Source organism: Cervus canadensis, chromosome 28 (assembly GCF_019320065.1).
Source record: "Cervus canadensis isolate Bull #8, Minnesota chromosome 28, ASM1932006v1, whole genome shotgun sequence".
Taxonomy (NCBI): domain Eukaryota; kingdom Metazoa; phylum Chordata; class Mammalia; order Artiodactyla; family Cervidae; genus Cervus; species Cervus canadensis.
Genome location: NC_057413.1, coordinates 27,147,780 through 27,210,221, shown reverse-complemented (window position 1 = coordinate 27,210,221; position 62,442 = coordinate 27,147,780). Strand labels below are relative to the sequence as shown.

Genomic DNA, 62,442 nt, shown 5'->3' with positions numbered 1-62,442 from the left:
AAGGAGTTCATGATCCGAACCACAGTCAGTCAGCTCCTGGTCTTGTTTTTGCTGACTGTATAGAGCTTCTCCATCTTTGGCTGCAAAGAATATAATCAATCTGATTTCGGTATTGACCATCTGGTGATGTCCAGATAATCACAGTGGTGTAATCACTCACCTAGAGCCAGACATCCTGAATGCAAAGTCAAGTGGGCCTTAGGAAGCATCACTATGAACAAAACTAGTGGAGGTGATGAAATTCCAGTTGAGCTATTTCACATTCTAAAAGATGATGCTGTGAAAGTGTTGTACTCAATATGCCAGCAAATTTGAAAAACTCAGCAGTGGCCACAGGACTGGAAAAGGTCAGTTTTCATTCCAATCCTAAAGAAAGGCAGTGCCAAATAATGCTCAAACTACCACACAATTGCACTCATCTCACACACTAGTAAAGTAATGCTCAAAATTCTCCAAGCCAGGCTTCAACAGTATGTGAACCATAAATTTCCAGAAGTTCAAGCTAGATTTAGAAAAGGCAGAGGAACCAGGGATCAAATTGCCAACATCCATTGGGTCATCGAAAAAGCAAAAGACTTCCAGAAAAACATCAATTTCTGCTTTATTGACTACGCCAAAACCTTCGACTGTGTGGATCACAATAAACTGTGGAAGATTCTTAAAGAGATGGAAATACCAGACCACCTGACCTGCCTTCTGAGAAATCTGTATGCAGGTCAAGAAGCAACAGTTATACCTGGACATGGAACAACAGACTGGTTCCAAATAGGGAAAGGAGTACGTCAAGGCTGTATATTGCCACCCTGCTTATTTAACTTATATTCAGAGTACATCATGAGAAATGCTGGGCTGGATGGAGCACAAGCTGGAATCAAGATTGACGGGAGAAGTATCAACAACCTCAGATATGCAGATGACACCACCCTTATGGCAGAAAGCAAAGAACTAAAGAGCCTCTTGATGAAAGTGAAAGAAGAGTGTGAAAAAGTTGGCTTAAAGCTCAACATTCAGAAAACTAAGATCATGGCATCTGGTCCCATCACTTCATGCAAATATTAATGGGGAAACAGTGGCAGACTTTATTTTTTGGGGTTCCAAAATCACTGCAGATGGTAATTGCAGGCATAAAATTAAAAGACACTTACTCCTTTGAAGGAAAGTTATGACCAACCTAGATGGCATATTAAAAAGCAGAGACATTACTTTGCCAATAAAGGTCCATCTAGTCAAGGCTATAGTTTTTCCAGTTGTCATGTATGGATGTGAGAGTTGGACTATAGAGAAAGCTCAGCACCGAAGAATTGATGCTTTTGAACTGTGGTGTTGGAGAATATTCTTGAGACTCAAGAATATTCAATAATATTCAAGGAGATCCAACCAGTCCATCCTAAAGGAAATCAGTCCTGGATATTCATTGGAGGGACTGATGCTGAAGCTGAAACTCCAATGCTTTGGGCACCTGATGAGAAGAGCTGACTCATTGGAAAAGACCCTGATGCTGGGAAAGATTGAAGGCAGGAGGGGTAGGGGATGACAGAGGATGAGATGGTTGGATGGCATCACCTACTCAGTGGACTTGAGTTTGAGTAAACTCTGGGAGTTGGTGACGGACAGGGAGGCCTGGCGTACTGCAGTCCATGGGGTCGCAAAGAGTTGGACACGACTGAGCAACTGAACTGAACTGAACTGAATCATTAAAATGTTGAATATGTCCCATTATAGTTAAACTTTTCATACCGTTGTAACTACAAAGAAAGCTTTGCTCTCCTAACCCATCCTGTAGGGCCTTGTCACCAAGTCATTCTTTAACTCTTGGGTTGGGGTTGCTTGCTTCTGAGTGAAGCCATTATTAAAAACAATTATAAATTCCCAGTGCTATGAACTCATGATGGACACTCTACTTACACAACCAAGCATGTATAACCCTGTGGATCTTTCTCTTCCTTTGTTTTTAGGTCTTGATAGCACTGCTCTTCTGTCAAATGAAGTCACTTTGCAAAAGTGGAATTCTACAATAATTCTACTGAGCACCTAGGTATGAGACTTGTTGCTGCTATGGGGAGATGACACAGAAAAATCAAAGAAATAATGAAAACATAGAAGCAATTAAAATGTTGAACAAAAGCAACTGGTTAAATGGTCGGCTATTCTTTCATTTTCAGGATGTTAGGTAGCCAATCAGTTCCAAACACACACAAACAAACAAAAAAGCTTTAAAAAAGGAAAAAATGTTTAGAATATATTGTAACATGAGAAAACAGGTCACAAAGCATATTGTAACATGATCCAATTTAATAAAATAAAATACTTAAGTTTTTTAATGTATTTTTTAAACTAGAATAATACACTTCAAATGATACCAGTTTTGTAAAATAACAGGAATAATATAATCCTAAAGTTTGTTTCTAATTACCAGGATTATGGGTTAATTTTGCTGTCTTCCTTTTGCTCCCCCAAGCAGGCCTCCTCTATTGTATGTAACAAAAGAGCATATATCACTTTCACGATCAGAAGAAAAATGTATGTGTGTGTGTGCGCTTGTCCATGTGTAGATAGATGATAGATAGATGATAGACCAATATAAAATATGTACGTAAATATATATATATGGAGTGGCAGTTCTGAATTAAGTTCAGTACAATGTAAGGTAAACCTTGAAATCCCTCATCATCAGTGCAACAGTATATAAACCAGGACAAATAAATTGTAGAAAGGACTCTTCCTTTCCACTAATCAGACTCCTGTGTTTCCTATCCAGGGCACTGATTTCAGTGCCTAAGAAACCCAATTCGTTATGAGCAAACGGTCTGCAAAGTACCGAATACGAATAAAGAAACTCCATGACCCTGGATGACGGCTCCTTGAAGGCAGGGCCTTTCCTGCTGGTATCCTGCTCTCTCCCCACGGCTGCGCACAGTGCCTGGTATAGAACAGGCTGGTGTTGTTCGGTCACTAAGTCACGTCCGAACTTTTGTGATCCCATGGACTGTAGCCCACCAGACTCCTCTGTCCATGTGATTCTCCAGGCAAAAATACTGGAGTGGGTTGCTATTCCCTGCTCCAGGAGATCTTCCCGACCCAGGGATTAAAGCCACGTGTCCCGCATTGGCAGATGGATTCTTTACTGCGGAGTTAGCAGGGGAGACCATAGAACAGGTGCTCAAGAAAAAAATGTTTAAATGAAGGGCTATTTCACCTCAGCCATATGAAAGTCTGAAGAAATCTCCCTACTTGCCCACAGAGTAGACATTCAATTAGCAGATAACTGGTCAGATTCAGTGTCTGACTCTCAGATTCAATGGTTTTCTGAAAAAAAAAAAAAAAAAACTGACAAACTATGTCAGACTCTTGCCTTGATGTTCCTACAAAAGTTAATATTTTGTCAATATGTATTGACACATATATTATTTAATTTACTCCTTTCAATGATCTATGAGTCATATTCTACCGTTCCCTCCACTTTGTAGGTATGGACATTGGGATGTACATGATATAATTTCCCCAAAGGCACACAGCTACCAAAGTGAGGCTGATATCTCATTAAGGCAATGTCTGTTGCCAGAACATGTCAAACAGGAGCCCCTTATAAGCCCCAAATGAAAATTTTATTTCAAAAGATAATGATAAGAAAAACTCCATCTGGTCTAAGGAATTAGCTAGTTTCTTCCTTGCTGATAATGAGAACTATGTCACTAAATGTATCTACACCTTTTTCTTTGGCTGCCAGAAAGCTCAGAGACAAATGTAAACTCAATGGACTAAGACTTTGGGTTTTCTTTCCCCTAATCTTGACTTTGACTCTCTCTTTGCTGGGCCTGATTCATATTTTTTATGTACTTTATTATCTGAATTTTTGTTATAAATCATCTCAAGTCCTTCTAAGGATTTTGGAATAAACAAACATAGCATCACTATGTATTGATTTTATTATATTTCCAGTCTTCGGAGAAACCACCTCACCAGAGGATCCTCTATGCTGTCTAAAAAGAAAAACCAATTCGCAATTTGTTCCGGGTCTGCATGTAGAATCTTGCATTTAAGTACATTCTGCGGTTGTCTCTAAATCATATTAACTTCAAAATTGCTGCAAAGAAAATAAAACTGATAAGCTGATGCCCCAACCTCGGCGTGCGGTTTGGTTTGCTTGTTTAATTTTAGACCTTACTTTTCAGTGACATCAGCTCAGACTTGAAACTTCAGTCATTTGCTGACCTTAATTCTCAAGGTATCAGATGAAGTCAGCATTACCAAAGGGAAGCCCACCCATAAAAAGAAAATTTGCATGTGCCTGCTAACGTATTGGGATAGAATTCTAAATGCTTTGGTTTGAAAAGAAATGGAAAGTTTTCTGACCCACTTTAAATCAGTGTTTCAGTAAAATGCTAGTGAAAAACCTACCTAAGGAAGAGGCTTGGTTTCCATGAGGTTAGTAGTAATTATTACTCAAAGGAGAAACTGACATGCTTATCTGGTGAGCTGGGTTGTGGATGTTCATGTAGACACTGGGGAAACACTGATGGATTGCGGTTGTTTTAAGATGACGTGATGTGATATGTCTTCCTTCTTGTATGGCTTGGTTTCCTCACATCTTCCAACTATCATCTCAATGCTTTCAGGCCAGGAAAGATGTGTAAGAGCAAATCTCATTTTACCCAAATGATGAAGGCATGGTGCACTTCTGGGGAGTCACAGGGACAGAATACCTGTCAATCAAATCCCTCAGGTGGCTAAAGTCACAGCTGATCAACATTCTTTTGACTACATAGAATGAATTTGTTAAAATATCGTATATCAAGGCATGTATGTGGAATCTAGAAAGATGGTACAGATGAAACTACTTGCGGGGCAAGAATAGAGATGCAGATGTAGAGAACAAATATGTGGACACAGGATGGGGTGGTGGGGATGAATCAGGAGATTGGGATTGAAATATATACACTACCATGTGTAAAATAGATAGCTAGAGGGAAACTCCCGTAGAACACAGGGAGCTCAGCTCAGCGCTCTGTGGTGACCCTAGGTAGAGGGGATCGGTGGGGATATGGGAAGGAGGTCCATGAGAGAGGGGATATATGTATACACATAGCTGATTCACTTCATTGTATAGCAGAAACTAACACAACATTATAAAGCAACTATATCCCAATGGAAAAAAAGAAAAAGACGTACAAACATTTTTGTGATCTGACTCCATCAGATAAAAATAGTCTGGTCTGGGCTAGATCTAGGCTCTTGCAACACAAAAAATGAATAGCAAAAATAAAATAAAATAAAATTTCAAAAAACGAATAGCAGAAGAAAGATAATTAGTCACTCACAGGAGCTGTTTACAGCGTATCTTCATCAACAACCCTGCAAGAGTTAGAATGACCAGTGGTGAAAAAAACAGAATCCAGATGTTGGAAAAGGATTCTGCCTCTCACCTCTCAGCCCTCACCAGCCCATTAACAATGATTCATTTAGAGCTTCTCTCTATTAATCTCTCCTTCAATTTATCATGTCACATAAGGGGGGAAATTCCTCCACCAGTGATTCCAGGGGAAGTCTATGACCTACCCCTGCAGAATTCCCTCCCACTGGTTCATCATTCCGGATGGCCCTCAGAAACACAGCCATAGTGAATGCCTAACAGCTTTGCTCTGGAGAGGAACAATGATACTATCAGGCTGATACTAAGATTGATTTTTCTTATTTAAAAAAACCATGGTGATTTCACATGTAGTAAGTTGTGATCCTTTAAACACAACAGCTTTAACCACAGAGCTGAGCCTCTGGTACATAACACTACTAATACTTCAAAATTAGATGATCTAGATCTTGAACAACCGGATCTAAATCTGGATCTCAGCTAAATCCCAACTGTACTGATTCCCCAAGGCCCTCCAGATGACTCTGCTGCAAACATTCCCTTCCCTCAAAACCATGTCTTCCTATTAAGTATCTGATGTTGCTTCTTGTATCCTGGCCCATTTTCAAAATCTTAGCGCCCAAATTCAAAACCCAAAAGATTCTTGGCAGCTACTCATTATCCTCTCTATAGTAAATCAAAATCAAGAGAAAAGGAGGCTTACTGGTGATGTGAACACCATAAGACAACATGACACCCATTTCTTTGAGTAGCCATTGTCTTTAAGGTATAATATACAGAAATCATTAATGAAGGCACAGGGCCTCCTCTTCTACTCAGACTATTGCTAATTTTATTTTAAAAGGCTCTAGAGTAGAAATAAAAAAGACAATAGTGATTATCTCCATGGTAACCCACCACCTAAGCAAGAAATTATTTATTTATTTATTTAATTTTTAATGACAGTCTTAATTTAAGGAATGTATATTCTTCTATCTCCCATGTTATTCTCTGCTATAAGCAGAAGGGAATGCTGTTTGATAATGTAACACAGTCAAGGAGCTTTGAAGATCATTTCCCTAAATCAAGAAGCCCAGAGACACTTTACTAGGACCATCCCTTCCAAAGCATGCTTGGCTCCCAGGAAGCCAGCCTCCCAACCTCCACCTGCTCCTCCTCCCCACACCTTACCCAGATCTCAACAGCCAGGTTGCAGTTCCTAGTTACTTGTGGGTACCTGTTCCCCAGCCCTCCAAGAAGCAAGACTGATAAATCTGAGGAAAATCACTAAGCAAAGTCATCACCCCTAATTTACTGCCCCATTTGTTCTCCCACTATTTTCTTTCTCTAAAAATTTAGACAATCAAAGATTACCTGGGGCAAAAACTAATTTCATCAAAAGGGAAACTGAGCCTCAAGGACATGAAGTACCCAAAAGGATGCGTAGTTAATGGCAGAGCGACAGCAAAAACCAAAGTGCTCTCTCATTGGGTGTTCTGGTGGTTTAGTCGCTAAGTCGTGTCCGACTCCTATGATCCCATGGACTGTAGCCTGCCAGGATCCTCTGTCTATGGGATTCTCCAGGCAAGAATACTGAAGTGGGTTGCCATTTCCTTCTCCAGAGGATCAGGATCTTCCCAACCCAAGAATCGAACCTAGGTCTCCTGCATTGCAGGCAGACTCTTTACCGACTGAGCTATGAATTTCCAGTCCAGCATTTCTTCTGTCTCAGCAGGCTGGGGTATAAACCTGAACCAGCTGTCTCTGTAGACAACTACCCTCCCCATTCTGCACACCATCTTTCTACCTCTGACTCTTTCTCCAGCTCAAGGGTGCATCTGAGAAGTCCATGCTGCTCAAGACTGGGCACAGCCAGCTCCAATCACCACCTCAAAATGATCATTTTTACACTTTTGTGAAAACTCACTTTACTTCCCATCCTTATGTTAAAGCAAGGGTTGGTACTGCAAAGGATGGCACACAGGGTATATTTCATTGGCACAGGAGGCAGACACAGACAGGACAACTAGAATCAGCTTGTCCCCTTTGGCCAACAAACACATTCACCTTGACCTCATCCCTACCAGACAGCAGAAGCAAGAAATCTTCCATTTAAGGATGGTCCAAAACAGATCACAACTTTACCACACTGCTTTCAAAATGATCAGGATGGAAAGTCAAAGTGTTAGCTTAGGTCAGGGGGATGCAATTGGGTCCCAAAAGGAATAGTCAAGATTCCAAACTACCCAAACATTCTTCATATTGTAATTCAGTCAAAATATAGATCACTTCCCATTTCCCAGATACTATGTACAGTGATACAAAGCCTAATAATATCTGTCTAGCAGGAAAATCAGATACGCAAACAAATGACAGGTGATACACTAGAAATATTCATGGACAGCTGTGTGCCTGAGAGGAAACCAGCAATACAGAAGCAATCTGTGAAGACCTAAGTTGCATAAAGCCCCACATGAGGTACCATAGAAGTTACAAAGATAAATAACACGCTGGCTTTGAAGGATGACAGTAAAATCTAAATTGGAAATAAACTTATGTCTTAAACATACTCTTCCCAGCCAAATAAAATACAGTACAAAATGAAGCAAGGACTTCCCTGGTTTTCTCATGGTTAAGACTCTGCATTCTCACTGCAGAAGGCCCAGGTTCAATCCCTGGTTGGGGAACAAAGATCCCACAGCCATGCAATTGTGGCCAAAAGAATAAATAAGCAAGTTACTGTAGAGATAGGTAAAATGTCGTGTTGTGGGAGCTGCTCATTCCAGCTATAGTGATCAGGAGGGAACTCCAGACCCAAAAGACACATTTGAACTGGATCTGGAAGGACAAGGAGAATTCTGATATAAACTGAGGATGAGAAAGGGCATTTCAGATACAGTACCTAACGAAAAACGTGCAGGAATTACAGTTCTCCCATGACTTAAGATGGTATTACAGGGAATTCTCTGCTGATCCAGTGGTTAGGACTCCACACTTTCACTGAATAGAGCATGGGTTCAAGCCCTGCTTGGGGTACTAAGATCCCGCAAACTGAGAGGTGTGACCAAAAAGAAAAAAAAAGATGGGGTTACATCCTGATAAATTGAAAACATCTTGATGTGAATGTGTTTAATACACCTTAACCCACCAAGCATCATGGCTTAGCCTTGCCTAATTTAAGCGTGTCCAGAACACTTACTTTAGCCTACAGTTAGGCAAAATCACCTAACACAAAGTTCATTTTATAATAAAGTATTCAATATCCCATGTAATTGACTAAATAATGTGCTAAAAGTGAAAAATACAATGGTTGTCTGGGTACAGACAGTGGTAAGTGTATCAGTTGTTCACCCTCGTGATTGCATGGCTGTCTGGGAGCTGCCACTGCCCGGCATCACAAGAGAGGACAGCACCACATATCACCAGCCTGGGAAAAGATCAACATTCAAAATCTGAAGTACAGCTTCTAGTGAACACATATCACTTTTGCACATTGCAAAGCTGAAAAAATTGTAAGTCGAACTATAATTCAGGGACCATCTGTAGGAGAATACTCAGGAACTCCTGAGTCCAAGTCATGGAGTGTGGTGGAGGGTGAAACTGTAAAGTTTGCAGATGTTCAATACTAAATCAAACATTTGAAAAGACCCTGATGCTTGGAAAGATTGAAGGCAGGAGGAGAAGGGGACAACAGAGGATGAGATAGTTGGATGGCATCACTGACTCAATGGACATGAGTCTGAGCAAGCTCTGGGAGTTGATGATGGACAGGGAGGCCTGGCGTGCTGTGGTCCATGGGGTCACATAGAGTTGGACACGACTGAGTGACTGAACTGAACTGAAGGGGTTTGCATTTTGTTCTGTACACAACCAACTGAGACAAGACACAATCAGAGCCATACTTTGAAGATCATTATTGCAGGAAGGTCAAAGGTGGGTGGAAGGCAGCAATTGGGAGGAGCAAATGTGGCTATTAAAACAGTTCAAGTACACAAATGAGCCCATCTATGGAAAAGAAACAGACTCACAGACGTAGAGAACAGACATATGACTGCCAAGGTGGTGGTGGGGAGGGCAAGAAATGGAGTTGGGGTTAGCAAATGCAAGCCATTGTATGTAGGATGGATAAACACCAAGGTTCTACTGTATAGTACAGGGAACTATATTCAACATCCTGTAATAAACCATAATGGAAAAGAATATAAAGAGAATGTATATATGTATAACTGAATCACTTTGCTTTACAGCAGAAATTAAAACAGCCTTGTAAATCAACTATACTCCAGTTTAGAAAAAACAACGCAAGTGGGTGACAGTCTGAGTTAGAGGAGTGACAGTAGGTTTGGGAATAGGAAATAGATGTGAGAGACACAGCAGCTGCTCAGGTGGCTACCTGATCACATGTGGCGGAGGGACGGGGAGCTCACAATGACTCCATGTCTTCGAGGGTAGGTGGTGAGGTCAACACCAGAATCAAGGAAATCAGGGCAAGCTGCATCCCACTTCCTCTTCCCACTGTAGCTGCTTCGTCGACCAAGGTCATCCATCTACCATTACCTCTGAGATTCATCTGTTCATGGCCTTCCTCACTGATTGGTCAGGGTCTGTCTAGCCTGGAAAACACCCCACTGCAGAGAAGGGGCAGAGAGAGGGAGACATGTCCCCAGCCACATCTACATCCCTCATTTTATCATCCTTGGGATAGACTTCAATGTTCCCTAGGAGGAGCCATTCTCAAGGACCTGAAATCAAAGTTCACCTTACCTAGAGAGTGGAGAGAAAAGGAAGGAGGAACAATTTCCTTCTCTTTTTCCTTCTTATCCCCCATCTCTCCCCTCCTTTCTTGTTGTTATCATTGTCTGCTCTTCGCTGCCCTTCCCTTCTCTACCCTCGCCGCCTTCCTGCACTCTCTACCTCCACTTTCAATTCCCCTCTTTGTCTGACTATGCTTCCTCATTCCTTCTTCCTCCTGAGGAAGTTGCTTGGTGACATGCAGTGTTAGACATGTCTTTGATAGCAAATCTCATGTCTCTCAAATCTAGTTATTTGTTCCTCTGGCAGAGTAGACACTGAACAAAGCAGGCGTTAAATCAGTGAAATAATATATCCTGACATCACGAAATTATGTGTTGATCTTTTGTTGGTTTGTTGACATGGCAAGACCTTGAGTAGTTTCTGGAATGATGCCCACCACAACTGGCTAGGAAATCTGGTGGGGAAAGGCACTATAGAATGGGAAATCAAGGCATATGGCAGAAGAAGACTGTCAGAAGTTTGAATATGATGCCAAACTTTTATTTCCCTATGAGCTGGTAAAAGAGAGGACATCTTTTATGGCAGCTTCATGCTTGCCCATAAATAAATAATTTCTCTGTCTCTGCTCAGCTCCTGACAAGTCATAGTTCCTTGAGGAATGAAGAGAGGACATGGTCTTTAGAAAAATGGATTTCTGTTCTTCCCATTATCCTTCAGAAGCAGATTATTACCCATCGCGAAGGGGTGGTTTTTCTTTGACCTCATTTTGGGATGGAACGTTTAACCAAAATGGTGTCACCCCTAAACTCACTCCGACACGCCAACGCAAGTGACCACAGAAGGAGCAAAACCCTATAAAAAGAGAGAAGATAGCACTACACTTTGTCCATCTCACAACGAGCACAAGCTCATCCATCTACAGTGAACTGGGAGGAACTACCATGGCTTCTCTGAGAACTTCATCTATGGTGAGTCCTGCACTAATGTGTGATGCTCTTCTTGATTTGAACCAGATCAATTTCTGGACTGCGGGCATGAAATTCTGGATTCTAACTATGGAAATCCAAGAATACAGTCTATATAGGAAGGGAAATGAAACTCTTGATAGATATTTGTCATTATTTAGCATTTTCAAGAACTGGTGCATATCAGTTTGAAAGATGAGGTTAAAACTGAAAGATAGCTATACTGGGGCTAAACCACACAAGAAGCATCATGTGACATTGTGCTGTAAGAGAGAATGCTTATTGAAAATCTGTTTCTCTGGGTACAAGGGATTTAATAGAATTCTTCCACAGTGTTTTTCTTTAATTCAAAATAAGATGGGTCACTATCCTTGAAGATTTAATGTTTTGGTAGTGACTCTTCTCTCCATTATTGTATTATTACTCTATAGTCTTGGTACACTAATCCTGTTTTCTTAGGTATGTTTCCCAGCTTTTCCAAATTTACATATATTGATTCTGTAGTCAAACTGGGTTTCAAAAAAGATGCTTTAACAATATTTTACAAACAGAGACCATTTATTCTAACCTAAAGTCATACATGCGTCTTTTTTGAAACCCAGTTTGATTATAGAATCAATATATGTAAATTTAGAAAAACTGGGAACTATACTTAAGAAAATATAAGGGGGGTTGAGTTTGGGCTTGGATGTTTGCCAGTGGTACCAACAGAATTTCTAACTGATTCTATGTGGATTTTCTACAGCCCTTTATTTCTAAGGTGTACATTCCCTTATTTCGCAAAATGTAAGGGGAGAGATCAGTGGTGTAGGAGGGCATTTTTCCTAGAAAATCAAGGTCATTACCCTTCCAAAGACCTGAGAGTGATGCATATACTGATATATTGATGACTTGCCATTTTCACTAAAATTTCTGTCAGCCAATGAATAATGTGGTTTTTCTACATTAAAAAAAAAATGTTCAAGACTGGTAGAAATGCCATGGTCTTAATATCACTTTGGTCATCTCACCAGCTTTTCACTTAACATATTTGAAAATTTAGTGTAGATTATCCTGGACCATAGAATGTTCTCTACTATCAGCAATTCAATCATCGCCACAGTGTGTTAACAAAAACCATGTAGTACTAACCCAATCGACCTCTCTCTCCATCCAGTCACTGCTACTGCTTCTGAGTCTGGTGGCTCTTGTGAAGGCAGGAGTCATCATCCCACAGAGTCCAGGCTGCCCACCTACTGAGGACAAGAACTTCCCGCAACATGTGAGGGTCAACCTAAACATCGTTAACCGGAACACGAACTCCAGAAGGCCCACTGATTACCACAAGCGCTCCACCTCACCTTGGACTCTCCAGTACGTAAGCACCCCAGATAAAACCTCTGCATTCTTCTACATCAGAAGAACGCATCAGACTGACAGTTAAATCACCTGAGGGGAGTGATATTACTCATTCAGAATCTCCTGTCAAACCTGGAAGAGCCTTTGTGCAAACCAGTGATTCTCCAGCTTTCTTTTTATAGATTTCTTCCATAGACCACAGCTCTCCCCAGACCATCCTTAACACCTAGCCTACTAGTTCTTGATGTCCCCAGAATCCACCCAAATGAATGGTGGTCATCATTCTGATATTTATGACACCCCAAGTCTAGTGTTTATTTATCCAAAAAAGAAACAGACATTTAGCATGGGAGATTAGTACTGGAATTCTCTTTCCCAGGGCTACCAGCAAATACCCTGGTAAAGTTTGTTGATAACAACAATTAATTAACTAGGATTTTTGCGCTTTTTTTGGTTGTATTAGCACTGGGAAAAATAGCTTGAATCCCAGTAGAAGAAGTGTTCCCTTGGGTGTTTCACCCCTTTTGGACTTAGTCTTGAATTACATCCCCAATAGACTGACGTTCGCTGTGTCTTTAATACATCTAGTGGTGGTGGTGATGGTTTAGTTGCTAAGTCATGTCTGACTCTTGCGACCCCATGGACTGTAGCCCGCCAGGCTCCCCTTTAGACCCTATGATGGGTCAAATACAAAATGTATTTTGATAATTTGATTTCAGGCAAATGACCTCAGTCATGTGGAGCCTACAGATTCACCTGTCTATAGGGTCTTTTCTTCTTACTTCTACTTACCAAGAATAGTTCAAATAAATTAAACTAAGTCCAGTCATTCTCTCAGCCAGAGGAGAGGGAGAAGGCAAAGTTAGAGGGGCTTCAGATTTTGTTTCCAGCCCTTCCTGTCACCCGAGGGCTTTGTTCCATCAATGTGTTGTCAGATAAACTTGGATGCCTTTCTTGTTTCAAAGACAGACTTCAGTAAGTCAGATCAACAGCTATCTTGTTTCTAGATGACTCTTTTACTTTTTTTCATCTATCAAATGTACCCTAAAAAAATATCCTTTATGACAGACTTAAATCCTTGCTGTAGTTTCAGTCTGTCTTCTTTTGTTTATTCTTCAAAGAACCTGGGAAAAGTTGATCGTTGTTTCTTTTTCCTATAACATTTCATGGGCTTCCAAATCCAAGCTTTTCCCAAACGGCTTCTTTTCCAGACCAACAGCACTTAGAGAATTTGCAATGCCCATCGTTTGTCCCCCTGTGAATTTGCCTCCCTTTGCATACTCCTGTTTGATTTCCTTACTGCCCTACCAGGAATTCACTTTCTTCCTGTCTTTTGTCGCCCCTGCAGCCGCAATGAGGACCCTGAGAGGTACCCCTCTGTGATCTGGGAGGCCAAGTGCAGCCACTCAGGCTGTATCAATGCTGAAGGGAAGGTGGACCATCACATGAACTCTGTCACCATCCAGCAAGAGATCCTGGTCCTACGGAGGGAGCCTCGGCACTGCCCTTACTCCTTCCGGCTGGAGAAGATGCTGGTGGCCGTGGGCTGCACCTGTGTCACCCCCATCGTCCGCCACGTGGCTTAAGAGCTTTCTGCCTGACCCCTACTCCCCAGATTAGTTAGGCTTTCTGGGGTGTAGACCCAGCCCCATTTCTGACCAAAACCATTTATGTATTTAATAAGTCCTGAAATAACTTTGGGGCGTAAGATTCCACTTTGATGTATTACATGCTTTATTTTCTATTCTTTTAAGACAAGTTTCCAGATTTGTGAATATTATTATTTAAAAGGTAAAACCTATATTTATATGAGCTATTTATGGATCTATTTATGTTTCATAAGTCTTTAGAAAAAAGGTGAAATATATGAGTATCTGTTTTGCCTAGGGAAATCCTAGATAGGATTAAATAGCAGTTGAAAATTTCTGAGCTTGTACTACATATGGCTATAGAATTTTCTCTTCCTTATCTCTTTGTAATACATGACACAGCTGAAAAGAGACTAAATCTAGTTTCATATTTATTAACTTAATTTTGTAAATTATTGAGACATTACAAGACAGACAGCAAGACTAACTGCTCTGTTAAACTGTTGTCATAAAAACTATTTGTAATAATAAAGTTTGGGAAGAAAATTTGCTTCTTTATTCTTTTCTCATTAAAATGTTTTCAGAGAGGCCAGAATACTGGAGTGGGTATCTGTTCCCTTCTCCAGGGGATCTTCCCAACTCGGGGATGAAACCAGGTCTCCCACATTCCAGACATGTTCTTTACCAGCTGAGCCACAAGGGAAACCCAAGAAAACTGGAGTGGGTAGCCTATCCATTCTCTAAGGGATCTTCCTGACCCAGGAATCAAACCAGGGTTTACCTGCATTGCAGGCAGATTCTTTACCAGCTGAGCTACCAAGGAAGCCCTTCAGAGAGGTCAGCCCTTTCCTATTTGGAAGGGTATGCAAATTTATCAATAGAACAAAACAAAGCATGCCTTTGAGTAGCAATACCCTCCACCTGCCCCAATTGCAGATTCTCAATTTTACTCTTTTCAAAACAATAGAGGGATTTCCCTAGCCGTTCAGTGGCTAAGACTCTGTGCTCCCAATGCAGGGGGCCCAGGTTCAATCCCTGGTCAGGGAACTAGATCCCACGTGCTGCAACTAAAGATCCCACATTCTGCAACTAAGACCTGGAGCAGCCAAATAAATATTTTTTTAAAAAAAGACAATAGAGTATGGAGACCCTCATACTATTATCCAGTGCTACGGACACATGCACTCACGAATAAATTAAGCAAATAAAAACAATGGCCCTGGGAAAATGACATATCATTGCTAAAAAACGTACAGGAGGGAAAAAAAAGATCCTCCCCAAAACAGGACCTGAGGTTTGGCAGGAAGGAGGAAGTTCTGGGAGAAAACATTGTTTTTAGGCTAGAATGGCCTGTGTCTCCCCAAGCTCTGGCTGCTTTTGAAGATTAATGTCAACCAGAGATCTAGAAAAGAACATTTCTCTCTTCTCAGGCCATACCCCTAGGACAGCCCCTCCAGCCCTCGGCCTCTAATTCAGGGCAGTCCAGGACACTGAAAAGAGCCACTGGGGCAAAACAAACTTCAAGCATGAGAAAAGTTCAGCCTAAGTAAAATAAAAACTGAACTGTATTCAATTCCAGAGTAGTTTCACGTTTCAAGTCATAACCATATTTCCCCATCATGGCCAAGCAAGTCATCTTGCCCTACTTCTGGGCAACCCTGAGAATTCTCAAGCTGGTCCCACAGGCTCCCTGCTTCTCAAAAGACCACCTTCTGCATTACTTTATTCCCTATGAACTCCAGCCCCACCCAGGGAACCATGGCTTTTCTCTGCTTCTTTGCCAATTCCAAACCCAAGGTCATCTTCTCCAGCCACGTCCTTCCAATGCCTCTGTATCCCAAGATCTTGAGTCTTATGACCATCTCCCATCATGGTCTTCATACAAGAAATTCACTGGCAGCTACTACTGAAGGTGTCTCACAGTCTCTGCTTTAAAACCTCTCCTTAAAGTATTGCTATTCATTTCTCTTGTTTTCCTTGAATAGTAGTGGTGAAAATAAATGATGTTTTACTTTGGGATGATGAGAAAATGGCATATACCACCACAGTTCTCACTAGACTGTATTCCTGGGAAATTTGAGAGTGGGAAGAGATGGTTGCTTTCCAAGCCTCTTCTCCCCTGATATGCATTACTTTCATTTCCCCTTCATTTCCCTCAGTGAGCACTATCATTCACCCCATCACCTCTGCTGGAGATCTGTGAGGCACCCCTGACTCTTCCCTCTTCCTCTCTCTCACTCCTGACACCCACACATCCCCAGATTCATGCAGTTTCACTTCCTGAAAGTTCTCCAATTAACCCTCCCCCTGCCCAGGTTCAGGACTTCACCTTTTCTCGTTTCTCTCCTGCTACTGGAACAGCTTCCTGCCTGTTGCTGCTGTTGCTCCTTTCCCTTCAATACATCCTCCAATATCTATCTGTGGCACGAAATCAGACATAACCGGGCCCTGGTCCTGCTCTGTCTTTAATCTCATGTGACTTCCTACTTGATATTTCACCCTGCCATTATCAAGTCCTTGCTGTGACTGCCACGCTGTTCTTGACCTCAGTACCTGCGTCATGTCCCCTCTGTCTTGTATGCCCCTCTGTCTCATATGCTTTTCCCACACTCTTTCCTCTATTCATACCCTGCCAGTATGGTCTGAATGTTTGTGTCCCCTCCAAATCCAAATCCTAACCCCCTAAATGATGAGATTGGGAGGCAGGACCATTGCGGGGTCATGAGGGTGGAGCCCTTCCTGAATGAGATTGGTGCCCTTATTAAAGAAGCCCCAGAGAGCCTCCTCAGCGTCCTAAGTGGCTCAGTGGTAAAGAGTCTGCTTGCCAATGCAGGAGACATTAGGGGGACAGTGAAAATATCCTTAATATTTTGAGGGGGTTAAGGGCAGTGGAACAGTGAGATACTTGTTGTTTTTTTTTTTTTTTTAGTTGGAGGCTAATTACTTCACAACATTTCAGTGGGTTTTGTCATACATTGATATGAATCAGCCATAGATTTACACGTATTCCCCATCCCGATCCCCCCTCCCACCTCCCTCTCCACCCGGAGATACTTGTTTTTAATTCTGGTTCTTTAGTTCTGGGGATTCTGATATTTTCCTTTATTTTTTAAAAAATTGAGATGTAATTGACATATGAACACTATGTTGGTTTGGGGTGTACAACATAATAATTTGAAATATGCATATATCATAAAATGATTACCACAGTGGGCTTCCCTGATAGCTCAGTTGGTAAAGAATCCACCTGCAATGCAGGAGACCCTGCTTCACATCCTGGGTCGGGAAGATACATATACTGGAGAAGGGATAGGCTGCCTACTCTAGTATCCTTGGGCTTCCCTTGTGGCTCAGCTGGTAAAGAATCTGCCTGCAATGCGGGATACCTGTGTCCGATCCCTGGGTTGGGAAGATTCCCTGCAGAAGGGAAAGTTTTAGGGGTACAACATAATAATTTTATATAAGCATATATCAAAAGATGATTTCTGCAATAAATTTAGCTAAATCTATCATCACACATAGTTACAACTTTTTTTGGTTATGATTAGAACTTTTAAGATCTATTCTCTAAGCAACTTTCAAATATACAATACAGTGTTATTAACTATAGTCACCATGCTATGCATTACAGTTCCAGGACTTCTTTATCTTGCAACTGGAAGTTTGTACCTTCTGACCATTTTCATCCATCTCAGTATTTTTTAAACATAAAATACCTTGCAAGTATATTAAGCTTGTTTAATTTCTAAAAATAAAGAAGATACAAGCCTACACCCAGGAGGAAAATATAAAATACCAAATCAGGAACCAAAATTATATTGATGTCAGGCTTATCCACATCAAACACCAGGAAGTAATAGAGTAAAATCTTCAAAGTCCAGAAGGAGAGAAAGTACAGATCAGACGGCTTCTGCTCAGACAAGACCTCTTTGATCATCAAATGATACATTTGTGAAATTTTATTGAGTTATGCATTTAAGAGTTGCACATTTCTCTGTATGCAATGGTTCAATACAAATTTTGCTTAAGAAAAAAGAACAATGTCTAACACATGTTGGTTCTCAATAAATATTTGTTAAACGAAAGAATAAATGATTCAACCCAAAATGCTCCATCAAATAATATTCTGTGAAGTCAACTGGAAGGCTTTCTCAAGCATGTGAGGACAGAGAAAAATTCTATGTGGGCATCTTCATGGTTAAAAACAACATTCAGAGATAGACTTTGGCTGACTGACAGATGAATCAAAGCTAAGAATTCAATAACTCAAATGGGCACTTTATTCTTTATATTCTTTATATCCTGGATCCCTGTGAGCCCTGAAACAAACTATTCACTGGGTTAAGTCTAAATAATATTTATAACAATGTTGTAAAAGCTTTTCAAGTGAGTCAAAAAACCAAAAGAAATTGTAAAAAAAAAAAAAAGTAATATATCTAAAAAAGTAAGCTAATAATAATACAATAATCATCAGCATCAAGATGATTGAGCATCAACATCTAGATGATCTATATCATTACCATCATCTAAATCTGTGATCTAGGTTTAGTGAACCAAGCCCCAAAATGGGAATGAAAACGAGGGACACAGTACAAAGGCAGAAAATTCCTCAGCTTCACTAAAGTGAGGTCAAAAGTTATCACTCCATTCTTGGCTTTGATAAGTAGATGATTTAAAAGTCACCTAATGTGATAAATAAGCTAAAATCTAAACGTAACCATCAGACAGTGTAAACAAATCATAAGCCTTATAAGTCTCCACAAAGGATAAAAGCCAAAAGCAAAGGCACAAGAAAATTCGTAGGGGGGGAGGGGGGACTTGGAAAGTATAAAATAAGGAACAAAATGAGTAAACGTTTAAAATTCACCTCTTAAAGAACAGGGTCTCAATTTGTTTTTGTTTTTGCTTTTTTTTACTTTTGAATATCTAGACTATGAACCAAAGTACCAGACACACTCCTACCTCTGAATCTTTGCTCTTGCTGGTCCCTCTGCCTGGCATATTCACCACTAGAAGTTTCACAATATTCCTTCCACTCATTTGAGTCTTCGGGCAAACATCACCTTCTCAGTGAAAGTGTCTCTGACCACCCTGGCACTCCTTCTGCAACTTCCCTGATTTAATTTTCTTCAATAGCATTCATCTCCTCCTAACATACTATTTTGGGGCTTCCTAGGTGGCTCAGTGGTCAAGAGTCTGCCTGCCAATGCAGGAGAGGCAGGAGACACAGGTTCGATCCCTGGGTTGGGATAATCCCCTGGAGCTGTTGTTCAGTCACTCAGAGGTGCCCAACTCTTTGTGACCCCATGGACTGCAGCATGCCAGACTTCCCTGTCCTTCACCATCTCCTGGAGTTTGCTCAAACTCATGTCCATTGAGTCGATGATGCCATCCAACCATCTCGTCCTCTGACATCCCCTTCTCCTCTGGCCTTCAATCTTTCCCAGTATCAGGGTCTTTTCCAATGAGTTGGTTCTTTGCATCAGGTGGCCAAAGTATTGGAGCTTCAGCTTCAGCATCAGTCCTTCCAGTGAATATTCAGGGTTGATTTCTTTCAGGATTGACTGGTTTGCTCTCCCTGCTGTCCATGGGACTCTCAGGAGCCTTCTCCAGCACCACAGTTCAAAGGAATCAATTCTTTGGTGCTCAGCCTTTTTTATTGCCCAGCTTTCACATCCATATATGACTACTGGAAAAACCATAGCTTTGACTATACGAACCTTTGTCGGCAAAGTAATATCTCTGCTTTTTAATATGCTGTCTAGGTTTGTGATAGCTTTTCTTCCAAGGAGTAACTGTCTTTTAATTTCATGGCTGCAGTCACCATCTATAGTGATTTTGGAGCCCAGGAAAATAAAGTCTATCAGTTTCCATTGTTTCCTCATCTGTTTGTCATGAAGTGATGGGACCAGATGCCATGATCTTTGTTTTTTGAATGCTGAGTTTTAAGCCAGCTCTTTCACGCTCTTCTTTCACCTTTATCAAGCAGCTCTTTAGTTCCTTTTCATTTTCTGCCACTAAGGTAGTATCATCAGCATATTTGAGGTTATTGATATTTCTCCCGGCAGTCTTGATTCCAGCTTGTGCTTCATCCAGCCCAGCATTTCACACGATGTACTCCGCATAAAAGTCAAGAAATGGCAACCCACTCCAGTATTCTTGCCTGAAAAATTCCATGGACAGAGGAGCCTGATGGGCTGAAGTCCTTGGGGTTGCAAAGAGTTGGACATAACTGAAGCAGCTGAGCATAGCACAGTTGATTTACAAAGTTGTGTTAGTTTTGAGTGTACAGCAAAGTGGTTCAGGTATACATATATGTGTATAATTTTTTCAGATTATTTTCCCTTGTAGATTATTATGAAATATTGGCTATAACTCCTTGCACTATTCCGTATGTCCTTATTGATTATCTGTTTTATGTATAATAATGGAAACCTCATGCTCATTGACAAGACAAGCATTCAGAACATTGCTCAAAAGATATAAACTGACAATGTAATAAGGCATCAAAATGTCTTTGAAGTACATGCAAAAATATTTACTACCCTTAATAAATAAATTCACATTGAACAATCCCCTATCCAAGTAGCCAGACTTATCTTTTTAACTGTAATAATGTTGGCCAGAATGTGCCAAATTGAGCAATTATTCACTGCTAATTAATGTAAACAGATACAACTTTATGAAAAGCAATTTTATAATTTCACTCAAGAACCTTAAAGATATTCATACTCTTTGGACCTCTAATCATCTAGAAAGTTATTAGAGAAAAATAATATTTTAAAATATATTAATAAAACTACATACAAAACTATCACAGAAGTGAAGTGAAGTCGCTCAGTCGTGTCCGACTCTTTGCGACCCCATGGACAGTAGCCTACCAGGATCTTCAGCCCATGGGATTTTCCAGGCAAGAATACTGGAGTGGGTTGCCATTTCCTTCTCCAGGGGATCTTCCCGACCCAGGGAACGAACCCCGGTCTCCCTCATCGTAGGCAGACGCTTTACCGTCTGAGGTACCAGAGAAGCCCACAAAACTATCATAGCTTATCATAAATATCATAAAACATTTTGAAATGTTTAAAATGTAGTATAAGTATTTGAGTAAAAGTCAGGATGAGAGACATGAAACTATTCAATTGTAAATCAGGTATTAAAAACAGGAAGGAAATATTAGTAACAGGAATAAAAATACTAACAGGAATTACTCTAGGTCATGAAGAATGGATTAATTTTCATGTTTTCTGTATAATTTCTGATTTTAAAGTAACACCTTTTTTTTTAATGGCATGCCTTTATGATCTGAAAACTGGAAACTTAAAAAATAACGGTTGCTTGGTAATTCAGATAAATCATTATCATTTTTAATAAAATTATATGATAAATGCAAGGTATGCAGTTACATGAAAATGGCTCTAAGAAAGTCAATATCTGAAACCTGGAACCTCAGACTAAAAAATAAAATAATATAGTATAATTAAAAATAACATAAAGTAAATAAAATAAAACAAGACAAAATAAAACTTTAAAGCATCCAGGCTTCCATAATCATGGCCATTGCACCCCCTTGTGGCAGGAATGCCAAGTAGGAAAACAGAAGGTAAGAATCCACTCCAGTTGGGAAAAAACCCACAATATCGCAAATAATACACTTCTAAAAACAAAGCTCTATGTTCAAAACGTCAATAAAAACATCTCACCCACACAAATCAACACTGAAATAAATGTATGCTTTCATCCTTTTTACGCTGTTCTGTCTGTTCCCTGGTATTGAAAACCACCACCATATGTATTAACGTTCTACACCACCATGAAGGACCCATTCATGTTGAAAGCATAAATTACCCACTCTGGGGCATATTATCAAATGGCTTATTTATTTTTATCAGTTTAGGCCGAATCTCCATCATATGCTCAGCCTTGTGGTTACCTCAGATGAAAAATAAATTCATCAGGATAAAAAGACAGTTATGGTGGCAATTTAGGTGAAGGTAGAGAAACAGGAGGAAATTGAGTTCTGCAGCATTTAAATATCAAAATATCACAAATCAAAAGGCTAACATCGCAATAGTAGTTTTCCACTTCTCACATCGGGGAAGAGTTTTAAATACTACAACACTCACTCTGATCAAATTTTCCCTCCCAGCATTCCCCCAGAATGGTTTCTCTCACCAACACTCAGCCTCAGTTTTAGTACTTCTATGACTGTAAGCAATTTTTTGGCTGTCTCTCAACCTTCACCCAGAAAAAGAAATATGAACTCTGCATGGGAGAAGTTTCAGAGCAGCTGGGAGAGGAGTGATAAAAGCAATTGAAGGCTTAGGAAATTAAAGGGTTAGAGAGAGAGCAGGGAGGTGGCATGTTCCTTTTACTTTTCCTGTTTCTTTAACCAGAAGGCTTATTTAGAATCCAGGTTCAGAAGCTCAGAGCCTGTCGCAAAAAGAGCACTTAGGGAGGCTGGTGTAAATACCGAGAGAGGCCTGAAGCCTTCGAGGGCGGGTGCTTGTCCTTGCAATCCCTCACATTCTCAGGCACCCCCCCCACCCCCCGCCAACCAGGTGTACAATTTAGGGCAGAGCTGATAAGGTTGATTCTCAGGGCATGGAGTTCATTGATGGTGATGGAGAGGAAGTCCGTGTACTCTGTGGTTGAGAGCAAGCAGCCTTCAAAGGCTGCGCTCGAAGGTGATCTCTATCTCACGTGCCTCCTGCTAGAGTGCTGCAGGTGAGTTACTCTCATGAGTTCCTGGAAGGAGTAACAGTACCCGGTGGTTTGCACATACCCAGACGTATGCCATCTAGGGATGAGGATGACGGAGACAGGGGTAGCAGTGAAGATTTTCTCCTACCCTGACATCAACTGAGCCTGCATTAATTACTGGGAAGACAAAGGATAAAAGGCTGGCTTGTTCACCTTTATCTGCCAAGGAGGCCTTAGCTGGGTCTTATTGGATGATTACAAGGATAATTATAAAGCTTACGTTGGAAGAACGTTTGAATGGTCTTCCAGTCCATTCCTCTGTCAAAAGATAAGAAAAAGTGATACCATATATGAACAAAAACATCAAGATTAATTTTTAAGAACTTCAAATATACACCTATCCCAAAACAGTGATTATTACCCCAAAACACAAGAAGTCCTTTTGCCCAACTGAAATCTTTGTCTTGAATTGGGATCATGGACCATTCGATAAAGATTCATTACAACTATTACTTCATTATTGGGAGGAGGGATGCTATGGGATGTCAAAGAAGCCATAATAACCTTTTTGCTTTGTTTTATTTTAATTTGGCTGTGTTCAGTCTTTGTTGTAGTACACGGGCTTACATGGTATGTGGGATCTTAGTTCTCCGACCAGGTATCGAACCCACATACCCTGCATTGGAAGGTGAATTTTAACCATTGGACCATCAGGGAAGTCCCCATAATAACCTTAGTGTTTTAATTAAGAAAGAAATGAATGAATGAAATTGATTCAGGAATAAAGCGGTGTTGGTCATAAGGACATTGAATAATGATATAATACTATGTTAAATTGTATTCAGTAATTGCATACTGCAAAGTGGCATTACCCGTTTAGGAAGATCTATGGAAATTTAACTGAAGTAAGAAATCTTTCTCAGGAAGAATTCTGGAGATGGGGTGAGTGAATGAATGAAAGAGTTGGCCTTAGCTTGGAGTACAGTCAGGTCACCTAGAGGAACAGGACAGTAAGTGGATCCAGGCATGTGGATGTGGGTTTATATATATATATAATTTATATATATATATATAATTTATAGAAGTTCTCTTCTGGTTGCCTTAATTTTCTGGATTAAAAAAAGAAGCAAGATTATCTATCAAGAGTGAAGATGGTGAACGAGGTAGTGGAGATTTGAGGAAATATATAGATCCAGGAGTTAAGAGGCAATAGCTTGGTGACTGGCACCAGAAGATAAGAGAAAACATGTAATAGTCAGGTAGGAGAGTGGAGGCACAAATGAGTGTTTCAGCAGAATTACAGGCCCCACTGAGGTTAGCGGTCATGCATTTCAAGTGAGATTAGTCAGCAGGACTGCAGATTTTTCTCCACCCACATTCAGGCACAAAATAAGTGGAGACTTGAATTTAACTAAGGTTGAATACAACCAAGTGAGAGAGATAAGGATGGAGGTCGTGTGCAAAAGGAGTGGTAATAATAACCGGCCATGGAATTTAAGCAGGATAGGAAGGGGAATAAGGACACAAGGGTAAAGGACTGTAAACTGATTATAGGGTTTAGCAAGGGACAAGGAGACAGGTGACACAGATCGTTAGAGTTGGGGTACTCAACCCTCACACCAGTCACCAATAACTATTAACTTTTCCATTCCACTTGCATGTCACTGAGGTGCAATTTAATCTACTGCTAATTGATGTATCTGGCTCCAATTTAGCCTGGAGAGTAATGGAATTCACCAAGGGCAGAGTGGCCAGATTGGGGGATGAGATGACAGGGGAGTGGAGGAAAGATCAGCTTAGGTTCAAAATCCTAACATGTGGTTTAGTGAGGAAGCAATCAAGAGGAAGTGTCCGAGATAGACTAACACTTGCCTAGAAGTTGAGAGTGCCCACTTGAATAGTACTTGGTGTACAACAAATAGTTACTGAATCTAATTGAAGAATTAAATTGAATGGATACAGGAATGGCATTCACAGCCTGGAGGAACTAATTGAAAAGATATGATTTTCCTGAGAAAGATGGTAAGTAGTGGCAGTAGATATGGTGAGAAGGTATAAATCCGAGAAACTTTTACGGTAAAAATCAGTAGGATTTGATGTGGAAGTTGGGGAGAAGTAGGCAGGAATGGAGAAAGGTAATGATGGCGACCTGATTGCTGACTTGTTTAATGGTGTGGATGGCAATGCCCGACAGTAAGATAAGGAATGGAAGAAAGAAGAGTCTTAGGCTAAGTGCCAATGGGAATGGTGAACGACATTGAGCTTATTGAGTCTGAGCTATCTGTGGGACATACACGTGGAGATGTCTAATGGGGACGTGGAAAGATGGGCTCAGTCAAGACCCAAGCTTGAGGAACTCACACTGTAAAGCCCCTCAGGCAAAAGCAAGCAGGCTCCAAAACTTAGCAAGGACACATGACCTTGGTTCCTTGCCTCTCTCTCACCCACAGGGGTTGCAGTTTTGATCCCTGGTTCAGAGAGCTGACATCCCATATGACTCCAGGCCAAAAAAGGATAAAACAGAAACAATATTATAACAAATTCAATAAAGACTAAAGAATATGCTCCCCTTTAAAAAAAAAAAAAAGTTACATGTCCAGTCCCTATTATATGACTTAGTAGTCCAGGGCTGTGTTGTTCAGGACTCCATTCCAAGATATTTATTTGCAATGGAACAAATGTATCAGAATCACCGGGCATCATGAATAACACCAATTAATAAAGAAAATCAATGATGATGGCCAAAGTTTCCAACATATAACTGTGATTGAGAGACGATGGCACAAACACGAAAGCCAGCAAAACCCAGTATCACCTGCAGTGGGTTCTGAATAGAGATGGATGCCAAGCTACCAGGAAATAAGAGAAAGATGAAAGATAGATTATGAATAAAGGATAAAACTAGAACAAGATTACTCATTAAAGAACACATGGCAAGATGCCATATGTTCTGTGAAGAGAGGCTCAGAGGAACAATCCTAAGGTCAGGAAAAGTTGACATAAAAGGGTAGGGGGAAAATATCAGCTTTTCAAATAAAGCATTGACCAAGATGGAGCTGCTGGTACCTGGGATCAGCCCCTTACACATGCAGTCCCCAGGCGGTGACACCCAAACTAAGAGGCAGAGTTCTTTGACAGCACAAGTGTGTAAATCAACATAGTATGATGGGGCTTCCCTTGGCAGCCCAGTGCTTAATATCCTGGTCTTTCAATGCAGGGGGTGAGGATTTAATCCCTGGTCAGGGAACCACGATCCCACATGCCACATGGTGTGGCCAAAAAAAACCACAACTATATATATATACATATAAGCATATAGTATATACATAAATAATATGTTTTATATATATATGTATATGTATAGTGTGTGTGACATGCAAATTAAAAGCACATTGAAATACCCTGACTCACTCACTGCTGCTGCTGCTGCTAAGTCACGTCAGTCGTGTCCGACTCTGTGCGACCCCATAGATGGCAGCCCACCAGGCTCCCCCATCCCTGGGATTCTCCAGGCAAGAATACTGGAGTGGGTTGCCATTTCGTTCTCCAATGCATGAAAGTAAAAAGTGAAAGTGAAGTTGCTCAGTCGTGTCTGACTGTTGGCGACCCCAAGGACGGCAGCCTACCAGGCTCCTCGGTCCACGGGATTTCCCAGGCAAGAGTACTGGAGTGGGGTGCCATTGCCTTCTCTGGGCTCACTCACTAGCATGACTAAAATTTTAAAACTAGTGATACCAAGTGCAGAGAAGGATGTAGGAGCAACCAGAACTCTCACGTTTCAGTGGGAATGCAAAGCGATAGAATCACTTTGGAAACCAGTTTGGCAGTTAAATGTACACTTATCATAAGCCCCAGGAACCCTACTCTTAGGCATTTACCCAAGAAAAATAAAGGTAGGTCCAAAGATAGGTCCATGTAGGTCCAAACAAAGACCTACATGTAAATTTCTCATCATCATAACCAAAAACTGCAAACTCAAACGTCCACCAACTGGTATAGGAATAAATGTTAACACAGCCATACGACGGGATACAGTCAACAATGATAAGAAGCAAACTGCTGACACATCGGAACATGACTGCATCTGAAAAGCATTATGAATGTGAAAGAAGCCAATTGCTAGAGAATATAACCTCAAGCTAGGCTTCTCCAGTGGTTTAGCTGTAAAGAATCTGCCTGCAATGCAGGAGACACAGAAATGCAAGTTTGATCCCTGGGTCCTGAGTCAGGAAGATCCCCTGGAGGAGGAAATCGCAACCCACTCCAGTACTCTTGCCTAAGAAATCCTACGGATAGAGGAGCCTGGTAGGCTACAGTCCATAGGGTTGCAAAGAGTCAGACATGACTGAGCAACTGAGTCCACACACACACACACACACATACACACACACAACCTCAAACTACTTGCTCTTCAAATTTCAGCAAAAGCTCTGTTCTAAGACATCATATTTATATTTGAAAAACATGTATTCAGTTTACTATGTCACTGTACCAGTGATGAGCAAACAATTTTGCCCAAGGGCAAGTTCCAGAAAAGGACAAAAATATTTGCAGGCTACAAGTTATTTTATAAATTATACAGACATGTATATTTTTATCAGGAAGTACAGTACCTCCAACTGGGCTTAAGCATTTGTTTAATACTTCTATAACCAGTGGTTCCAGATTATCTGGAAAATTTTCTGAAATGACAGAGACACACATCGTACAGTATCCGGTTTTAACTTTTGTCCTTAAATAGATGTTGCTGTTGTGTAAAGTATTCATGAAGTGCATCACTGTCCCAGATAACTGAGTCTTTATCTCTGGGTCATATTCAAGTCAGCTCCCACAAGCCCCGTTCTCTCCGGCTCCATGTCTGTGAGCTGTGTGGTTAACCAGACTGTCTATACCATCCTGACTAGTTGATGGCTCACCATGATGATGCTTACCACAGAAATGTAATAACTGTGTCTTTCAGCTGCAGAGAGAAAAGAGGGGGGTGGGGGAAATGCATGCATTTTCTTCATTGAAAAGAAGTAGAAACTTTCATCTTAAATAATGTTTGTGTATCACAAACATTCCCTTTGGAGACTCTTCCTCTTTTTTTTTAAGACCTTTTTTTTTTTTTTTTTTGCCTACGTCATAAACAAGATGGAAAGACAACCCTCAGAATAGAAGAAAATATTTGCAAATGAAGGAATGGACAAAGGATTCATCTCCAAAATATACAAGCATGCATGCAGCTCAATATAAAAAAAAAAAAACAACTAATTTTTAAAAAATGAACCAAAGACCTAAACAGACATTTCTCCAAAGAAGACATACAGATGACCAATAAACACATGGAAAGATGTTCAACATAGCTCATTATTAGAGAAAAGTAAATCAAAACTACTATGAGGCATCCCCTCACACCAAATCAGAATGGCCACCATCAAAAAATCTACAAACACCACATGCTGGAGATGGGGTGGAGAAAGGGACCCCTCTAGCACTGCTGCTGGAAATGTAAATTGACACAACCACAATGGGGAGCAGTATGGAGATTCCTTAAAAAATAAAAATAAAACTACCATGTGACCCAGCAATCCCACTACTGGGCATAGATCCTGAGGAAACCATAATTCAAAAAGACACATGTCTCCCAATGCTCATTGCAGCACTATTTACAATAGCCAGGACATTGACAGAGAAATGGATAAAGTTGTGGTACACACATACAGTAGAATATTACTCAGCCATGAAAAGGAATGAAATTGGGTCATTTATAGTGATGTGGATGGAATTAGAGTTTGTCATGTATAAGTAAGTCAGAGAGAGAGAAATAAATATAGATTAGCACATATGTATGCAATCTAGAAAGATGGTACAGAGGAGCTGCAGGAATAGAGACACAGAAGTAGAGAATAGACATGTGGTCACAGTGGGGGGGACAGGAAGGGTCTAATTGGGAGGATAGCACTGACATATGTATTCTTGTTGTTCAGTCACTAAGTCATGTTTGACTCTTTTGCAACCCCATGGACTGTAGCCCACTGGGCTCCTCTGTCTACGGGATTTCCCAGGCAAGAATACTGGAATGGGTTGCCATTTCCTTCTCCAGGGGATGTTCCCAGACCAGGGAACATCGTCCCCTGCATTGGCTGGCGGATTCTTCACCATTGCGCTACGAGGGAAGCCGCATATATACACAATGCTGCTACTGCTGCTAAGTCACTTCAGTCGTGTCCGACTCTGTGGGACCCCATAGACGGCAGACCACCAGGCTCAGCCTCCCCTGGGATTCTCCAGGCAAGAACACTGGAGTGGGTTGCCATTTCCTTCTCCAATGCATGAAAGTGAAAAGTGAAAGTGAAGTGCTCAGTCGTGTCCTACTCTTCGCGACCGCATGAACTGCAGCCTACCAGGCTCCTCCGTCCATGGGATTTTCCAGGCAAGAGTACTTGAGTGGGGTGCCATTGCCTCCTCCACTACCGTGTGTAAAATAGATAGCTAGTGGGAAGCTGCTGTATATAGCATAGGGAGCTCAGCTCAGTGCTCTGTGCTGACTCAGATGGGTGTGATATGGGGGGAGGGGATAGTGTCATGAGGGAGGGGATATATGTATACATACAGTTGAGTCACTTCGTTGTATAGCAGAAATTAACACAACATTGTAAATCAATTATACTACACTTTTTAAAAAGACCCTTTGCCTGTTCTCAGCCTCAGCTCCGAGTTCCGGGCTAAAGAAAATTCAAACAGGGACAACCTGGCTCTACTGCTAGAAGAGAAATATTCCACAATCATTCATTGCTCAACTTGAAATACTCCTGACTTGTTACTATAGTTGTAATTTTTCCAAATTTCTTCAAACTGGAGACCAGCAAGTTCGAATAGGTTCTAAATAAAAAAGGAAGAAAGAGAGTGGAAAGGACAGAGAGAAGAAAGGAAGGAAAGAAAGAAGATAGGGAGGGGGGGAAAGGTAGGAAAGTGAAATTGCTCAGTCGTGTCCAACCTTTGCGACCCCATGAACTGTAGCCTACCAGGCTCCTCAGTCCATGGAATTTTCCAGGCAAGAGTACTGGAGTGGGTTGCCATTTCCTTCTCCAGGGGATCTTCCAGACCCAGGGATCGAATCCGGGTCTCCCACATTGCAGGCAGACACTCTACCGTCTGAGCCACCAAGGAAGCGGGGAAAGGTAGAAGGAGGGACAAAAGAGGAAAAGAAGGAAGGAAAAAGAGCTCCTATGGAGAAGATACTGCTCAACGTACATTTCTAAATGATCGATTTTAATTACTCCTGCTGAATGTTCAGAAATGACTAAAAAAATCAATGAGCTTAATCTCCCACATTTATGGTGGTAGCAGCACATATTAGAAAATTGGGTGTATCCATCATAAGTGTGACTTGGCCACCATGTCCTTCTACTCTCTCCTCCCGAATCAAGTCAGCAGAAATCAAATCTCAGAGTTGCTTTTCACACCTCATCATACAGAGTGTTTTTTAATGCACAAGTATATATGATTGACCATATATTGTTTTATAGCATGAAATTTAACCAAACATATAACTAAACAAGGTAAACTTAAAATATGACAACCCTATCAAGCTGAGGTAAATACTATTAAGACACGTATGAAATGCATCACTAACTCTCAGTAATTCACAGAGGCCATGATTCCTGGGGGTTCTGTCACTTGCACAAGTTTGGGGACATCTGTCCAGCAATCCTTGTGTGATACCAAAGTCTATCATTCTCTTCAAAACGTCAGTCCTACTCTCATCCTCCTCCTGCTTCCTGAACCGAAAGCCTTCAACAGACACACTTTTGCTCACTTACAAGCTTTCCTTCTGCCTCAGAGATAGTTTTAGCAGTAGAAGGAGAGAGACAGACAGACAGAGACAAAGATAGAAAAGCATTTGGTGCCCAAAGGCAAACCTTTCCAGTCAGGTCACATCAGAGCCACCTGGAAGGAGAAAGTAGGTCACAAACAAGATCAGAGAGCAATACCTAGGAACCCAGGAGCCTGGAAGAATCCAAGATTCCCTCCAGGAATCCCTACAGGGAGGAGGAGCCCTTTGGCTGACTAAAATTCCAATCTTAGATAATAAAATTGGAAAAAAATTTTGGATAGACAGAAGGACCCCAGGTGACCGAGGTTGTCTTTCCTGACTTTTTCTGTCTTCCTTGCAGGCCACAAGCATCACGGTAGAGGGAATGGCACCTTTGTGATCGCTGATTCCCCTGTAACTGACACAGTACATGTGTGTGTACCAAGTCTCTTCAGTCGTGTCCAGCTCTTTGCAACCCCACAGATGGTAGGCTGCCAGGCTCCTCTGTCCATGGTGATTCTCCAGGCAAGAATACTGGAGTAGGTTGCCATGCTCTCCTCCAGGGAAGGAAATGAAAGAGAAAATAACCTTCAAAGATAAGAGCACAAGATGGGAAGTGGTGGTAAAGGTAGAGAATTCAGATTCTGATCTAGCCCTGGGGGATAGACTGTGGGGCAGCCATAAGAAATATCAAGGCTTCAGGTAGCTAGCACCTTTCAAATTGGCACCGTGGCCTCTCCCAGGGGGTGGGACCAAATAAGAAAGTGTGAAGGGTCATACAAATCAGATGTTTCAAGCAGAAGTGTGGGTTTGATATGCCTTCTTCTCATTCCATTTGCTGCACCTTTCCTCACCTGCCACACCGACTTGGTAGAGGAGGTTTGTGTTGTGGGGGGAAGGATGAGGCAGGAAAGAATCACTCATCACCTAGCTCCTGAGAGCTTCAACAGATAATCTCGGCAGTATCAGGCTGGTAAATGCAGTGGTCCTGGTATTGAGCGACTTCCCAACCTGCCCTTTACCCTCCTCCAAGCATCGCTCCAGAGGGTACCATGACCGGGATGTCTCCTTACATCGGGGAGAAGAAAAACACAAACAGTTCCACATCACAGAGATTCCCATTGTGAGACAACATCTGTTTCTGTGAGTCCAAGTGACTGGGTGTGTGTGTCTGTGCGTGTGTGTCTGTGTGTGTGTGTGATGGCTGCCTGGGGTTAAGAGCCTCCACTACCCTCTGCTAGGTTTGGCTCAGCTGGTCAAGGGAGATGCACTAGGGCACACATATCTTTCTGTCACTTTCCAAACCAACTACTCTCTCAACCAGACTTTTCAGGGTAGTGTTCCAAGTCCAGTGTGTCCCAAACAGTCTGATTTACTTAGAGCTGTGCCCACCACTGTAGTCATCTGGGCCAGGGGAAAACAGCAGCTGATTTGTCCTAGGGCTGCTGGGACTGGAGCCCTTAAAAGGAAGATTTTCAGAGGATGACTAGAAAATTGAATCTACCTTACCAGCTCAATACATCAGCCTCCTAGAGGTGTGTATTTTTAATTTTTCAAGAAAATCCTTAATGGAGACGTTTCAAAGAGAGGATTTCAGCAAAGCACAAAGATATATTTCAGAGGTAGAGTCTCTTCCCATGACCCACAAATCACAGCACAGAGAATGGTCTCTCTTGCTAAGCTTGAGATCCAACCATACCTGACATTCTTGGAGGAATCCCAAGTGAGGATGAGAACAAAGACTGAGAGGCTATGAAAGTGGAGGAAGCAGGTTTTCCTGCAAAACAGCATGCCCAGAAAGACTAATAGCCATCTACCCTACCATGTTGCCTTATTGCCCTTTAACCCAGCAAATTCAAAGAGCTGGGTGAAGCCAAAGGATTTCAAAGAATCCTTATATGAAATGTGATTGTCATGCACTGTTTACTTTTATATGTTTAACCTTGAAAGGCTACAAGTAGAATGAAGGTCATTTGGGAGGCTGAAAATGTAGGTCGAGTTCAAGTTCGTGGAAGGAGCACCCTGCCAACACTGACTTCCTTCCCCTGAGGTTACTGTAAGAAGTTGCCTGTTTCAGTCAGACGCTGAGAAGCCAACTTCAGGTCCCAGAATGCTCTTCATGCGTCTCCCACACACAGATCAGCAGTCAAACTGAAACAGCATCCCTCTGCATCCTTTCAGACCCCTACATGAGTGAGTCAGAGCCATTTCCCAGCCTCCACTTTCTGCTCTCACCAAAGGCATGGTTCAATAGAACTGGCCCCTGGATAAAGCCAACTGTCCAGAATACACTAAAAAGAGGTCTCAACACTTGAACCTCCATTACTGCTCTGCGACATGAACATTCGCCAGGAGATTAGAAACGGGTAGACCATGTGCCGTGTTAGTTGCCCAGTTGTGTACGACACTTTGCGACCCCATAGACTGTAGCTCACCAGGCCCCTCTGTCCATGGAATTCTCCAGGCAAGTATACTGGAGTGAGTGGATTGCCAGTCCTTTTTCCAGGGGATCTTCCCTACCCAGGGATCGAATCCAGGTCTCCTGCATTGTGGGCAGGTTCTTAACTGTCTGAGCCACCAGGGAAGCCTGGGTGGACTATAATCAATAATTTCTTGAGTGAGTGTTCTCCCAGCCTGGAAATACAAGTCTTAATGAGGCTAATCAAACATCCAAGTTGATGAAAACTTAGCCATGCAAGAAAGAAAATGAAGATTCAGTTAGTTTCCTATCACTGCTGTAACAATTTACTGCACGCTCGGTGGCAGAAAACAGCACACATTTATTCTCTTACAAGTGCACTGGGTCAAAGTCAAGGTATCAGCAGGGGATCTGTGTCTGGAGGGGCTGTGCTCCCTCCAGAGGGTCTAGGGGAGAACAGTTTCTTTGCCATTTGCAGCTTCCAGAGCTGCATCCCTCGATTGTGGTCCCTTCCTTCATCTTCAAAGCACATCACTCCAACCTCTTTTATCAGTCACATCATCACATCACATCATATTTTGTTCTCAAATCTCCCTCTGCCTCCCTCTTATAAGGACATCTGAGATTACATTTAGAGTCCACCACAACAATCCAAGCGATTCTCCCCATCTCAACCACCTTCATGTGATCAAATCTACGAAGTCTCTTTTGCCATTTAAGGTAACATTCACACATTCCAGGGATTAGAGCATGAATATCTTTGGGGCTGTAATTCAACCTACCATAACATGCAAGAAAGAGTTTCGAAGAAGAAAACAATCAGACACACCCTACAGCACTGTTAACACAACTGAACATAAGATTCTCTTGATTATTTAGGAAACAATATCTAAGTTTTTCCTCATTAAGAATATCAATGATCACCATACTCTAGGAGCACAGAAATGCTTGTGAATATAGAGTTCTGGAGAATAAATGAAGCCAGAAATTCAGCTCTTTGACTTCAGAATAAACTATAAGGTATGGAATCATTTTTGTTCAGTAAGAGTGCCCTAAAATCTTTGAAATCTTAGAGCAAATAGTAGAGAATTTGAGAATTTATTTTCAAGAGGCAAGCAAATTTTTTGTTTTGCACTAGATGTATCTTGAAACTGCCTTTTTTTTTTCTGAGAAATGCAAACAGTTGGGTCATTTAATTATGCAAATATAAAAGAGAGCAACTTAGGAATTAGAGCTCCTGGGGATTAAATTGCTTTCTGTAAAAGGTGATTTTAAAGGTCATTTATACCGTAGTCAGAGTTCCATTTCTGCAGACTATGTCCTTTGCAAAAAATTCTTATCAGTATTCTGTGTTACTTACCCTGTTGTTTTTTAATATACAGATCTGTGTTAGTGAGATTTTAATTAGCACTTGTTGAGATGGCCAAAAATGCTGCAAAGATATAAAGGCACAATTTTAAACTCCTGCTGGGAGACAGAACCAAATATAGAATTGAATTAGGCATAGCTCAGGTTGCCTGGACTCACAAATTTAAGGCTGAATGAACATTTAGAAAGGGCAACAAAGCTGGGCTATTGCAATCTGAAATAATTGTTCTTGGGGCCTGACTTGATTACTATGACCATGTAGTAAATTATCCCTCAAATTTCCTGGTATAAAGTAACCATTTTAAGTTCAGAGCTAATATTATATTCAATGGTGAGGGGTTGAGAGCTTTTCCTCTAAGATCAGGAACAAGACAAGTGTTCTCACTCTCTTCACTCCCATTCAACATACTACTAGAAGACCTAGTCTGAGTGATCAGGTAAGAAAAAGAAATACGGGGCATTCAAATTGGAAAGGAAGAAATAAAATTATCTTTGTTTTCAGATGACATGACTTTTTTTAGAGAAAGTCCTAAAGACCCATGAAATAACCATGCAATCTAATCAACAACTTCAGTAAGACTGCAGGATACAAAATTAACATGAGGAAATTAGTAGCATCTTTATACATGAACAATGAATTATCTGAAAAAGAAATAAAGAAGCAATCTCATTTACAACAGCATCAAAACCAATAAAAGACTTAGAAATAAATTTAGCCAAAGAGGTATAAGATCTGTCACTGAAAGCTATGAGACAATGATGAAAGTAACTAGAGAAAACACAAATAAATAAAATAATATCCTATGTTCATAGATTGGAAGAATTAATATTGTTAAAATTTCCATACTGCCCAAAGCCATCTATAGTTTTAATGTACTACACATCAAGATTTCAATGGAATTTTTATAGAAATAGAAAGCACAGTCCTAATATTCATTTGGAACCATAAAAGACTCAAATAGCCAAAGAAATATTGAGGAAGAAGAGCAAAACTGAAGGCATCACTCTTGCTGATGTTAAGCTGTATTATGAAGCCATTGTAATCAAGATGGTATAGTATAGACACAATAGGCATACAGACCAATGGAATAGAATCAAAAGCCCTAAATAAACCCCATGCACTTATGATAAAGTAATTGATAAAAGAGCTAAGAATATACTAAATGGAGAAAAGACAGTCTCTTCAATAAATGTTGCTGGGAAAATTGGATATTCACATTCAAAAGAATGAAACTGGACTCCTGTTTTACAGAAGTTACTCATAAAAATTATCTTAAAATAGATTAAAGCTTAAATGCATTATATTTTTTAAAAAGATTTAAATTTAAGACCTGAAATCATTAAACTCCTAAAAGAAAACATAGGTAAAAAACTCCTTGACATTGATTTTGGCAATGAACTTTTAGGTATGACACCTAAAACACAAGCAACAAAAGCAAAAATAAATAATAAGTGGGACTACATCAAACCAAAAAACTTCTGCACAATAAAAGAAACAATCAACAGAATTAAAAAACAACTTATGGAATGGGAGAAAATATTTTCAAATCACTTGTGTGAAAAGGGGTTAATATCCAAAATATATAAGAAACTCATACAACTCAATAACAAAAAAAATCCAATTTAAAAATGGGTAAAGAACCTTATTGTGTGTTCCTGAATGCCAGTTGCACCATCTGGGGGTGGGGGTTTCCCTCACATCTGTATTTAGTAATTCTCAGACACAAGCTGGGTGTCATGTAATTCAACTCAATCCTGACACCACCTACTCCAAGATAGTGATAGATTCCACAAGGCAAGGGTTCAGTCCTACAGGACTCCACCAAACCCTCACCACAGGTGACCATCACAAGCCCAGGTTGTTACTTGTGCTTCTGGCCAACTTGCTACAGATTGGAAGTTCCCATGACCCCCTTGTAGAGTTTGATTGATTTGACAGAGTAGCTCACAGAACTCAGAGAAACATTTTGCTTACTAGATCCCCAGCTTATTATTTAAAAAAAAAAAAATGTAACTGAGAAACAGCCAAATGGAAGAGATGTGTAGGTCAAGGGATATGGAAAGGTTGCAGAACTTCCATGCCCTCTCTAGACTCATCAAATTTTCTCCCCAAATTTTCACCTGTTCACCAACCCAGAAGCTCTCTGAAGCTAGTCCTTTAGGGTCTTTACAGAGGCTTCATTACATAGAATAGATTCAATTTCACAGTGTATACATATGCCAAATCATTGTGTTATATACCTTAAACTCATACAATGTTATATGCCAATTATATCTCAATTTATTGGAATTTATTTACTGGAAAAAATTAAACAACCATTTCATTTCAATCACAAAACTTTAAGAAGGGCTTAACCGGGCTCTTGGGATATCATGAGCAGGATGATTTCCTGGGTACAAAACCCATATAGTCACATAGGATCCTCAGCTTAAATAGGCGCAGTGCTTGGTTATATTCTTTGCTTAACATTCTTAATTTTTTAACCAGAAGTTGTGCACTTTAATTTGTTACTGGTCTCCACAAACCCTGTAGCTGGTCCTGCTCATGAGGTGCCTTCAAATACTGGCTGGGCTTATGGTCCTTTAAATATTGAGTTGGCTAGAGGGAGCAAGATGGCTCCCTCATGTGGCTGTCAACTGGGAGTGCCCTGGGATTGTCAACCAGAGCATCTATATATACTGGTGGCTCAGTGGTAAAGAATCTGTCCGCCAATGCAGGAAACGCAGGTTCAATCCCTGGGTCGGGAAGATCCCGTGGAGAAGGGAAAGGTTACTCACTCCAGTATTCTTGCCTGGGAAATCCCATGGTGGGCTACAGTCCATGGGGTCACAAAAAAGTCAGACACAACTTAGGACTACACAACAAAATATACACCACATCTTCTTCATCCATTCATCTGTTTATGGGCACTTAGGTTGCTTCCATATCTTGACTATTGTAAATAATGCTGCTATAACCACTGAGTTGCAGGTTCAAATTAGTGTTTTGGTTTTTTTCAGATATATCCCCAGGAGTGCAATTGTTGGGTCATATGGTAGCTCCATTTTTAGTTTTTTGAGAAACCTCCATACGGTAACTGTACCCAGTAAAAGTCATTCTCAGATGACAAGAACTTGAATTCATCTAAATTCTCAAACCCAAATCATAGTGCTTCGTGGATTTCTCAAAGCTAAGCTACACAGAAAAAGAAAAGAGTTGTTTTCTTCTACACTTAATTCTATGTCGGCATGTTTTCAAATACAGTAACCAGAAGTTTGGCATCCCATATGCAGATGTAGTCAAAAGCGAGTGGCTTTCTTAATGGATCTCACTTGAGGTTTGAGGTGACCGCAGAAGGTAATCAGGAGTTTGACAAGTGGTCTGTGGGAAATCAGGGTATTTTTTCTCACAGATATTGAAAAGCCCAGGAGTGTGGAATAAGCAGATGCCCAGGGCTCCAAGAAATTCTAGCCTGATGGATTAGTATTTTCAGAATTTTCCATGAGTGGTGTGTCCCTTCCAGGGAGGCCCATCGCTCTCAGACCCCACCCCAGCTTCACCACAGGCAGTCCATCCAGAGCTATGCCGCCTAGATCTGGTTTCTGTCAGAATCACGAGAATGTGGGTTGTGGGAAATGGTTACATGGGTTCTGGTGTGGTCCCCACCACAAACAAGGTCTGGTCCTTGCCTTCAGGCCATGCAAAGGGCTGTGGTGTGTCACCTACAGACACATGTAAGAAAACCACAGAAGTAAGCCAGTGGAGTAGAAAGTCTCTGAGTTTTGCAACAGCCACAACTTCGAACAACTCATAAACCCATCTTTGCCTGGTACATTGATTTACTTGACTTTGAAAAACAAGAATTAAAAGGTGGGAGCATTGATTCACAGCCCTTGCATAAGGGGGTTGTAAGTAAGACTAGTAACAGCTAGTTAGAGCAGGAAGCTGCTTGATGTTTATTATTTCATTTAATCTATACCACAATCCTATGAGGCAACTATTAGGATCATCCTCATTTTACAGTTGAGGAAGCTGAGACTCAGAGAAGTTAAGTAACTTGCCCAATGTAGGCTACAGTGAACATTTGGGCCCCAGGGGAATTTTATTAATGAGTTAAATCTATAGCTTCCTCCATAAAGGATCAGATTTGTGGTTACCAGAGGCAAGGCGTAAGAGAAGGGAGAATCGGACAAAGAGGGTCAAAATGTACAAACTTACAGTTATAAGATAAATAAGTACTAGGAACATAGTGTGCATGCATTCTAAGTCATTTCAATCATGCCCAATTCTGTATGACCCCATGGACTGTAGCCTGCCAGGCTCCTCTGTCCATGGGATTCTTCCAGCAAGAATACGGGAATGGGTTGCCATGTGCATTTCCTCTCCTGGGGCCAAACAAAACGGGAAACAAGTTCTGTGCCTCTTGGGATAATGACAGTAACTAGGCGCTCACCATTTCCTGGGTGCTCAAATGTCTTTTATAGTTTTTGTTTCAATTACATTACACTACTATTTAAAATAGGTATTATCTTCCACTTAACATGTGAGGAAACTGTCTCAGAAGGACTAATTTGCCTACATTTATACATCCAGAAGAGAGTAGAATCAAGATTCAAAGTTAAGGGTTGTCTAAACATCAAATGAAATTTCTACCTTTCTTAGAAAAGAAAAGAAAACCAAACCAATTTCATAACGTTTCTCCTTATGCCACCTCATAAGTATAGATGCTTTTATTCAGGTTTGGGGAGGAGGAGAGAGGAAGAGAAAGAAATGAGAATGTGTTTTTCCACTCAGCCAAGTCTTCATATGTATGAAGTGGATATCAAAAGATAAGGCTATGTGCTTTGAAGTTTCCACGTGGAAAGATTTCCTCTCTCCACACCCTATACTAATGGTTGGTTTGGACACCAGAACCACTCAACTTGACTACTTCTCCTACAGGCAGAAGAAGACACTTCCAAGTCCCAGATAGCTGGGTGCAGAGTTGAGGAGCTCAGGAGGGTCTCAGGCGGTTGCCAGGGGAAGACAGGGAGTCATCATTCCCTAGGGACCTAGGCTAGGGAAGCTGGAGACAACAGGGTGCAGTGCGCCACCTTGTGAGGGGGGAAGGATAAGCTGTAACTCAGGGCCGAGCCTCCAGGGGGCGCCATGCACAATGTACTTGGAAATGGGGGCAAGGGAGGTCCTTCAGTCCCGGTTCCCAGAGCCAGCCCAAGGCCACAGACTGCAGTGGGTCCTTATTGAAAATGCTATAGAACCAACGTGAAAAGTCACGAGCTTGAAGTCGGTGAACCTGTTTCTGTCACTAATTACCCAAGTGACTGACCTTGAGCAAGTCATCTAATTCCTCTGGGCCTCATCAGCAAATGAGAAAGGTTGACAGGTGATCTACAGGGGCCCGTCCAGCTCTAACTTTGTGAGTCTACCACAGAAGTTGCCTTCTCTCTGACCGTCTTAATGGCCTTCCAGTTTTTACCCCTTTATACACTTGCCACCAAAATCCTCCTATGAAATAACAGCTGTGCTCTTTCCACATCTGTAATAAAGCATATACCATCCACACGTGGGCCTTGTGCTACTGTCCTTCGCCTACTGCCACGTTCATTCATTCATTTACTCAATCTTTCTTTCAAGAACTATTTATGTGTATCCCCCACTGTGTGGGCTTCCCTGGTGGCTCAGATGGTAAAGAATCTGCCCGCAATGTGGGAGACCTGGGTTCAGTCTCTTGGTTTGGAAGATCCCTTGGAGGAGGGCATGGCAACCCACTCCAGTATTCTTGCTTGGAGAATCCCCATGGACAGAGGACCCTGGCATGCTACAGTCCGTGGGGTTGCAAAGAGTTGGACACAACTGACTAAGCGCAGCACAGCACCCCACTAGGTACCTCCACATTATCTCAGGCATATGCTGTTCCCCAGCACACAAAGGTTTTTTTGAGCCTCAGTGCTTTTGTTTATACTGTTCCCTTTGCTAGGATTGCCCTTCTCTCATTTTCTTCTAAGTAAGTAACTGTTAGTTGCTCAGTCATGTCTGATTCATTGCAATCCCATGGACTGTAGCCTGTCAGGCTCCTCTGTCCACGGAATTCTCCAGGCAAGAATATTGGAGTGGGTTACCATTCCCTTCTCCAGGGGATCTACCTGACCCAGGAGTCAAATCCCGGTCTTCCTTATTGTGGGCAGATTCTTCACCATCTGAGCCACCAGGGACCCCCCATTTTCCTCTAGAGCAATTCAATCATCCCAGTGCAAAAGTCATTGTCTTTCTTGAATGTCCTGATGAGCTATCATCTTCTGTGTCTTCTCTAAATTTCAGACTGATCATACTACTTGGCACATTGTTTTGAAATTACATGTGACCACATGTAATGAGATAATATCTTAATACACACAGACATGTACTTTTCCCCTCAATGTCCTTCACCTCTATATTTCTCTCGCCACTCAGTTGGAAGCTTTCTAAATGTATTACCCTCAGGGTAAGGCTATTACTGCCAAAATGAACAGAGAAAGGTCCATTGCACAGATAAGAACACCTATATGGACTTGTGGGATTCACAGCAAATTCATGAAGCTGATAGCTATGAGAGAAAATATTCTTTTAGATTCCAAGAGGCTGAGCACTTTAAGTACGAACATCAATGTTTATACCATAAGTAGAAGACTCCGCAGCAAGAAGAAGAACCCACTTACCAGTGACTCCAGCCCCACCCCCAACTACAGACAGTAAAAGTTGCCCCCATTAAAGAGTGCAAAATGGCTTCTGGGCTCCTGCCTCTGCCCATCCTCAGACCAAGTTGCAGATGGGAATGAGAACTGATGTCCTATATCCTCTCTGGAAAGCAGCAGAATGCAGATGTACCCTGAGCAGGTGGTGTGTTTCAGTGAAGGAAGAAATGTGGTGTATCTGGGCAAGAGAGGGACCAGTGAGCCTCAGAGCAGTAGGGAGACCAGAATCTCAGAAGCTTTGTGTCCTCAAGAAGCATAAGCGATGCATGAAAGATCACCAGTGACCCCAGATGCAGTGACCGCCATGGCTCTCGTGACCAAGGGGCTCTGTGGGCAGCTGCTACCAACACGATTGGCTGCCCACCCACCATGTGCATTTCTTACTTTTCTTCGTGTCTGCGGTGGCTTTCACAGTGGCCAATGGATGTTCACTTTGTAAAATAATACAGCCAGGAAGATGGAGCAGTAAAGAGTTATCAGGGAATGTGAGCTCTGTTTGCACCATTTTTCCTTAACTTTCCTGGTAATCCCCAAGAATCACTAATAATAGAGTAACTCTCCAAGGCATGGCAAAACAGAGAGAAGACTGATAGTTGCCAAGGGCAGAGGATGGGGGGAATGGGCAGATTTTGGGTGAAGGAAACATACTTTCAGTTATGAGATGAATAAGTTCTGAGGATTGAGTGTACTGCCTGATGACTGTACTTATTAATAACAATATTGTATTCTTGAAATTTGCTGAGAAAGTGCATCTTAAATGTTCCCACTACACCCACAAAAAAAAAAAAAATACCTAGGTGAAGGGATGGAAAAGGGATGGAAATGTTATCAAACTTTATTGTGGTAGTACTCATCTCTCCATACATACACGTATCAAATCATTACACTGTACAACTGAAATTTACACCAGGTTACTTATCAGTTAAGTCTCAATTAAGCTAGGGGGAAAAAAACTAATATTACCAAAATCATTCACAAATAATAATAGTAATTCTGACACTAGCACTCTGATGAAACATCAAAAATAAATGACAGCTATATAGAATTTCATAATCTTCAGGTTCACAAGGTTTGTGAATACAAGCTAAGACAGAACACAAAGATCTCAAGTGTCTTTCAACCATTAACAGTTTATTATATTAGCCCCTGATATATTAATTTTTCTCCCAGAATTTTATATAGTCAGTACATCATAAATACCTGGAGAGTTTCCTTACAAGTATAAATATCAGACCAACCTCATCTGTATTTAGCAATTTTAATAAACATGTGCTAGACCCTTAGCCCCACCCTTGCCACCCACCCCAGCCTACACAGCCCCTCCCACACTCTCTTACATTGTGGTTACATATCTGTTGCACTTTGTGACCCAGAAGTCAGTTTTGCAAGCAGAGCCCCCACCCACTGACTGTATGACCAGGAGATGGTCATCATAGCACATAAGCAGAATGGGACCTGCATTCTCCTCCATCTATTTTTAGGGGGTTGGGACATTGGAACATCTCAGGACAACATAAAGATTCTGACGCCCCAGAAAATGACTCTATCTAACACAAAGCCTGGAGGATCCATGCAGATATTACGAAGAGACCTGGGAAGTGGAGGGAGATGGGAACCACGCTGGACTCACGACAGAGTGCTGGCTAAGCAGGGGCGTTTCTACAGCTTCTTCAGCTGAGCTGATCTGCCACCTTCGAGTCACCCACGTGGCGGACCACGGGGGTGACGCAGGTGCAGCCCACAGTCACCAGCACCTTTTCCAGCCGGAACAAGCCAGGACAGCCCTGTGGCTCCCTCCGGAGGACCAGGAGCTCCTGCTGGATGGGGACGGAGTTCAGGGACCAGTCTTCCTCCCCCTGGGCGTTGATGCAGCCAGTGTGTCTGCACTGGGCCTCCGCGATCTCTGAGGGGAACCGGTTGGGGTCCCGGGTGATGCTGTAGGAAGAAGCGGGGACAAGTAGATGGTGAGATCAGGCAGGAAAGATGCACAAAGGATGGGGACCCCGCGGCACTGGACGCCCACCTGCAGGAAGGCGATGCAGGGCAACACGGGGCTGCAGCGCAGGCGCAGAACACACAGCCTGGACTCATGCCGGCCCCTGGCGGGGTGCTTAACTCCCTAAGTCTATGTTTCCTCAACTATAAAACATTGGCATCCATAAATGTTAGATTTTTCAGTTCCTTTTTTTTTTTTACATTTTTATTATGAGAGCCATCTTTCATCCTTTGATTAGAGATTGAACATCACTAGGAGGTCCCCCAATATACAGTCTCCAAAGCCTGCTGCTTGGGAAAGAAAACCAAAGCCCTGGGGGGTTGTGAATACAATGCCTTCTTTCAATTTCTCCCTCCATGCCAGGAGGCATAAAGGCCAATCCAGCCTACTAGCCACAGTACATACTCCCTTTCCAAGGAAAGGAAATACATGCCGGCAGCCCCAGAAACACTTCTAATAGTCCCCAGACTCTGTTTTCATACTTATATTTAGAGCATCTAAATGAAAGTTTGGTACTCCAAGAATCTCTGTGTAAGACAAAATCCCAAGTCTGTATCCTGAACATCCCCACCTAGCATCTTCCTTCCCCAGCTGGCCTTTCTCCTCCACTCTGCCCTCTCCACTCCTTGAAGATGGAAATCCAATCTGAGTGGCTTTCTCTGAACTGACTTTTCTGGTCCCCCCCTTATCCCCACACAGAGACCATTATGTGGGCTGCTTTAAAGAGCCCTCTCTTCCAACACACAAAAAAGTTTCTCAGTTCCAAACCCAGGGCTGCATGAAGCAGAAAAAGGCAAAGCATCAGGAGAGATTGGAGGCAAAACAGGCTTTTGAGCACATAGGAGGACTTAGCCCAAAGTAGCAAGAAAAGGGGAGCTCCCAGGAAAAGTGGGATTTCTGCTTTTAAGAGTCAATGTAAGGACTGTTATTTTTTCTGTATTTTTGAACTTCTTTACTGTATGGTTAGAATAAATTAACATATTTTCCCAAAGAACGTGGAGATCAGTCTCCTTGGCACGTACTTGTAATCCCAGGGGGAGATGGAGCGGTTCTGCAAATTGTATGAGAGGAGACCTCCCTGGCTCTGCCTGCGGATGCGGATGTCAACCCTCACAGTGTGGTCTTCCAGAGGAGGGCAGAGGCCAGGATCCCCAGATTTGGGGGGTTTCCGAGCTTCCCCCTCCCCTAGGAGGGTGAGTCCCAATGTCAACAGCAGCAGGGACTTGACCTGGAAGTAGATAAGAATGAGGTTGGTTAGGGACTCTATGGTCACTTGCTGACAAGAGACAGGTCATGCTTCAGCTGAACTCAGCATCCCTGGGACAGGATCAGGGCTCCTCTCTGAACTTCAGATCGTCTCCTGGCAATGGGAGCAGTCAGACATGAAGATTCCAGGGTACCAACCTGAGAACTAAACTCTTTAGCCTGGTGAACGCACCCTCCACAGTTTGAGAGCTTTTGAACAGGGAGACGCGAGGATATCAGGATCTGAGACTGGGTTTAAATCCTGACCTGGTTCTCTCACTGAGCCTCTGCTTTCTCTTCTTTCCAGCCAGAGCGTAACACTTGCTTTATAATAATATTTACAAGATTAAATAAAATGTTCTTTGTAATGCAGTTATAATAAAATATAGAGCCTTAAGAAATGATAGCTCTTCATTTCCAACCTCACATCCATAAATCCTCTGCAAAACCCTTTGTCCCAACCATTGTTGTCCCCACAGCCCCAGCCATCTAAATTTCCCCCTTCCATCAAGGACCCACTCAGAAGTGGTCTCCTCCAGAACTGTCCCAAAAGTAGTTCAATTAGAAGTATGTTAATTGCCCTCAAATGATAAAGCTTTTACCATCTAGCACTCAAGCAGCTCTTCTTTGTTGTCTGGACATCTAGTATTTATGCTCATACACATCTTCACCTATTAAACGGTAAGTTCCTACAGGAGAATATGTCATGGAACAGGTGTTTCAAAATACCTTCTGGATGAATGAAAGATCTAGTAGACGAATGAATGAGCAAAACAAATCATTTAAATTACCAACATAGTTAAGCTCAACGCATTAAGAAAAACACCATGCAAAACCAAATATAGCAGAGTTCCTATGATCCATGCCGACTGAAGGAAGCAGGGGCATTAAGGACATATAACAGAGAAATAAACACACATCTCTTTAGCTCCAGAACATTTATTTTTTATACTTACTTTCAAACATTGGTTTATCTGGCATTACAGGAATGCACAAAGAAAGCACTTTGTGAAAATCTAACTAAAATCAAAGAGCTAAAAATTTCTCCAACTTCCCTTTGTCAGAACCCCATGGTGACCACCGACCCTCACTGGGGATGGACAAGGCTCATCAATGACTCTCAACATAATGAAAGTGAATTGCTTTCATCCTCGGGGCTCCATGTTGGTCAGATTCACACCTTCCGTGAGTCAGGGTTGGGAAGGTGCCTAAATGTGTTGGTTTAAATTGCCTTCAATTTTTATCTTTTGCAGATGCTGGAGGCAAGAAATGATAAGAGTAAACCAAAAGGTCATGATGCCAAGTGCTGTACTAACTTAACTGATACTAAAAAAACCTGTAAAGCGAGATTGACCCAGATAAGCCCGAATGGGCCTAATTTGCCTCCAGATAATCAGCAGATGTCTACTTTCATCTCCCATAATCATTCATTCATTCAACAACTGTTTCTTGTCTCTGGAGTGTGATGATAAAGGACATGAGCTCTGGAATCAGAAGTCCTGGGTCCACAGCCTAGTTCCAGGACTCTCACTAGCTGCAACTCAGTTTCCTCCACCAGAAAATGTGGCGATTAAATGACAGGATCCATAGAAAGCAAGAAGAGCAGGGTTGGGATGTGGAGAGTATTCAGTACAGGAGCTACTGTTAGTTGACCTTTCCCTAAAGATGGGAAAGATATGGAATTTGCCCTCCCGTACCTTCTGTTTACACAAAGCACGATGATCCCGTATTGCAGGACCTCAGTTCCCCAACCAGGGACTCAACCAGAGGTCATGGCAGTGAAAGCCTGGAATCCTAACCACTAGGCCACCAGGAAGCACTGTGAAGTTTTAAAAAGTAAAAGGAAACCTGCTTGGACAAGAGGGTCCTTAGCTTTCCGAGCATCACTTCCTTAAATTTCTTAAGGAAATCCCTCTTTTGTGTCTCCTCTTTCATTTTTTTGTGTCGTATTCACTGACTCATTTCCAATTTTCATTATTGACGCTTTAGAGTAAGTGTACCTTGGCGTTACCAGGTTTATCAATGATTACCAAATATAATAATGAATTATAATTCTAATAAGTCATTATTACATTTGCGTGTATCTTTAGAGTATTATAGAAAACACTTTTACATCTCCGTAATCTCTAGATTCTCACACCTACCTTGAAGGATAGGTAGAGCTCATATTAGTTACCCCAATAAGGTAGGTGAAGAAGCTCTGTCTGATGCTCTCCAGCCTGCTAGTGCCAGCCTGAGGACTCGAACGAGGTGTCTGTGGTCAGTGCTGCCACAGCCCCTGAAGCTCCTTACTGTTGTCATCAACACAGTCACCCACAGTGTTTCATCTCAGCTTTGTCTCACTAGAGGAGCCAGGCATTTTAAGCCATGTGACAGCCATGTCAGAACTGCATCAGTGTCATAGGTCATGTAGCTTTTTATCAGAAATCAGATGAAATCTGCAAATCACTCTAGTGTGCTGCATGAAGCTGTTGATCTGAAACTGTAGATTTCAGTGGTTATGAAACACAGACCAGGGGCTGGATAAAATTCGTGCTGGTTCTTAAGAATGATACACAGAAGCGCACTTCTCTGAGAGGCTCAGATTATTTTAGTCCCAGATTCTTCTGTGCTGGCTTTCCTGGGGGCTCAGTGGTAAAGAATCCACCTGTCAGTACAGGAGATGCGGCTTCTGTTCCTGGGTGGGGAAGATCCCCTGGAGAAGGAAATGGCAACCCACTCCAGTATTCTTGCCTGGAAAACTCCATGGACAGAGGAGCCAGCAGGCTACAGTTAATAGGGTAGCAAAACAGTCGGAAAACAATTCTTCCATGCCATCTATGAGGCAGGCAAATGGACATCACGCCTTCTCTGTCTCATAGGAAACAGAGGTAAGAGAAAGTGCCAACGGAAGGTGGGCAGTGTCAGGACACCGACATGCTCAGCTTAACCCTGTACTTACTCTACTGTGAACTCCCCTAGGAGAATATCTGAACACTTGTCTCTTGAACTCACCTGTGATTCGTGCTCACCCCCACGTAGAGATGTGCTCCAGAACCCAGCCAGCTCCTAGTCCGTGAGATTTGCCTCACCTCTCTATTGAGGATGTCCCGTGTGCCTGTGCCTCCAATTTCTAATACTATTCTAAGGTCCTTTGCCCTGTCATATTTCTTGCTGACAGTCCAACAGATTTCCTCAGAGAAACCAGAAATAGACATGGCTTTAGAACTCAAAACTATCCAAAAATTTGTTTAAACACAATGGCTTTAAGTTCAGAAATCTTGCTTCTAAACCAGTCAAGGGCAGAATGTTGTACTTGAAGTCATAAACCTAGATTCATGTCCCTTTTCTTGGGCATACGGCATCTGATGATGTTAAATCACTTAAATTCATTGAACTGTTGTTAATCTGTACAATGGAGAAAGCAGTCCCAATTCGCTTCATTAGGTTGGTGGGAGATTCAGAGGTAAAAATAATCACATAATTAGTATTAGTATTTAATACTCTAATTTGAAAAGACACATACCCCCTAATGTTTATAGGGGCACTGTTTCCAATAGCTGAAATACGGAAGCAATCTCAGTGTCCATCGACAGACAAATGGAAAAAGGAGATGTGATGCATATATACAAGGACTATTACACAGCCATAAAAAAAGAATGAAATAATGCCATTTGCAGCAATATGGATGAACCTAGAGATTATCACACTAAGTGAAGTAAGCCAGAAAGAGAAAGATAAATGTATGATATTCCTTGTATGTGTAATCTAAAATATGATACAAATGAGCTTATTTACAAAACAGAAACAGACTTGCAGACATATAGAACAAACAGATGGTTACCAAAGGGGAAGAGGGGTGGGGGGAAAGATAAATTAGGAGTTTCTGATTAATATATGTACACTATTACATATAAAATAGATAATCAGCAAAGACCTACTGTTAGCACATGAAACTGTATTCAATATCTTATAATAAACCATAATGGAAATGATGATCTATTTATGCTGTTATACATAACTGAATCACTTTGCTGTATACCAGAAGCTAATACAACATTGCAAATCAATTTTACTTCTATTTGAAAAAAAAAAAACTCACTGAATTCTTTCTCTGTCCTTATTGTTCATTATATTAAGTGGCCAAGTTAACCAGAAGCTATGCCTGCAGAGATCTGCTACTTCAGAGTATAGGTTTTATCATTCTCAGTGATATCAATTAATCCTCCATGAGGAAGATGAGAGGATAATAAGTCACAGAGGAATAACAAGGCACAGAGAGCTTAGGTAACTTATCCCATATCCCACATTTAGTAAATGGTGAAACCAGGTCCCTCCCCCAGGAACTGTCCAAGTGCATCGCTAGGTGGTTTCACTCCCTGCATCCAGAGGCACTCCTTGTCTGCCAGTCATCTTGGGAGAATCATCACCCCTCTCAGGGCCCCAGCTTCCTTGGTTAAAATAAATCTATATAGATCCTAAAAGGCTGGCTAAGCTTCCCCAGGAGATAGGGCCAACTTAATTCTATAAGCAAAGACCATGTCCAGTTGGTGATGCCAAGAATTTCACAAACTAATGCCAACCATGCCAAAGCCACTGGTAAAGAGCTATGGTTTTCACCCCACTATAACTTCTGGCTACTTTTTTCTTTTTCTCCAGCAGACCAGGGTCAGTATTAAAGTCAGCTCTGTGTTTTAAAGAAATGAAACCCCAAAAGACCCCAATCCAGCCTCATTCCTTATAAATCTGCTCTCCTGAAATCCTAGGGCTGACTGCACCCGCACAGGGGTGATGCTGACCACTCACCACGGCCGTGTCACACGGGACAGGCATTGTCACTTTGCTCCGGCCGCTTGCGTTGTGCAGGAAACTCCTTCTGAGCCCGTGTCGCCTTGTGTGTGCCAATGTGGCGTCAGCGAGAGTACCTGTCAGTTTTATAGCAATCTCTGTCCTTGTTTCAAGTGACCTGCTTACTGCCTAAGTTGTGGTTGCCCCAGAGAAATTGATGAATGTAGTGTTTTTTTGTTTTTTCCTATTCCACTTCCTGAAGGGGAGTCGAAGGGGGATGACGAAGAAAGGACCAAATCTTCCTCTCCTCTGCCCCACCCCCACACTCACTGCCCTCAGTTCAGTTCAGTTCATCGCCCTCACACTGTAGCAAATCTCTTAACTGATGTACTATGGAGATGAACCAAATGACAAACGGCTGTCATGGGTTTTCATGTTCTTCCCCAAAATGGCTAAGAACCTAGTCACACACCTTCTGTTCTACTTTCCAGTCATGCAATGTGAACCGTGATTTAAGTGGACGAGTCATCCTTCGAGGAGATGCAGTATCAGACTATCTTTAGCTCCACTTTATGAATGGAAAAACAAAACCAACGAAATGAGTGGCATCAGTGAGAGAGTCAGAGTTGATATCCCCAGGCAGTTAGTTTCATGGTTTCCCTGAAGTAATTCTGTTTTAACCCCATGGTTAGACTCTTACTGGTGTTTAATAGACCGATAATCATTATTCACAGGACATAAAAACAACCGTTACCTTGGCTCTCTCTGACTGAACATGATTTTATTTTTTTTTAACCAAAATGGATTAGCAAGTAGAGCCTTTAAGTCTCTGATGTGTTATTTTAGATGACCTGCAAAAAATTAATTTAGTTCAGTACTGGTCAACATTTATTAAGAACATGCTGTATGCTGGGCAATATAGCCTAGGAATACACAGACATTTCTGAAATAGCAATAACTTACTTTTTTAAATGTCCATTCGACTTAGTCACTCAGTCATGTTTGACTTTTTGTGACCCTTTGGACTGTAGCCCAGTCCATTTATAGTATAAGCCCTTCTTATACTATAAATCATGGACTAACACTGGGGACACGTGATGAATATATGATGAACACACAGCTGATTATAGTGGAAGTTTTTCACTAACTGGCTCTGTACCACCCATGACCCAAGCTATTACCAACTTTTAAGTTTCAGTAATTCACCTGAAGCTGTCATTCAACACAGCCGACTGAAGGAAAGCTACAAATAGCCTGGAGTTAAAACTCCCCTCCAGGCCCTCCCCACCATTCTATACAGAATAAAGACCTTTCTCCCCCAAGAAAGGAATGGACATTAAGATTGTTACGTTCAGCTCCCAGCCAATCCCAGTTTCCGGCCAGTCTCAGGAATTCCTTACCCCAGTTGTTGAAAGCTAACTAATCAAAAATAATCATGAGGAAAAACAGACCCCCTCAAAATGATACATCTCCACACATACATGTTTTCTATATATAAACCTCTCTTCTTGACTTAGCGCCGCAGTCCAATAATCTGACTGCTGCCCCTTCTCACCTCATTCAAGGTGATCTGTTCCTGTAAAGTGTCCGTCTCATGTTTTTGTTTTTTTTTTCTCGAACCTCACCTTCTCTAACTCCCTTACCTTACATTTTTTGGTGCTGAAACCCGGGGGTTGAGGTTTCCTCTCGTTCTCCACGGACGGCTCTTCTGAGCGTGGAAGCCTGCCAAGCTCACTTTCCTGCCCAGGCTTTCAAGACCTCCTCGAGAGGACGCCCTGTGCCTGCTGTGAGTGGTACAAGCCCTGTGTTAGGGCTTTATGGGTTTTTCACGTACCCCGAGGAATACTGGCCTCCTTCTCTCTCTTCCTCTTTTCTCTACACTCTCTTTTTCACGAGACCGACCAACTCCAGGACAGAGGCCTTTTACCATTCGACCTCCTTCCATCCACCGTGAATTCTCGCCTGACCCAGTAGCCCAGGTAAGCTCAGACAGTACTCTAGGGCGCCAGAGATGATCGTCCTTTCCAGGTTCCCTGGGAACCCTCCGGCCTAAAGGCCCTCTGGGGAGGGACTTGGGGGATGCCCCTCCCTCCTTCAGAGTCTCTCTCTCCCTTTTCCTGGTCGAAGGATTAGGTGACGACCTTTTCTCTCGACTGAACAGTCGCTAGCCATTTGCTATGGGGTCAAGCCAATCCATCCCACAGGATTCTCCCTTGGCTTGCATAAAATGAAACCGCAAACCGCTGCTCTTGACCAATCTCAAGGTTCATAAACTGGAGTCACTTTGTACTCACATTTGGCCTCAATACAAATTGGATAACCAAAACTACCGGCCTGAGTTTGGGACTTTCAGATCTCACTAACTTCCTTGAATGGAATGGCGAATGGTCAGAGGTCCCCAAATTCAAGCCTTCTGGGACCTTAGAAGCCGTCCTTCTCTCTGCAAGGACTGTTCTACCTATCAAATCCTTCTCTGTTCTCTCTCCCCCTCCATTACAAAATAATCCAAATCTAAAGCCCCTAAAAGGCCCCCTAAACCCTCAGCCCCCGATTGCAACCCGGCAGATGAGCCTCCTCCCTACAGCCCCAGAGATGAGGCTTCCGGAGGCAAGACCCCAACCTCTAGTCCTTCCTCCTCCAAATCGGGAAGTGATGACCCCAAAACCTCAAAAGAGATTTCCAACCCCCTCCATCAACCAGGACCCAAAGCAAACATGTGTTTCCTCTCAAGGAGGTAGCGGGACCGGAGGTCCCTACACGGGTTCATGTGCCTTTCTCAACTTCTGATATGAGCCAGATTGAAGAAAAATTGGGATCTTTTTCAGCAAATCCTACGAGATATAGGAAGGAATTTCTCCGCCTTACACAAGCATATCATTTAACCTGGAAGGATCTACATTATAAATGCCACTTTAACCCCTGATGAAAAGGAACGGATATGGCAGGCAGCCCGAGTTCATACTGATCAGCTCCATAACCAAGATAGGGTTCATCCATCCAGTGGCTGATGACGCAGTTCCTTTAACTGAGCCGCGGTGGACACATCAAACCGGTAATGCTGGCCTCTGGTACCTACATCATATGATCACCTGTTTACTAGAAGGAATGCTAAAAAGCTCTCATATTCATGTTAACTATGATAGGATTAGGGAAATGACCCAAGAAAAGGATGAAAATGCTGCCCTTTTTCTTTCACGGCTTACTGAGGCAGTCCAGAAACGCACAAACCTCCATATTTCCACCCCCGCCAGACTCCTATACCTACATGTCCAGTTCATAAGTCAGTCAGCCCCCGATATTCAGTTAGAAAAGGGCCCTGAGGGAGGGGCGATCGGGACGGGGAACACATGTAAATCCTTGGCTGATTCATGTCAATGTATGGCAAAAATCACTACAATATTGTAAAGTAATTAGCCTCCAACTAACAAAAATAAATGAAAAAAAAAAAAAAAGAAAAAGGCCCTGAAACCCCTCAGCGAGATCTCCTAGAAATAGCCTTTAAAGTTTTCAGTAATAGAACTGCCATATGACCCAGCAATCCCACTTCTGGACATACACACCAAGGAAACCAGATCTGAAAGAGACACATGTACCCCAATGTTCATTGCAACACTGTTTATAATAGCCAGGACATGGAAGCAACCTAGATGCCCATCAGCAGACAAATGGATAAGAAAGCTGTGGTACATATACACAATGGAATATTACTCAGCCATTAAAAATAATTCATTTGAATCAATTCTAATGAGATGGATGAAACTGGAGCCCATTATACAGAGTGAAGTAAGCCAGAAAGATAAAGACCAATACAGTATACTAACACATACATATGGTATTTAAAAAGATGGTAACGATAACCCTATATGCAAAACAGAAAAAGAGACACAGATGTACAGAACAGACTTTTGGACTCTGTGGGAGAAGGCAAGGGTGGGATGTTCTGAGAGAACAGCATTGAAACAAGTATACTATCAAGGGTGAAACAGATCACCAACCCAGGTTGGATGCATGAGACAAGTGCTCAGGGCTGGTGCACTGGGAAGACCCAGAGGGATGGGATGGAGAGGGAGGCGGGAAGGGGGATCGTGATGGGGAACACATGTAAATCCATGGCTGATTCATATCAATGTATGGCAAAAATCACTACAATATTGTAAAGTAATTAGCCTCCAACTAATAAAAATAAATGGAAAAAATAAAAAATAAAGTTTTCAGTGATAGGGAGGAAGAAGCAAAAAAGGAAAAAGAAAAGGAAAGAAAGGCCAAATATGCTCTATTCTCTGCAGCTTTCCAAGAAAAAATATTCAACCCTTCTGGCCCATCAACCTCGACCCACCCCTATGGGACCTAACTCTTCAGGCCCATGTTTCATATGTAACCAAATGGGACACTGGGCTAAGTCCTGCCCAAACCCCCAGCCACCCACCAAACCCTGGCCCCACCTGCAAACAGTGGGGCCACTGGAAAATGGATTGCCCTCAGACGCTACCCACCAAATCTCAGGGTCCACCCCAGGCCCAACAACAATGGGTCAGGGGCCAGTCTCTGGGGGGCCCCAGCACCCCAGACCATGGCTCCTCAGATGAGATGGGAATTGACTCAATTGTGCCTGAGTTATTCCAGTGATGGAGCCCAAACTTCAGACCCCAAGTCCGTCCCATACAGACGGACTCGAAGCTTCAGGTAATTGGCACAGTGGCCAAACACAAAGTCTCATTCCTAAAAGACACTGGAGTGGCCTTTTCACTTTTAACCTCCTTTAAGGGCTCTCTCCAGCCTTCAGAAGTGGCCATCGAAGGGGTCTCAGGCATCGCTTTTTATCCCCAAATAACCCTTCCTCTCCTTTGTTCCTTTGGCAAAACAACACTAACACATTCTTTTATAGTAGTTCCTCAATGCCCAGTGGCACTGATGGGACGTGATCTTCTGGCTAAGCTACAAATTTCTATAAACCTCCCATTCTTAGATCCCATATCAATTCTTTACATCCAAATGGCACCTGAACCCGTGGCCAGCCCTCACTCCCAAAACCTGCCCCTTGATCTTCCCCCGATAGATCCTCGGGTTTGGGACACAAAAGCCCCATCAGTAGCTCGACACCATTCCCCCATACAGGTGTTTCTTAACAATCCCTCTCAGGTCATAACTCAAACTCAGTACACCCTGACCACAGAATCCCATCAAGGACTTAAACCAGTAGTCTCCTGACTGCTCAAAGCTGGCCTTTTGCAGCCTATCTGTTCTCCTCATAATACTCCTATACTGGCAGTCAAAAAGGGACCCCACTCTTGGCGTCTAGTTCAAGATCTTCGCAAGATCAATGAGGCCATAATACCCGTACACTCCGTGGTCACTCACCCCTACACCCTTCTCTCGTATAGTCCCCCTGGCATACTCTACTTCACAGATTTAGACCTCAAAGATGCTTTCTTTATTATACCTCTACACCACTCTTCACAGCCCCTATTTGCCTTCACCTGGACGGACCCAGACACATATCAATCTCGACTATTAACTTGGACTGTGTTACCACAAGGGTTTAGAGATAGCCCTCATTTTTTTGTCAAGCCCTCCAAAGAGACCTGCAAACTTTAGACTTAGGCTCTACTACCTCACTCCAATATGTAGACGATTTCTTGTTATGTGGTTCCTCTCGCCGTAACTGCCTAGTCCTCGCTATGACAGTATTAAATGCCCTAGGCAACTGGGGCTACAGAGTCTCACTCTCCAAAGCACAAATTGCTTCCAACACTCAGTTACATGGGACTGCTTCACAGTCCCACATCCAAAAGAATTACAGCTCAGAGACTTCGAACCCTGACACAGACCCCCAGGCCCCAAACCAAGAGGGAACTTCTTTCTCTATTAGGTCTATTAAACTTCTTCCAAATATGGGTCCAAAATTTTGCCCTCCATGCAAAACCTCTCCACCAAGCTACTCAAGGAAACTTAGATGAACCCTTATTGGCCCCCACCTCTCTCCACACCCCAATACGAACTCTTATCAAACATTTACTACAGGCCCCTTCTCTTTACTTGCCTGATTACACCAAGCCTTTTTTCCTTTTTGTGCATTCTCAACGAGGACATGCCTTAGGGATTCTTTGCCAGAAACAGGGGGATATATGGGGACCCCTAGCTTACTTTTCCAAACAACTCTATCTCGTCATTCTCAGATGGTCACCTTGTCTCCAGGCCTTAGCTGCAATCACCTCTTAATACCTGAAGCCCAAAACTAACCTGAAATACTCCTCTAAATGTATGTTCTCATTCCTTCAAAGATTTGCTCTCTCATCGGTTTCCTTTGCTCTCTCATTGCTTTCCTTTCTCTGCCCCCTGCTCAACTACAGAACCTCCACACACACCTCCTCGACACATCCCTTTCTTTTATGTCCTGTAAACCTCTTAATCCTGGCTAATTTACTCCCTACATCAGATCCAGAAGCAGAACACCTAGCTTTATGACTGTGTTCAGATCTTAGATATGACACTTAATCCCTTTGAACATATAACCGATCAGCCCCTTACTGACCCCACAGTCCCATCCTGGTTCATAGACAGTAATGCCCAGAAACAAGCCCCATTTGGGGCTGGATACACTATAGTCCAGGGACAACCTGACAATTTTATTCCCCCTCGCCTCATCAAGTCAGCCACACTCCCAGCTCACACATCCTCACAGCAGGCTGAACTGATAGCTCTTACACAAGCCTTGACCCTAGCCAAAGACCAAAAGGTAAACATTTACACTGATTCCAAGTATGTCTATAACATATTACATTCTAATATTATAATCTGGAGTGAGAGGGGATTCCTAACTCAAAAGGGCACAACTATTCTCAATGCTTCTTTTATTTCTGAACTCCTCCATGCGGCTCAGCTCCCAAAACAAGTTGCTGTGATACATTACCGGGGACATCAGCGGCATAGCCCTATCTCCTTTTATAATAACATAGCAGATCATGAAGCAAAGCGGCAGGCCGCCTCTGTCAGTTCTGTCTTTACTGTATCCCAGATTGATGAGCCTGACATCCACATGTTATTTTCATATTCACATTCCCTTTTCTACCCCTCTGCAAAAGTACTTAAGACTTTCCTTCAGAACTTTATTGAGTTAAGTAAGGACAATGTGACTCATTTAAATAATCTGACCCAAGCTTATAGCACTTATCAGTGGACAAATCCTAATTCTAACATTTGCCCCGCTCCTTTCCCCACCCACTAAATTCACGGGCATCTTCCTGCACAAGACTGGCAGGTAGATTTCACCCACATGCCACCCATCAAAAGGGTTAAATTCCTCCTAGTCTTCATAGATACATTTTCTGGATGGACTGAAGCTTTCCTGACTACTAACAAAGGAGCCCCTACTGTGGCTCGCCTTATTCTTACTGAAATCCTCCCCAGGTTTGGAATGCCTTCCTCCCTCCAGTCTGACAACGGGGGCCAAGTTCACATCCCAAATCACCCAAAATATTGCAAGAGCCCTTCAAATTCCTTGGAAGTTTCATATTTCTTACCAACCCCGGTCCTCTGGTAAGGCTGAGAGAGCCAACCGAGTCCTAAAAGAAACTCTGATCAAGTTAACAATTGAACTTCATCAAGATTGGACTAAACTAAACTCCTCCCTTTAGCCCTCTTAAAGGTCCGGGCCTTACCAAAAAAACCTCTAAATAGCAGTCCGTTCGAGGCCATGTATGGGAGGCCCATAGTACCTTTAGGACTCCCCCACTTCCATGACGGTCCCAAACTGCCATCCCATCTTCCTTTTCCCTTGCTTGCCAAGATATGAGATGCCCTTTGGCAACATGTGGATAACCTACTCCCTCGACCACATCCCAATCTCCCATACCCATCCCTCCAAATAGGAAACAAAGTCTATATGACAGTTCAGTCCCACTCAGATCTAACCCCAAAATGGCAAGGACCCTACACGGTAATTCTGCTGACCCCTACTGCTGCAAAATTAAAAGAAATCACCACTTGGGAGCATGTTACTTGACTAAAAAAGGTTATGCAGCCCAATGATAAGAATGCTTACCGTATTAATTCTTACCAAGTTTCTCACACAGGCCTTACAACTCTAAAGTTCTCACAGCTTCCACCGATCCCAACTGATAATGGATGAGCCTATCAGTTCATTTGTATCACAGCTACAATTATTTCTGGAACAATTCCTGGCATATGTCTGGGTTGCGAGTCCTCAAGGATCCACGTTTGAACACGTAGAAGATTACATCTTCACCCCATGGCTGCAGGGAACCTTTTATAACTTTTATCCTTTTGAAATCCAATTCTTCATAGTAGTCTATCTTATATTCGCTTCCCCAAATGTTGGTTAACATCTTCTTCTTATCTTCTTTCCTCTGACCCAAGAACGCTTTCAAAACCCTAACCTTAGCTAACTATTCTGGATCCTTAATTTAACCCATACTCTTCTCAATACTTCTAACTCACAATTGGCTAGAGACTGCCGGACATGTCTATCCATAACTCCTCTGGGAGATTCAGCCCTCCCCACATCCATCTTTGACGGGACCACAGGTATCATATCTGTACACCGCTCATACCATGGGGAGCCTTTATTCATCTCATATCTTAAATATCTTCACACTGATAATCAAATCTGGAATTCAGACAAACTCTTAGACTCTTTACTCACTGACCTTCCCTCCTACAATGGCAAACCTCCAACAGGAGGCCCTATCACCCAGAGAGTAACACTATTACAACCAGCTTCTTTTTGCATATCTAGAAACTCCCAAAACAGCTCATATGACCAACCCACGGGCATAATCCCTAAACCCATGTGTAACCATATCTCCACTTTACTCTTTGCCACTGGAAAGGCTATATATAACGTTTCTGGTCCTACAGGACACTCTTTTACCTTTACAGGATGGTTCCCCTCAGCATATTCCTCCACTTCTCCCATCATTGGAGCCACCATACCAGGGTCCCTGACCATTCTTGAACGAACACTCAAACCACCCCCCCACCTCCCCGCGCCCGACTCCTGTTGGCCATCCACTTCAGCTGTTGTATTGTGACACCTGGTCTGTTTTTCTTACGTGGGGCGTCTACATACCTCTGTTTACCTACTAATTGGACTGGAACCTGCACCCTGGTATACCCCAGTCCAAACATTTTTATAACTCCCAATGATCAACCCCTACCTATTCCTCTCATTCATAAGTGAATGAAACCAGCCATTCATTTCATTCCCCTTTTAGGGGGACTAGGGATAGCGGCTGGAACTGGAGCAGGAATTGCCGGCCTAACCACCTCCATCTGAAACCACAGGCACTATCTAAAGACCTATCAGACAGCCTCCAGGAAATAGCCCAAGGTCTAATAACTATCTAAAATCAACTCGATTCCTTGGCAGCTGTAGCGTTACAAAAGAGAAGGAGATTAGATCTACTAACTGCAGAAAAAGGAGGTTTGTGCCTTTTTCTGGACAAAACCTGCTGCTTCTATGCCGACCAGTCGGGTATTGTCCAGGAAGCTGCAAAATACCTTACAGATCGAGCCTCTCGAATCCGCCAGAGATTAAGCAACTCCTGGCAGTCATGGTTGATGCATTAGAACTGGATGCCTTGGGTTTTGCCCCTTCTCGGACCATTCTTATTCATTATCCTCCTATTCACATTTGGACCTTGTTTGTTTAATCTTTTCCAGGGATTCCTCCAGGACCGAATCCGAGCCATTTCTCGAGATCAAGTCAAGACTGTCCTTCTGCTCGAGACCCTGGCAGCTAGAATAGAAAATCAACACTATGGGCCTTAGACTTCCTTCCACCCAGACCACAAACCCCCGACCCTCATTTACCAGCATGAAGAAGCCCTGAACATTGACAACGCCCATCTCTCTTTCTCTTTTATATATTCTTAAGGGTCTGGAATGGTGAAAGCTACACGGCTCAAAATAGCCTGGAGTTAAAACTCCCCTCCAGGTTCTCCCCACCATTCTATACAGAATAAAGAACTTTCTCCCCCGAAGAAAGATTGATTACGTTCAGCTCCCAGCCGATCCCAGCCTCTGGCCAGTCTCAGGAATTCCTTACCCCAGTTGTTGAAAGCTAACTAATCAAAAATAATCATGAGGAAAAACAGACCCCCTCGAAATGATGCATCTCCACACATACATGTTTTATATATATACCTACTCTCTCTTCTTGACTTAGCGCCTCAGCCCACTTCTGACTGCTGCCCCTTCTCGCCTCATTCAAGGTGATCTGTTCCTGTAAAGTGCCGGTCTCATTTTTTTTTTTTTTCCCTCGAACCTCACCTTCTCTAACTCCCTTACCTTATACCAACAGCTAGAATACTGTCGGTATACCAGGAGCCTGAAAAAAGAGACAGCAGAAAACTCCGTAGTTGTATGAATGAGTTACACCAAGCCTCCATGTGTAAAATATTATAGCTGCTCAAACATCCAAGTTAGTAAGGTTTTTGTTTGCCCTCCCGCCTTCTGTGTTACAGGTAATAGACTCTGCTGGAAGAATCTCTACCTGAATGAGTTTAAAATCTAGTCTTGAAAAGAAAGCAAACACACGTATGTTAACCAGTAAGATAACAACATGGAATTAATTGTTGGGGATGTTGATAGTTAAACGTACACATTTAATTTTACTAAATGTACCCTCAAGAGATTTCATCTTTACTCAAGAATGGGGAGTCTAGAGATCCAAGATGGTAAAGGAATAGGTAGACATGGAGTACATCTCTCTCCGCAGATATATCAGGCATACACCTCCAGATACAGAACATCTTGCAAAACACCAGCTGAGAGTGAGCGGGAGTCCTGACTATGGGAAAGGAATATATAGAACCACGCAAATCTCGGTTGGACAAAGGAAGGAGGGGGAGAAAGAGGAGAGTGAGTAGGAATGGATCTGCACATGGAGGGGTGAGGGAACTGAAGCAGGGGTCAGATCCCCACATCGGGGCAACTGTTTGGGACAGAGGTGAAGCATTTGAAGCTGTTGGAGAGTGAATCAGCTTATCTGTGAGCGTCTGAATAGAATGACAATCACACAGACAATCCTATTTTAGTTTGATCCCTGGGTTGGGAAGATCCCCATACGTACCCCAGGCAGGGATGCAAGTGCCCTAGAAAGCGCAGCAGCTGGGAGATGGAGCATAGAGATTGGAGAGCAATCCCAGGGCGAGGTCGGCTCTTCACTGCGGCTGCTGGAGGGAACCTGAAGGAGGAGATCGCAGTGGGACATGCTTGCGAAGGAAAGCCAGGCAAAGTGAAGGCAGGAGGATACTGCTGAATCATACGCAGTGGGTGGAGCCATCCCTATATCCTCGATCTCCCAACACGTCAGCACTTAACACCTGAAAGACCCCAGAGAGGGCTCTTTAAGTACCTGATGTCCTGAACCAGCCAGGGTGGCCCTTTAAATGCCTGACACGCCAAGAAATGGAGAAGGACCCCAACCTATGTACTGCACTTAGTCGCTCAGTCGTGTCCAACTCTTTGCGACCCCGTGGGCTGTAGCCCACCAGGCTCCTCTGTGCATGGGGATTCTCCGGGCAAGAATACTGGAATGGGTTGCCATGCCCTCCTCCAGGGGATCCTCCCAACCCAGGGATCAAACTCAGGTCTCCCGCATTGAAGGCAGATTCTTTACTATCTGAGCCACCAGGGAAGCCCAGGAAAGTCCAGTTTCCACAGTGGTTATCACATTCGCCTAACACATGAAAGTTTCCTGGTTCAAAACTGGGTAGAAACATGAGTGCTCCTCTCACTTCTGAGTCTTCAGGGCTTCCCAGGTGGCTCAGTGGTCAAGAATCTGCCTGCCAAGGCAGGAGATGTAGGAGACATGGGTTTAAACCCTGGGTCGGGAAGATCCCACAGAGGAGGAAATAGCTCCCCACCCCGGTATTCTTGCCTGGAAAATCCCAAGGGCAGACGAGCCTGAAGGGTTACAGTCCATAGGGTTGCAAAGAGTTGGACATGACTGAGTGACTGAGCGACTGAGCACCTCTTATTCAGGACCCCAACCAGAGGATCCTGTAAGTGCCTGACTTGCTGAGAAACAGAGAAGGACCCCAAACAGGGGTCCTGTAAGTGCCTGAATGGGCCATGCAGCAGGGAAAGACCAGCCAAAGAGGCCCTCTGATTGCCAGCTGCCAGGGGCCAGGGAAAGACTCTGATCGGACCATACTTCTGCGGCTGGGGCAGCTGATGTCCCTGCACACTTGATGCCACCAGAGTTCCCATGATTCAAGCAGCTGTGCCACCTCTCAGTCCTCACTGGGGCAGAGCTGCCAGAAGCTAGAAAAAATCCTACTAGCACCATACCTCCTGTGGCAATAGATAGCACCCCTGCATCTCTGTCATTGCCAGGGTCCCCATGATCCAAGCTACCGTGCCACCTGCTCACACGATCCCCACTGGGACATAGCAACCAGAGGCTGGGAAAAAACCCAAAGAGTGCCATATTTCCTGCTGTCCTAGCCACCAGCTCCCCTGAGTACCTGGTACTGTCAGGGCTCCTGAGATTCAAGCAGCTACCCCATCTGCACACCCGGTCCCCCCTGGGACAGGCCCACGTCCTCCAGGGCAGCCTCAGAAGCAAACTCCTGTGGACAATTTGCACACAGCAGTGGAGATAAAACCACAATTAAAACCCAAGGGCAGTGTGGCTAAGGAAGAGAACCCAAAATCTTCCCACCAGTGGTACAAGCTGCAGATTAAATCCACACGATCAACTAGGCAGACTCTGTGTCTATGGAATATGTAAAAGGACAATGAGATGTCCCGCAAAATAAAACGCACTAGCACTGGCAGATGCCGACATTAGAGGCAAGAACATGCAGAAGTAGGACCAGATTAGAGTCAGAATTGCCCCTATAACTGGTCCAGAGACCAGCTCAGTATTGGAGGGCATCCTAGGCAGGCGAGGTAGTCTGTGACTCACAGAGACAGAAAAGATACTGACAACTGAGATCCAAGAAAAATGTTTTTTATTTTTATATTTTAACTTGTTTGGTAGTTGCTTCTGGATTTTTTTCTTTTTTCGTTTTTTTCCCCTTCTGTTGCTGTAGTTGTTGATTTAATTAATACTATTAAATTTATTTACACTTTTGAGAATTTTTTGGTTTTGCTTCTGTTTTTCTTAATCATACTTTTTATGTCCCTTAAATACTTCTGCCTCTACATTGGCCTTTCAAGGTTTTGAGGGGTTTTCCCTTTTTTGCTTTCTTTTTTAATGAAAAAAATTTTTTTCAATTTAGTATTATTTTTCTACATATATACTTTTGTTTGTTTTTCTTATTCTTTTCCTATTGTAGCTATTCTTTAATAAATATAAATCCCTTTTACCTCTATTCAGCTTTGTTTTTCATTTGTTTCTTTCCTTTCTTCTTTTTCTCACCATATTTATGAGTCTGTTTTCGCTTTCATTGCTTTATTCCCCAGTTGGCACACT

General features: G+C 42.5%; 2 protein-coding genes and 1 long non-coding RNA gene across 3 annotated transcripts; 2 read left to right on the top strand and 1 right to left on the bottom strand.

Annotated features, from left to right (window-relative positions):
- Positions 1 to 10,989: 10,989 nt before the first annotated feature.
- IL17A (interleukin 17A) lies at positions 10,990 to 14,534 on the top strand. Its single transcript, XM_043450357.1, has 3 exons — positions 10,990 to 11,070; positions 12,224 to 12,420; positions 13,754 to 14,534. Exons 1-3 carry the CDS (start codon positions 11,044 to 11,046, stop codon positions 13,989 to 13,991), a joined length of 462 nt encoding a protein of 153 aa, XP_043306292.1. The 5' UTR covers positions 10,990 to 11,043; the 3' UTR covers positions 13,992 to 14,534.
- A 2,881-nt stretch (positions 14,535 to 17,415) lies between these two features.
- Positions 17,416 to 31,943, top strand: LOC122429621. Its single transcript, XR_006266071.1, has 3 exons — positions 17,416 to 17,425; positions 18,031 to 18,036; positions 31,061 to 31,943. It is a non-coding gene; the product is annotated as an uncharacterized LOC122429621 (long non-coding RNA).
- Positions 31,944 to 41,830: 9,887 nt separating this feature from the next.
- IL17F (interleukin 17F) lies at positions 41,831 to 60,231 on the bottom strand. The gene is made up of 4 exons (XM_043449494.1): positions 60,091 to 60,231; positions 49,017 to 49,187; positions 44,009 to 44,214; positions 41,831 to 42,925 (listed from the first exon to the last, which is right to left on the bottom strand). The coding sequence occupies exons 1-4, from the start codon at positions 60,229 to 60,231 to the stop codon at positions 42,661 to 42,663; spliced, it is 783 nt and encodes a 260-aa protein (XP_043305429.1). The 3' UTR covers positions 41,831 to 42,660.
- Positions 60,232 to 62,442: the final 2,211 nt, after the last annotated feature.

Bases quoted from the DNA above. Each gene is read 5' to 3' on its own strand.
- IL17A (XM_043450357.1), top strand. From the start codon at position 11,044: ATGGCTTCTCTGAGAACTTCATCTATG. The intron at 11,071-12,223 runs GTGAGTCCTGCA...CTCTCCATCCAG, and splicing joins CTCTGAGAACTTCATCTATG to TCACTGCTACTGCTTCTGAG. The intron at 12,421-13,753 runs GTACGTAAGCAC...TCGCCCCTGCAG, and splicing joins ACCTCACCTTGGACTCTCCA to CCGCAATGAGGACCCTGAGA.
- IL17F (XM_043449494.1), bottom strand. From the start codon at position 60,231: ATGTCCCACTGCGATCTCCTCCTTCAGGTTCCCTCCAGCAGCCGCAGT. The intron at 49,188-60,090 runs GTACGTATGGGG...ACCACAACTTAG, and splicing joins CACTTGCATCCCTGCCTGGG to GCAGTAAGCAGGTCACTTGA. The intron at 42,926-44,008 runs GTACGTGCCAAG...TTCTTCCTACAG, and splicing joins ATCTCCCCCTGGGATTACAA to CATCACCCGGGACCCCAACC.